We start from the raw sequence: 72,089 nt of genomic DNA, 5'->3' as shown, positions 1-72,089 counted from the left end.
GGAGGCACAGAGAGTCCCATACAGAATAAATCCAAGGAGAAATACGCCAAGACACATATTAATCAAACTGTCAAAAATTAAACACAAAGAAATCATATTAAAAGCAGCAAGGCAAAAACAACAAGTAACACACAAGGGAATCCCCATCAGGATAACAGCTGATCTCTCAGCAGAAACTCTACAAGCCAGAAGGGAGTGGCAGGACATAATTAAAGTGATGAAGGAGAAAAACCTGCAACCAAGACTACTTTACCCAGCAAGGATCTCATTCAGATTTGATGGAGAAATTAAAACGTTTACAGACAAGCAAAAGCTGAGAGAGTTCAGCACCACCAAACCAGCTTTACAACAAATGCTAAAGGAACTTCTCTAGGCAAGAAACACAACAGAAGGAAAAGACCTACAATAACGAACCCAAAACAATTAAGAAAATGGGAATAGGAACATACATATCGATAATTACCTTAAATGTAAATGGACTAAATGCTCCCACCAAAAGACACAGAATGGCTGAATGGATACAAAAACAAGACCCATATATATGCTGTCTACAAGAGACCCACTTCAGACCTAGAGACACATACAGACTGAAAGTAAGGGGATGGAAAAAGATATTCCATGCAAATGGAAACCAAAAGAAAGCTGGAGTAGCAATTCTCATATCAGACAAAATAGACTTTAAAATAAAGACTACTAGAAGAGACAAAGAAGGACACTACAAAATGATCAAGGGGTCGATCCAAGAAGAAGATATAACAATTGAAAATATTTATGCACCCAACATAGGAGCACCTCAATACATAAGGCAAATACTAACAGCCATAAAAGGAGAAATCGACAGTAACACAATCATAGTAGGGGACTTTAACACCCCACTTTCACCAATGGACAGATCATCCAAAATGAAAATAAATAAGGAAACACAAGCTTTAAATGATACATTAAACAAGATGGACTTAATTGATATTTATAGGACATTCCATCCAAAAACAACAGAATACACATTTTTCTCAAGTGCTCATGGAACATTCTCCAGGATAGATCATATCTTGGGTCACAAATCAAGCCTTGGTAAATTTAAGAAAATTGAAATTGTATCAAGTATCTTTTCTGACCACAATGCTATGAGACTAGATACCAATTTCAGGAAAAGAGCTGTAAAAAATACAAGCGCATGGAGGCTAAACAATACATTACTTAATAACGAAGTGATCACTGAAGAAATCAAAGAGGAAATTAAAAAATACCTAGAAACAAATGACAATGTAGACACGATGATCCAAAACCTATGGGATGCAGCAAAAGCAGTTCTAAGAGGGAAGTTTATAGCAATACAATCCCACCTTAAGAAACAGGAAACATCTCGAATAAACAACCTAACCTTGCACCTAAAGCAATTAGAGAAAGAAGAACAAAAACATCCCAAAGTTAGCAGAAGGAAAGAAATCATAAAAATCAGATCAGAAATAAATGAAAAAGAAATGAAGGAAACGATAGCAAAGATCAACCAAACTAAAAGCTGGTTCTTTGAGAAGATAAACAAAATTGATAAACCATTAGCCAGACTCATCAAGAAAAAAAGGGAGAAGACTCAAATCAATAGAATTAGAAATGAAAAAGGAGAAGTAACAACTGACACTGCAGAAATACAAAAGATCATGAGAGATTACTATAAGCATCTCTATGCCAATAAAATGGACAACCTGGAAGAAATGGACAAATTCTTAGAAATGCACAACCTGCCAAGACTGAATCAGGAAGAAATAGAAAATATGAACAGACCAATCACAAGCACTGAAATTGAAACTGTGATAAAAAATCTTCCAACAAACAAAAGCCCAGGACCAGATGGCTTCACAGGCGAATTCTATCAAGCATTTAGAGAACAGCTAACACCTATCCTTCTCAAACTCTTCCAAAATATAGCAGAGGGAGGAACACTCCCAAACTCATTCTACGAGGCCACCATCACCTTGATACCAAAACCAGACAAGGATGTCACAAAGAAAGAAAACTACAGGCCAATATCACTGATGAACATAGATGCAAAAATCCTCAACAAAATACTAGCAAACAGAATCCAACAGCACATTAAAAGGATCATACACCATGATCAAGTGGGGTTTATTCCAGGAATGCAAGGATTCTTCAATATACGCAAATCAATCAACGTGATACACCATATTAACAAATTGAAGGAGAAAAACCATATGATCATCTCAATAGATGCAGAGAAAGCTTTCGACAAAATTCAACACCCATTTATGATAAAAACCCTGCAGAAAGTAGGCATAGAGGGAACTTTCCTCAACATAATAAAGGCCATATATGACAAACCCACAGCCAGCATCGTCCTCAATGGTGAAAAACTGAAACCATTTCCACTAAGATCAGGAACAAGACAAGGTTGCCCACTCTCACCACTCTTATTCAACATAGTTTTGGAAGTTTTAGCCACAGCAATCAGAGAAGAAAAGGAAATAAAAGGAATCCAAATCAGAAAAGAAGAAGTAAAGCTGTCACTCTTTGCAGATGACATGATACTATACATAGAGAATCCTAAAGATGCTACCAGAAAACTACTAGAGCTAATCAATGAATTTGGTAAAGTTGCAGGATACAAAATTAATGCACAGAAATCTCTGGCATTCCTATATACTAATGGTGAAAAATCTGAAAGTGAAATCAAGGAAACACTCCCATTTACCATTGCAACAAAAAGAATAAAATATCTAGGAATAAACCTACCTAAGGAGACAAAAGACCTGTATGCAGAAAATTATAAGACACTGATGAAAGAAATTAAAGATGATACAAATAGATGGAGAGATGTACCATGTTCTTGGATTGGAAGAGTCAACATTGTGAAAATGACTCTACTACCCAAAGCAATCTACAGATTCAATGCAATCCCTATCAAACTACCACTGGCATTTTTCACAGAACTAGAGCAAAAAATTTCACAATTTGTATGGAAACACAAAAGACCCCGAATAGCCAAAGCAATCTTGAGAACGAAAAATGGAGCTGGAGGAATCAGGCTCCCTGACTTCAGACTATACTACAAAGCTACAGTAATCAAGACAGTATGGTACTGGCACAAAAACAGAAAGATAGATCAATGGAACAGGATAGAAAGCCCAGAGATAAACCCACGGACATATGGTCACCTTATCTTTGATAAAGGAGGCAGGAATGTACAGTGGAGAAAGGACAGTCTCTTCAATAAGTGGTGCTGGGAAAACTGGATAGGGACATGTAAAAGTATGAGATTAGATCACTCCCTAACACCATACACAAAAATAAGCTCAAAATGGATTAAAGACCTAAATGTAAGGCCAGACACTATCAAACTCTTAGAGGAAAACATAGGCAGAACACTCTATGACATAAATCACAGCAAGATCCTTTTGGACCCACTTCCTAGAGAAATGGAAATAAAGACAAAAATAAACACATGGGACCTAATGAAACTTGAAAGCTTTTGCACAGCAAAGGAAACCATAAACAAGACCAAAAGACAACCCTCAGAATGGGAGAAAATATTTGCAAATGAAGCAACTGACAAAGGATTAATCTCCAAAATTTATAAGCAGCTCATGCAGCTCAATAACAAAAAAACAAACAGCCCAATCCAAAAATGGGCAGAAGACCTAAATAGACATTTCTCCACAGAAGATATACAGACTGCCAACAAACACATGAAAGGATGCTCAACATCTTTACTCATTAGAGAAATGCAAATCAAAACTACAATGAGATATCATCTCACACCAGTCAGAATGGCCATCATCAAAAAATCTAGAAACAATAAATGCTGGAGAGGGTGTGGAAAAAAGGGAACACTCTTGCACTGCTGGTGGGAATGTGAATTGGTACAGCCACTATGGAGAATGGTATGGAGGTTCCTTATGAAACTACAAATAGAACTACCATATGACCCAGCAATCCCACTACTGGGCATATACCCTGAGAAAACCATAATTCAAAAAGAGACATGTACCAAAATGTTCATAGCAGCCCTATTTACAATAGCCCAGAGATGGAAACAACCTATGTGTCCATCATCGGATGAATGGGTAAAGAAGATGTGGCACATATATACAATGGAATATTACTCAGCCATAAAAAGAAATGAAATTGAGCTATTTGTAATGAGGTGGATGGACCTAGAGTCTGTCATACAGAGTGAAGTAAGTCAGAAAGAGAAAGACAAATACTGTATGCTGACACATATATATGGAATTTAAGAAAAAAAAATGTCATGAAGAACATAGGGGTAAGACAGGAATAAAGACACAGACCTACTAGAGAATGGACTTGAGGATATGGGGAGGGGGAAGGGTAAGCTGTGACAAAGTGAAAGAGCGGCATGGACATATATACACTACCAAACGTAAGGTAGATAGCTAGTGGGAAGCAGCCGCATAGCACAGGGAGATCAGCTCGGTGCTTTGTGACCGCCTGGAGGGGTGGGATAGGGAGGGTGGGAGGGAGACGCAAAAGGGAGGGGATATGGGAACATATGTATATGTATAACTGATTAAAAAAAAAAGAAAAAAAATAATAATTGGAATGGAGGGTACATGTACATGGTACAAAAGTCAAAAAGTGTACAAGATATTCAATAAAAAGTCTCCTCAAAAAAAAAAAAAAATCAACTGACCTTTTATGTTTTGTCTGTCTCTAGACTCTATTCTATTCTGTTGACCTATAGGTCTACCATTTGTAGCACCACACTTCCTTGTTTGCTGTAGCTTTATAATAAGTTTTGAAAGCAATTAGTATATGACCTCCACCTTTGTTTTTCTTTATCAAAGTTGTTTTGACAATTCTAGGCCTTCCTTTTACATTTTCATATGACTTACAGACTCAGCTTGCCAATTTTTACACACACACACACAAAAAAAAAGCCTGCTGAGATTTTGATTAGGACTGCATTGAATCTACAGATGAATTAAGATAGAACTGACATCTTAGAAACATTATATCTTCTAATTCATTAACATAATATATCCCTCTAGTATTTAGGTCATCTTGAATTTCTCTCAGGATTGTTTCATGGTTTTCATTGTGGAGGTCTTAAACATATGTCATTAAATTCACCCCAAAGTATTTCATATTATTTAATGTTGTAATAAATTGTATTTTTATTTGAATTTCCATTTGTTTGCTGTTACTATATAAACATATAATTGGTTTTTGTATATTGATCCTATACCCTGTGAATGTTCTAAATACAGTTAGTTTTGGTAGCATTTTTGTAGATTCCTTCAGTTTTTTGGCAAAGATCATCATATCATCTGCAAATATAGTTTTTCTTCTTTTCTATTCTAGATGCCTTTTATTTTTTGTGTTGCCTTCATGCACTGGCTAATGTCACTGATAAGGTTAAATACAAGTGGTGAAAGGAGATAGCCTTGACTCATAGGAGAAAGACTCCAATCTTTCATGATGATGTTGGCTATAGGTTTTTCCTAGATGCCTGTTTTACAGGTAAAATAACTACCTTTCTATACCTCATCTTCTGAGTTTTTATTTTATTTTGTTTTGTTTTATTAATGGCTTTTGAATCTTGTCAAATGCTTTTCTGGCATCTATTGGGATAATACTATGAATTTTATTTTTCTTTATTTGAGTATACTGACTTGCAGTGACTGATTTTTTTAACACTAAACCAACCACATATTTTTGGGAAAAATCCCACTTGGTCAGAAATATTATCCTTTGTATAGATTGGTGAATTATATTTGCTAAAGTTTTTAAAAGAGTCTTGCATCTATGCTCATTAGGATTATAATTGTTGTTATTGTTGTAACAATCAATATCTTGGTTTTAGTATTAGTATTTTTACTTTTAGTTATAATGTTGGCCTCAAATAATGAGGTGAGATTTATTTCCTCCTTTTCTGTTTTTTCAAAGAGTTTGTGAAGAATTTATATTATTTTTCCTTAAATGTTTGATAGAATTCACCAGCAAAGCAATCTGGGTCTGCAGCTTTCTTTGACAGTGAATTTTTAACTAAAAATTCAACTTTTAAAATAAATATTAGATGATTATTTACTTCTTCTTCAGTGAGTTTTGATAGATTGTACGTTTTAAGAGATTTGTCCATATCATCTAAGTTGGTGAACTTATTGGCATTAAGTTTTTAATAACATTCATTTCCTTATTACCCTTTTAATATCTCTAGACTATGTAGTACTATCAACTCTCTCATTCATGGTGCTGGTGATTTTTGTCTTGGCCCTTCTTTTCCTCACAAATTTGGTTAGGGAGTTATTAATTTTATTAATCTTGAAGAATTAGCTTTCGGGTTCATTGATTTCCTCTATTGACTTCTTTTTTCTATTTCACTGATTTCTGCTCTGATATTTATTAGTTTTTGTCATCTACTTGATTTGGGTTTCCTTTGCTCTTCCATTTTTAGTTTTTTAAAGTAAAAGCTGAGATCATTGATTAGTTGTTTGATTTTTTTCTAATATAGACATTTAGTGCTATAAATTTCTTTAAATTTTGCTTTAGTGGCATCCACAAATTTTGATATATTGTATTTTGTTTCCATTCCATTCAAGATATGTTCAAATTTTCCTTTTGATTACTCATTTAATCCACGGGATATTTAGGAGTTTGTTATTTAATTTCCAAATATTTGGAGAGTTTCAAGATATCTTTACATTATTTATTTCTAGTTTAATTCCACTGTGGTCAGAGAATATACTTTGTATGACTTGATCATTTTTAAATTTATAGAGACTTGCTTTATGCTGAGAATATGGTCTATATTGGTAAATGTTCCATGTGCACTTTGAAAAAAAATATGTATTTTGCTCTGTTGTTAGGTGAAGTGTTCTATAACTGGCAATTAGGTCTAATTGGTTGATAATGTTGCACTGATCTTGTATATCCTCACTGATATTTTTGTACACTTGCTCCATTGATTACTGAGAGAGTGGTATTAAAATATTTAAGTATAACTGTAGATTTGTCTATGTCACTTCATAGTTCTGTCAGTTTTTGCTCCATTATTTGAATGTTTAGGATTGTTGCATAAACCTTTAGAATTGTTAGGTCCTACTGATGAAATGATTCTTATATTATTATGAAATGACATTCTTTGCCCCTGGTAATATTCTTTCTCTAAAATCTATTTTGTCTTAGATTAATATAGCTAAATAAGCATTCTTTTAATTAGTGTTATCATGGTAGATTTTAATCATCATTTTACTTTTAACCAATTTGTGTTTTTCTACTTACAGTGAGTATTTTGTAGGCAACAGAGATGTTTATCCAATCTGACAATCTCTACCTTCAAGATGTGGTTTGAGACCATTTACATTTAATGTTAATATTGATATGGTTAGGTGTAAGTCTACCTTAACCTTTATAATTCCTCACTATATAAACTTCTACTTCACTATCTCTCAGCCAAAGGCCTAGCTTGGTAAAATGAGGAGATATTTAATTAGCAAAAGGTTGTGTTATAGTCAGCTATTCCAAAGAATCTGATATGGTGGACCCAATCTTTAGTGAATTTCAGATACCTGTGAGTCCGACAATCCAAGAAAAAAATCAGAGAATGGGAGTAAAAATAATCAGGAGCCAAATCATACCTCAGTGAATTATCAGACATTAACTACCATCTAGCCACAAAATATCTGTTCTAATAATACAATAAATTTCATCCATTGAATATATTGTGAAACACAGGACTTGTGTTATTTAGAATTTTTCCATAATGTCCTGAGAGCTTTAAATCTAGTTCCCTTGCCTCCAATCAAACTTCCCTATCTGAACACATATATAAAATGTGTGGAGGAAGAGTGAAACTTGGGAGGTTATTACCCTCAAATGAATAAAAATCAGTAAGACAAAAAGAAAAACTGACACAAACTAAAATAGCCCCCAAATGCTATGTCTTCTAAAGGCAGAATGCAAATAATACTTTCACAAAGATTTCTAAATAGATCAGGAGTTCTGCTATGACTAATGAGAGGAAGATCTCCATCGCCAGAAGCTACCAGTGTTGGTAAAAGGTCTTAGGTCACATGTAAGAGGATATCTTGAGGACATTGAGATTTTTATCCTAGGGGACAAGAAATTTTTTTAAAGATAATACCAACACTCTTCTCAGGATATATAGGGAGGTTTACAATGTATCTTATATCTTCTCAGCACTGAATGTTGGGTTAAAAAATTAAAATTTCAGAGAAAACATCAAAGAATTCTTAAACCCTAAGTCACATAACAGGAGATTAATTATTTTTCACCAATGAATTGACTTGGTTCAAGCAAAGCTCTTATGGATCAGACTCATCTTTTTTTTTTCTCTTACCTTACATCCTATGTTTTTTTAAAGTAATAATGGCAATTTAGAGAAGCTGTCAGATATAATAATTCAGAAAATATCCTTGTAGAAAAACTAAGAATTGGTATAAGGGAATGCATGTGACATGGATAGAGGACCCCAAATAGCATACTGTTCCTGACAAAAGGAAAAAGAAAAAAGAAAAAAAGAGAACTGGAGATAATCGACCCTGTCTCTACAGTGGAGCTGTTATCTTTTAGCAGAGTTGCAAAGATGTCTTTTCACTGCAACAAGCAGTGGAAAAGTTCAGAGTTCTCTGTGAATCATCCTGGCCACAGTGATATAATAAAATACAATGAAGCAGCAGCTTGTGGAAGATACATTCAACTAATAAAGAAAGAAGACTATATCTTCCTTTGTTACTAAGTAGATAATATATGCACAAAATGGCACAGACAATAACACCTCTTAATATACAATGACTTTCTTGATGGGGTGTGGTAAAACAGTCTATAATAGGATCAGATAGAACAGCATCAGATAAAAACCACTCCTCCAAAAAAAAAAAAAAAAAAAAAACCTTCCATTATAATGTCATTTCTGCCCAGAACACATTAGACTTCATACAATCCCAGGTTACTTATGACTCTCATTGTTCTATAATATGTAAATCCTCAGTCAATATATCTATAATCCCTATGTTGGTCTGTGATGATTATAAACCACTATTATTGCAGATACATAGAATTTATCAGACATAGAAATACCATCAAAGGTTAGGGGAGGGTGGTCTTCAAAGAAGGAGCCACCATGACTCTGAGGACATATTACTAATCACTGTGGCAATGAGAAGGAACTGCTCAATACAAGGCGCTACTCAACATTCCTGCTTCATTACTCCCAACAACCCTATGTTTCAGATCTGGTGCACTACCAACCAATCCAAAAATACACTGCAGACACACTTTCTTGCTCCTTTGCCTTTAGAAGTATTATTCTCTTAATAAGACCTTTGCCTTTGCCTTTTCCTTCATGATGCATCTCTCAAGTTAGATCCTCTCTGATGTTCCTGTCCTTCACCCATTCCCACAGCTGAATTCTTCTAAGCTGCTTAACACTCTGTATCTAACTCTCACAGGAACTTATATCACAATTGCTTCCTTTGATAGCAAGTGCTTCCCTTTTAAAGTGATTCTTATTTAATGTTTTTATATTTACTATATACCTACATCTTTCCAAAAAGAACTTGAGGTGGCTTATAATAAAAGACAGTTCAATCAAATATTTAAATGGAAATAGAAAACTAGGACCATGGAAAAGAAGAATATAAAATTGTCAAACATAAAACTGCCCGTTTAGGCTTCAAATATATCTTTGTGCTTCTTGGAATTTGCCAAGAAAAGATTCTCATTAGAAAGGAGGAAAATATTGGTTCTTCAAGGGAAACAAATTTATTCCCAGCAGAGAGTTCTAAAGTAAAATTCATCATAGTTGACTGTATATAGAAGACCCTAATCCAAATGAAACATAATATTCTCAACACAGTGTACCACAGTAGCCCAAATGAATTGCAAATGACTATTTCTAATCTCTATCTTCAGCATAAGTAGAGTTCACAATATTAAAATGCAACATGGTGTTGGTGATTCTGAATAGTCTGGATCAAGGTAAGCTAAGCAAGTAGCCTTCTGGTAATTTAATTAGCTACAAGGATAAAATTTCTATACAGTACATATTTAAGACAAAGTTTCCTAAGTACTTTCTTCAGATGGTCTTTTAAAAAAAAGAAGGCAGATCCAATAGACAAGCATTGCCAACACTGTGTGGGTATTGGGTATTCTCCTAAAAAATGGGAAGGGGAAGTGGAAAAATAATTTGAGAAATATTGGTTTAAACAAAATTAAACAGACTCCTTTTCATCAGGAATTCTCAGAGAATTAAATTTTAAAATATGCTTCATAAATTCCCAAGCAAAGGTTACAGTTTATAGCAGTTCCCAAATTAAAGGTTAGGAAACTGAAGGTTAGGAGAAGAAACTAAGGTTATGTATTATACTGCAAGTGGGCTTAAAACAAAGCAGGGCATCCTGGGACAATTTTATAGCCTACACTGATATAGTGCTTACCACATTCCAGACAATATTCTAAGTGCTTTTCATAAAACTACTTACTTAATCTTCCCAACAAACCCTGACATAAGTACTATTGTCTCCATTTACATATAAGAAAACTGAGACATACAGAAGTTAAGTAAGTTGCTCAAGGTCACACAACTGGAAAGCTGGGATTTGAATCTAGGCTACCGAGTTCCAAAGTCTATGTTCTTAATTACCACTTAGAATGTAAGAAAAGCCCGGAAAAGGTAATATCATAACTTGGCTCTAAAGGCTAGAACTGCAAACAGACAATCTGAAGGGCAACATCCAACCAGTGAAGAAAGTTAATGCGTGGTTCAGGTTGTCATGAACTAGAGGGACAGATTACAGGCAAGACTTGAAACCAAGTGCAGCACTAGCAGATTCCAGGAGACAATCCCTTTGTGGGAGCAGATACCTGGGTTAGAATCCTGTCCAGGCACTCAGTAGCTGGAGGAAATTCTATGGGTCCCAGTTTCCTCATACATAAAATGGTGATAAAATAGCCTGCCTTGGAGAGCTGCTTCAAGGCTGGAAAATCTGTGTGAAGCATCTTGCACAGTGTCTGTCAAAAGCAGGCACTCACTGAAGCACAGCATTATCAGTCAATCCTCATGATCGTGAGGTAAGCACACTTAGCTCCGTTTTGTAGATGAGCAAGGTGAAACTCACAGATGTCAAGTCAAATAACTTGCCCAAGGTCCTACAGCTGGTGAGCAGAAGAGAACAGGTCGCACTCATCTCATGTGACCTCAAATCCAGTGTTCTTAGCTCTGAACAACAAAAGTGAATGATGCTAAAGAGTTTCTAATCCACTTGCTACAATAATTTAGACCGATAGCATCAGTAGAGGACAAACTGAGGTTAAAAATATACACTACAGACACATAGCAATCTCATAGAGACCGAGAAACGTGAAGAGAGAGTGTGGTACATGAGCAAGAGAGAAAAATCTAGATCTGACAGAGATTTCATGGCAATGATGAAATACTTAAACAAGCCCATCTAGAAGGCCTTGAGAGAGTTCAGAGTGAAATCTGATGGGATGAAAAGTTTTCCAACTACTGATTTAGCCCTGGGTTTGTTTCTACACATGTGCATACACTGATGTTCAAGTCCAGGAGTCATTCTTTCTATAAAATGACTGTAGTTTACTTCCAGGACTTTGCAAACCCTTTACTACGTAGCAATAGGTTGGAAGTAGCCAAATTACCCTTCTTGCAGGAATTCATCACTCAGTTTATTTATTTATTTTTTTAACATCTTTATTAGAGTATAATTGCTTTACAATGGTGTGTTAGTTTCTGCTTTATAACAAAGTGAATCAGTTATACATATACATATGTCCCCATATCTCCTCTCTTGCATCTCCCTCCTTCCCACCCTCCCTATCCCACCCCTCTAGGTGGTCATAAAGCACCGAGCTGATCTCCCGTTGCTATGTGGCTGCTTTCCACTAGCTATCTATTTTACGTTTGGTAGTGTATATATGTCCTTGCCACTCTCTCACTTTGTCACAGCTTACCCTTCTCCATCCCCACACCCTCAAGTCCATTCTCTAGTAGGTCTGCATCTTTATTCCCGTCTTGCCCCTAGGTTTTTCTGACCATTTCTTTTTTTCTTTCTTTCTTTTCTTTTTTTTTTTTTAGATTCCATATATATGTGTTAGCATACGGTATTTGTTTTTCTCTTTCTGACTTCTTCACTCTGTATGACAGTCTCTAGGTCCATCCACCTCACTACAAATAACTCAGTTTCATTCCTTTTTATGGCTGAATAATATTCCATTGTATATATATGTGCGACATCTTCTTTATCCATCCATCTGTTGATGGACACTTAGGTTGCTTCCATGTCCTGGCTATTGTAAATAGAGCTGTAATGAACATTTTGGTACGTGATTCCTTTTGAATTATGGTTTTCTCAGGGTATATGCCCAGTAGTGGGATTGCTGGTTCATATGGTAGTTTTATTTTTAGTTTTTTAAGGAACCTCCATACTGTTCTCCATAGTGGCTGTATCAATTTAAATTCCCACCAACAGTGCAAGAGGGTTCCCTTTTCTCCACACCCTCTCCAGCATTTATTGTTTGTAGATTTTTTGATGATGGCTATTCTGACTGGCATCACTCAGTTTAGACAACAGCATTGCTATGGTTTGGGAAAGAATCAGGGCCTTTTCTACTTGACCCAGGATTTCAAAATTAGCTGATTTTCCCCTAATATATTTTCATGCAAGTGCCACAAAAGACTTTAATTTAGAAAGAAATACTGGTGTGGTAGCATTCAGTCTGAAAAGCAGCCACTTCCCCCTTAGCCAAATGTCTCTAAACTGTCTTCCTGCTACCCTAGCTTCAGTCAGCTAACCACACATTAGAATGTGGAAATGTTACTGAAGTATTCATTTCCTTGGGCTTGAAGTATTTAGGTGGAGATGGATGATACTTTGAAAACTCTCTAGAGTGCTTGGAATGTTCCTAAAGAGTTCAACTGTGACGCTACTCTGTACATTTTCAGAATCACATTCACAGAAAAAGAGGAAGGGACTGATGGTTGTACAATTAACATGCCTAAACTAGATAACCAGTATTGAAAATAAACCAAACAATTGAAATCAAATACATTAGAAGTTAATAAATATCTATGATTCTCCTTTTCAGAGCTGTAAAGGAAGAGAAATGCCTAGCTTCAAAAATGCATAAATCATTTTTTGTTGACAGAGATTTCATGACAATGATGAAAGGTTTACAGAGTCTGAGCAATTAACCCATATTTACCCTTTCAATAATGTTACTCATAAAACAACCTAGGCTTTGGTTACCTGCCTATAAAATAGGTGATGGAGGATGAGAGCAGTTTGGCTCTCAAATTCTACAAGTAGATCATTTGATACCAGTGACAGACAAAAAAGGAATTCTATCAAATTTAGTGTCTGGAGGAACACACAAAATAAACCCTAGAAAGAAACATTCTATTTTACCTTGTCTTTCGCCAAATCTAATCACTATTATTAAAAAAAAAACAAAACTCAGTTTTCACATGTAAAAGCATTTATAAATATTCAGCTCACCAAAAAATAAACATGTCAATGAAAACTGAATTCATTGAATTTTGCTAAATAAACCCATGTACATCTATCTTCTGTTTTATGTGGTCTTTTTGTCAGAAATAAATGTTAACAGTTGTAATAAATTTTCCTCAACATTTTTATATGATTCTATCTGTGAGTACAAAAAAAAATTAAAGAAAGCCATATATATCAAAGCACATGAAAACAGATTGTTAATATTAGAACAAATCAATCAATGTCTTTGATATAAATACCAATGACATCATCAATGCTATAAAATAGCTCTGTTACAATGACATAGTCTTTATGAGTTTCTCAAGTAGGAGGGTAGAAACAGTCTTCACCTCTCAGGAAACTCCATAATATTAAGTGAGGAAAAGTGGAAATATTCATTCCAAATTTTTAATCTATGGAATGCCTCAAGCAAAATATGCCACATTCCTCCCTTTCCTGCTCGGAGTCCACTGTCTAAAATGGGAAGAGAAGGAGGCACTCAGTTGTGGACAAACCAATGTGAGGATCTTCCTAGGTATGTGTTAATATACCTAAAGTGAAATTCCCAAGGTCAGCTTTCTCTACCCACTCCTTCAGCAAAGATCCTCCCTTCTAACCAGACCCCCAGATGGGCAGTTATCTCAAATCCCCAAAGAAATATTTGCAAAGAATCTAAGAAAGAGTGGATATATGTATAACTGATTCACTTTGCTATACACCTGAAATTAACACAACATTGTAAATCAACTATACTCCAATAACAATTATTTAAAAAATAAGGCAAACCCAAAATAAATAAATACATACATACATACATATTTAAAAAAAGAGAGAGAGAGAGTGAACAGCCCCAAAGTCCTTTTCAATATACATATAGCCCTGCTATGTGTAGTAGAGTTAAGATCAAAGACTTTGGCTCAGGCTTTCAGCCTTTGAATTCCTGCTCAGCCACTCTGTGACACTGGGTGGTAATTTACCTCTTTTAGCTTAATTTTGTCATCTGCAATATGATAATAATAATAATAGTAAGAATTGCATAGAGTTGAAGTGAAAGTTAAATGAGGTAACAACCTATGGACAGTATTTGACATAATATCTGGTGCATAATACAGTAAGAATTCAAAACAATGTTAATTACTGTTACTGATAACACATTTGTATGGGAAAGCACTTCCTACACCCTACTTCACAGGAAGCTATAGTATAAATGATGATTTTGTCATCCTTGTGAGGTACATATTGTAGTCAATCCCATTTTATAGATGAAGATTCAGAGGCCCAGAGAAATGTTTTAAGAATTAACAAATTTAATTTAAAAAAATAAAAAATCTGATAGGTGACAGAGCAAGAAGCCAAACTTAGGTTTTTGACTCTACAGGTCAGGGCCCAGCCAGTACTTCACAATTCTTACTCTCAAAGCAGGTATAAATACCTCTGAAATGGACAAAAAAATATTACTGGGTGTCTTCAATGGAAATCTTTTCTCATTACCTAATTTTACAAGGTCCCTGTGCCTTTCATTGTCTTTGAGCTATTTCATAATTCTGTAAATTGTAGATAACTCATAACACAAATGATAATTGTCCATATATGTGCAAATGGATTTTGACTGGTACAGGTGCAATGATTTTCCCTCCCCTACTTCACAAATCATTTTTGTGTTTATTAAGCAAATTCATTAAGTGCCCTAATTGCCTATAAATATTCCTGCTCTTGGGTTCTCTGTTGAATCAGTTGTAACACCTTACTGGTTTCTTCATTAATTTATGAATTAAATACAATCGTTCACATGCATTCATTTCATATTTGTGGTAGAGTCATGGTTTGACTTTACTTCTTAGAAATTATCCTTTAACACTGGGGAGATCTTGACCAGCTCTCGTACCCTTCTAGGAAAACAAGGGAAATTTCCCTGGGGAGTCTCTAGCCTGTGAATTTTGGTGGCAGAAAGATTATGTGCAATATCAAATATTGAGCCCGATTCTCAAAATGTGTAAACTGCTCTCTGTTAGTCACTTTAGGAAACTGTATTAACTCTTATAGGTCCTAGGATATTATGCCACAAATTTAGGCTTTTGTTCCATGGGTCCAGATTGAAAGTAGCAAGGGGACAGAACAACTTGGTGAGGTCCTATTGGTCTTATTTCTTAATCTCTCTCCTTTTCTCAACTGCAATATTACAGAAAACAGAATGGTCATTGCAACAGCATTTTTCTCTGCCTTGGTTCTTAACTGAGCAATTGCACTCTGCTCCCACAGAGCCTACGCACAGCCAATCCTTTGAAGTAACTATGACTTTTCTGAATTCTAGCAGCCTGGGTGTAAACAAGACACAGCACCCATTATGGACTCCCTGCACCCTTGCTAACCCAGGATAGAAAATGCTGGGCTCTGAGAAGCCAGCACTTCTCTTGCAGTAGGAAGAGAAACCCCTCCTCTCCCTTCCATGACTCTCCATGCTGCATGTTGTCCATGTTCCAGGAGGGCTGTGAAGCCCCTGTACTCATTTATAAGGTAGGGAAACAGATGGAACTGGCTTAATTTGTGAAGACAACTAGTTATCTTATAAGTACAGATGGAGTAAGTAGCACAATTATTACCAGAGAACTGAGGCTGCCAGATGGTTTGGTTAAAAAAAATTTTTTTTTAAAAAGGTTGGCTGCCAGATTCACAGCAGGAAATAGCCTGCTCTCAGGGGTATAGAAAACCATGCAGATTTAAATCACTCTGCTATTAACCTAGTAGTCTGCTCCTTTTCTGGGGCTGCAGAGGGAATAGGAGGAAGACTAGGATCACCAGGTGGTCAGAATGGCATATTAGCAGGCTTTCCAAAGGTGAAAGTGAAGAAAGGGAAAGGGTTGTCCGTGGTACAGGTGGTGTAAGAAATCAGCTTTTTTAAGAATAAGAACTAAATTTTTAAAAGGGCACACTGGTGCAAGATAAAGAAACTGTGTTCTTTATTTTGTTTTTGTTTGTTTGTTAGTCAAGTCCACTGTTTGCATTCAGAACTCTTTCTTTCTTGGCAGTCTCCCTATGAAAATGGAACCTTACTGGCTGACTCTGTTCTTAGGCTCAGCATCAATGGCTGAATCACTGGTATCCCTGGGTTAAGTTCACTCCAAGTACCAAGTTAATTGGTCTAGCAAAGTAAAAAAAATCCTTAAAAAAAAGAAAAGAGAAAGTCAGTCTGTGCAAACTTGAGATGGTTGATTAAGCAATCCGAGTCCTGTGGCTAATTTTATCTTTTCTAGGGAGAGCGGGCTTCTTCATCCTGCAGCAGCTCCTCTGTGGATCACATCCATTAATGGTGAGGGTGGAGGAAGGTGTCTAAACACCAACAGAACCCTGTGAGTTAAAAATCCACAGTACTTTTTCCTCCATACTGTAGGTGCTGTTGCTTTCTTCAGCCTCTTGTCACAAACAGTTAGCTATGCTCATTTTAGAGTATGAAAGAATATTGCTGCCCTGTGGGCAGAAAGCCATGAAAATAAGGATCTACAATTTTGTTCCTGTGAGACTGCAATCTAGGGGGTCTAACAGCATGCCAGGGCTGGGACTTGATAGAGATATTATAGAATGATTGCCAAAGATGTTTTATATGTCTCAAAGCCTTTCATTCTTGTCTTTGTTTTTTAATCTTATACTCATGTAGAGTAAGCATTTTAAAAATTACTGATTGAAAAATGCTGTCCTTCCCACAAACATCTACAAACTGATTTAGCTATTCATTTAACAAGTGTTTAGCAAATCATCTCCCTGTGCCAAGGCCCCCTACGATGATGAAAATACCGGCATACTCAATCCTCTCAAACTCTGCCACTGCTTCATCAATGAAATTTGTGTAATATTCTAAATCCTTTGTGTCATTTCAACAATCTTCATAGCATCTTCACCAAGAGTAGATTCCATCTCAAGAAACCACTTTCTTTGCTCATCCATTAATAGAAGCAACTCCTCATCCATTAAATTTTATCATGAGATTGCAACAATTCAGTCACATCTTTACGCTCCACTTCTAATTCTAATTCTCTTACTATTTCCACCACATCTTCAGTTACTTCCTCCACTTGTCTTGAACCCCTCAAAGTCATCTATGAGGACTGGAATCAACTTCCTTCAAACTCCTGTGAATGTTGATATTTTGACCTCTCCCCATGAATCACGAATGTACTTAATGTCATCTAGAAAGATGAATCCTTTCCAGAGGTTATTCAATTTACTTTGCCCTGATTCATCAGAGAAATCACTATCTATGGCAGTTAAAACCTTACAAACTGTATTTTTTAAATAGTAAGATTTAAAAGTCAAAATTACTCTTTGATTCATGGCTGTAGAATGAGTGTTATGTTAGCAGGCATGAAAACAACATGAATCTTGTTGTACATCCCCATCAGAGCTCTTGGGTGACAAAGTGCATCATCAACAAGCATAGTATTTTGAAAGAAATTTTTTTCTGAGCAGCAGGTCTCAACAGTGGACTTAAAATATCCAGTAAACCATGCTGTAAACAGATGTGCTATCATCCCAGGTTTGTAGAACACAGGCAGAGTAGACTTAGCATAATTCTTAAGAGCCCTTGTATTTTCAGAATGGTAAATGAGCATCAGCTTCAACTTAAAGTTACCAGCTGCATTAGCCCCTAACAAGAGAGTCAGACTGTCCTTTGAAACTTTGAAGACAAGAATTGACTTTTCCTCTCCAGCTATAAAAGTGCAGATGACATCTTCTTCCAATATAAGGTTTTATATACATGGAAAGTATGTTGTTTAGTGTAGTCACGCTCATTAATTATCTTAGCTAGATCTTCTGGATAACTTACTGCAGCTTCTACATCAGCACTTACTGCTTCACCTCGCACTGTTATGTTATGGAGACAGCTCTTTCCTTAAACCTCATGAACAAACCTCTACTAACTTCAAACTTTTCTTCTGCAGCTTCCTCAACTCTCTCAGCCTTCACAGAATTGAAGAGAGTTAAGGTCTTGTTTTGGATGGAGCTTTGGCTTCAGGGAATGTTGTGACTGGTTTGATCTTCTATCTAGACCACTACAACTTTCTCTATATAAGCAATAAGGCTATTTCACTTTCCTATCATTTGTGTGTTCTTTGGAGTAGCAATTTTAAGCTCCTTAAAGAACTTTGCCTTTTCTTTTAAAAGTTGGCTAACTATTTGGTGCAAAAGGCCTAGCTTTTGACCTATCTAGGCTTTCAACCTGCTTTCCTCACTAAGCTTAATCATTTTTAGCTTTTGACTTAAAGTGTGAGACATGTGGAGGTGTGGCTGAGATGGAGATATAGGAAGACCCTGAGCTCACCTTCTCCCATAGCCACCCCAAAATCGTGACTATCTACAGAGCAACGATCTATGAAAATGACTTGAAGACTAGCAGAAAAGATTTCCACAACTAAAGATATAAAGAAGGAACTACAATGCAATGGCTAGGAGGTGCAGAAATGTGGTATGGTTAAGACACATACCACTGGGTAGGCAGCCCACAAATGGGAGAAAAATCACAATTGCAGACGTTCTCCCCATGGAACAAGGAGTCTGAACCCCACATCTGGCTCCCCAGCCTGGCAGTCTTATACCAAAAAGACAAGTTCCCAGAATTACTGACTTTGAAGGCCAGCAGGTCTTGAGTATGGGAAAATCAGAGGGCTGTAGAAAATAGATACTCTGCTCTTAACGGGTTCACACAAAATCTCACAGGCTACGAGACCCAGCAGAGGCAGTAATTTGAAAGGAGCCTAGGTCAGATCCATTTGGCTGATAGTGGCCAACAGAGAGGAGGCAACTGGGACTTCCTCTGGGGACACAGATGCTGGCAGCAGCCATTTTGGGGAGCTTGTTCTACAACGAGGACACGTGCTGGCGAGTGCTATTTTGGAGCCCTCCCTATGGCCTATTACTGTGTGTGTGTGTTTGGGGGGGGATGGGCTGGGGCCAGTCTTGGGAATCCCCTGGTCATGCAGCCAGCTGTGTGGGGACCTGACCATATCCGCCAGCAGATCAGCACTAGCCCCAGGCTGCCCCAGCCCCACAAGCAGCTGCCCAGAGAAAGATACCCTCACCAGTGGGCTGGCATGAGCCCCAGGCACCACAGGACCCTGCATTCAGCTTCTTTGGGACATGGCCCTGCCCACCAGTGGGCTGCCACCTGTCCTGGCAACCCCCAGGCCCCACAGACAGCCACTCTGGGATCTAACCCTGCCCACCAGTGAGCCAGCAGCCATCCCTTGAGTCAGTGCCCGGCAGTCACCGAGACTAGGTCCAGCCCCGTCTACCAGCACACGTGCAGTAGTCAGCCCCATCACAATGGAAGGGTCCATGCAGCCTACATATGGAGCACCCCTTGAGTATATGGCTCTGGTGACCAAAGGAGAATGTGCTGCTGCGTCCCATAGGGCGTCTCCTACATAAGCCCACTTTGCCAAGATCAGGAAATGTAGCCAACCCTCCTAATACACAGAAATAACTGCAGGGAATTAGCCAAAATGAGTAGACAGAGGAATACCTTCCAAATGAAGGACCAAGACGAAACCTCACAAAAAGAACTAAACAAAGTGGCAATAAGCAATCCTACCCGATAAAGAATTCAAGGTAATGAATGAAGCTCAATGAACTCAGGGAAAACATGCAGGAGCATTGTGAGAATTTTAACAGAGTTAAACATCCACGTTGGATGTTGAATTTTGTCAAAAGTTTTTTGGTTTTTTTTTGCATTTCTTGAGACAATCATATGATTTTTATTTTTCAATATGTTAATGTGATGTATCACACTGATTGATTTGTGAATAGTGAACCATCCTTGTATCACTGGGATAAATCCCACTTAATCATGGTGTATGATCCTTTCAACATATTGTTTAATTCAGTTTGCTAGTACTTTGTTGAGAATTTTCACATGTATGTTTATCAGTGATATTGGCCTGTAATTTTCTTTTTTTCTGGTGTCTGTCTAGTTCTAGTATCAGGGTGATGCTGGCCTTGCAGAATGAGTTCAGAAGAATGTCTTCCTCTTCAATTTTTTGGGAATAGTTTGAGAAGGGTAGGTGCTAACTCTTCTTTAAATGTTTTGTAGGGAAATTCCCCGGTGGTCCAGTAGTTAGGACTCCATGCTTTCACTGCTGAGGGCCTGGGTTCAATCCCTGGCCAGAGAACTAGGATCCTACAAGCTGTGCAGCATGGCAAAAAAAAAAAAAAAAAAAGTTTTGTAGAATTCACCTGTGAAGCCATCTGGTTCTTGACTTTTGTTTGTTGGGAGTTTTTGTTACTGATTCAATTTAATTACTGGTAATTGGTCTGTTCATATTTTGTATTTCTTCCTGAGCAGTCTTGGTAAATTGTATAGTTCAAGGAGTTTTATCTGTTTCTTCTTGTTTCTCCATTTTATTGGTGTATAATTGTTTGTGGTAATCTCTTATGGTCCCTTGTTTTTCTGTGGAGTCAGTTGTAAATTCTCCTCTTTCATTTCTTATTTTATTTATTTGGGCCCTCTCTTTTTTTCTTGATGAGAGTGAGTAAAGGTTTATCAATTTTGTTAATAAACACATTTTGTATTTTTGCAGTTTTTTCCCTGTAGTTGATTTCTAGTCTCATACAATTGTGGTAGGAAAAGACGCTTAATATAATTTAAATCTTCCTAAATTTACTGAGATTTATTTTGTGGCCTAGCATGTGATGTATTCTGGAGAATGTTCCATATGTACTTGAAAAGAATGTGTATTCTTGTGTTTTGAGATGGAATGTTCTGTATATATATCCATATATACATATGTATAAATCCATCTGCTCTAATGTGTTGTTTAAGGCCAGGGTTTCCTTACTGATTTTCTGTCTGCATGATCTATCCACTGATGTTAAGTGGGTGTTAAAGTCCCTAATATTATTGTGTTACTATCAATTTCTCCCTTTATGTTTGTTAATATTTGCTTTATATGTTTAGGTTTTCCTGTGTTGGGTGCATATATACTTACCACTGCTATATCTTCTTGTTGGCATTATCTCTTTATCATTATTTAATGTCCTTAATTGTCTTTTATTATGGTCTTTCTTTGAAAGTCTATAAGAATTGCTACCTCAGCTTTTTTGCTTCACTTCCATTTGTGTGGAATACCTTTTTCTATCCCCTCATTTTCAGATTGTGTGTGTCTTCAGATTTAAAGTGTTTCTTGTAGGCAGCATATATATGGGTCTTTGTTTTTTTATCCATTGAGCCAACCTATGTCTTTTGACTGGAGCATTTAGTCCATTTACATTTAAAGTAATTATTGATAGACATATACTTACTGCCATTTTCTTAATTGTTTTCTGGTTGTTTTTGTATTTCATTTTGTTCCTTTCTTCTTCTCTTGCTCTCTTCCCTTGTGATTTGACGACTATCTTTAGTGTTACCTTTGGATTCCTTTCTCTTTTTTGTGCATGTATCTATAATAGGTTTTGGAGCTGTGGTTACCATGAGGTTCATATATAACAACCTATATGAATATATGTGATTATTTTAAGTTGACGATCTCAAGTTTGAATACATTCTAACAATCCTGCATTTTTACTTCCCCACCCCCTCATATTTAATGCTTTGACATTATATTTTACATTTTTGTATTGTGTATCCACTTTTTGTGAATATAAATGATTTTACTACCTTTGTCTTTTAACCTTCCTACCAGCTTTATATGTAGTTTATCTGATACCTTTACTATATGTTTGCTTTTACCTGTAAGATTTTTCCTTTTATAATTTTCATATTTTTAGTTGTGGTCTTTTCCATTTAGAGAAGTCACTTCAACATTTATTGTAAAGCTGGTTTAGTGGTGCTGAAATCTTGCAGCTTTTGCTTGCCTGTAAAATTCTTTATTTGTCCTTCAAATCTGAATAATAGTCTTGCTGGGTAGAGTATTCTTGGTTGTAGCTTTTTTACATTCATCACTTTGAATATATCATGCCACTCCTTTCTGTTCTGCAAAGTTTCTGCTGAAAAATCAGATTATAGTCTTATGGAAGTTCCCTTGTATGTAACAACTTGCTTTTCTCTTGCTGCTTTTAAGATTCTCTATCTTTAATTTTTGTCATTTTAACTATAATGTGTTTTGGTGTGGACCTCTTTGGGTTAATCTTGTTTGGGACTCTCTGTGCTTCCTGGACCTGGATGTTTCCTTTCCCCAGTTAGGAAAGTTTTCAACTATTATGTCTTCAAATATATTCTCTGCCCCTTTCTCTCCCTCCTTCCCTCTGGGACCCCTATAATATGCAACAACATGGGTATACAGGGAACTTACCTCAATATAATAAAGTCCATATACGACAAGCCTACAGCCAACTTTATACTCCACAATGAATAGCTGAAAGCATTTCCTCTAAGTAGAGGAACAATACAAGGATTATCACTCTTGCCAGTTTTAATCAACATAGTATTGGAAGTCAGAGCCACAGCAATCAGACAAGTAAAAGAAATAAAAGGAATCCAAATTGGAAAAGAAGAAATAAAATATTACTATTTGCATAAGACAGAAACTTCTAAAAACACCACCAAAAAAACCATTAGAGTTAATAAATGAATTTAGTAAAGCTGCAGGATAAAAAATTAACATAAAGAAATGTGTTGCATTTCTATACACAAATAAAAAAATATCAAAAAGAGAAATTAAGAAAATAGTCCTTTTTACAATTACACCAAAAAGATTAAAATATTTAGGAATAAAACTAACCAAGAAGGTAAAAGACTTATACTCAGAAAACTATAAGACACTGATGAAAGAAATTGAAGATGACACAAATGAAAAGCTACACTGTGCTCATGGATTAGAAAATTAATGTTAAAATGACAATACTACCCAAGGAAATTTACAGATTCTTTGGAACCCCTATCAAAATACCAATGGCATTTTGTCACACAACTGGAAAAAATAATTCTAAAATTTGTACTGAAGCACTAAAGACCCAAATACCCAAAAGAATCTTGAGAAAAAAGAACAAAGCTGAAGGTATCACACTTCCTAGTTTTAAACTGTACTACAAAGCTACAGTATTCAAAACAGTATGGTGTTGGCACAAAAACAGGTCCTGGCACAAAAACAGACATGTAGATCAAAGGAACAGAATAGCCCAGAAAAAAACCCACACTTTTATGGTCAGTTAATCTACAACAAAGTAAGCAAAAATATACAATGGGGAAAAGACAGTCTTCAATGAATGGTGTTGGGAAAACTGGACAGCTACATGCAAAAGTAGGTAACCAGACCACTTTCTCTCACCATGTACAAAATAAACTCAACATGGACTAAAGACTTAAATGTAAAACCTGAAATCATAAAACTCGTAAAAGAAGACAGAGGCAGTAAACTCTTTGACATTGGACTTAGCAATATTTTTTTTGGATATGTTTCCTCAGGCAAGGGAAACAAAAGCAAAAATAAACAAATGGAACTACATCAAACTAAATAGCTTTTGTACAGCAAAGGAAATTCAGCAAAATGAAGAGGCTGCCTACTGAATGGGAGAAGATATTCATAAACAATTTATTTGATAAGAGATTAATATCTCAAATATACAAAGAATTCATACAACTGAATGTCAAAAAAAAGCAATCTGATTAAAAAATGGACAGAAGACCAGAACAGACATTTCTCCAAAGAAGACATACAGATGGCCAACAGACACGTGAAAAGATGCTTAACATCATTAATCATCAGGGAAATGCAGATCAAAGTCATGAGACATCACTACACACCTGTCAGAATGGCTATCATCAAAAAGACAACAACTAACACATGTTGACAAGGATGTGGAGCAAAGGGAATCTTCGTGCACTGTTGGTGGGATTATAAATTGGTTCAGTCACCTATGGAAAACAGAATGGAGGTTCCTCAAAAATTAAAACTAGAACTGCCATATAACTGCAATAGCTATTTCATTTGTTGGTATTTACCTGAAAAAAATAAAAACACTAATTCAAAAAGATACATGTACTTCAATATTCATTGCAATATTATTCACAATAGCCAAGATATGGAAGCAACTTAAATGTCCATTGATAGATGAATGGATAAACTTGTGTTTTATACATATATATATACACAGAGAGATACACACAATTGACTATCTTGCCATTTGCTACTATGTGGATGCATCTGGATAGTAATATACTAAATGAAATAAGTCAGATAGAGGAAGACATATACTGCACAATCTCGCTTATATGTGGAATCTAAAAAACAAAACAAAACAAACTAATAAATGAAACAAAATGAAAACAGACTCATAGATACAGAAAACTAACTTGTGGTTGCCAGAGGAAGGGACATGGAGGGTGTGAGCAAAAATAGATGTGAACAGGATTAAGATGTAAAAAACCTCCAATTATACAATAAATGTCATGGGGATATAATATATGGCCTAAGAAATATGATCAACAATATTGTAATAAATTTGTATGTGAACAAATAGCTACTAGACTTATTGTGGTGCTTTCACAATGCATTCAAATGTCATATCATTATGTCGTATACTTGAAACTAACATAATATTTTACATCACTATATTTCAAAAACAACAAAAAAGACAATAAATAAAATATATTTTAAAAATTCTCAGAGATACTCCTGAGAGTTGCAGGGGTTTTATGCCTAAGCTAGAACTAAAATATAAAACAACATATCTCATCAACATATCTAATGGGTGGGTAAAATTCAAGAAAATACATCCTTGTATGGCAATCCACAAAAAATACTACTAATAATAATGAAGTGTGAGACATGCAACTCTTCCTTTAAGTTGAACCCTTAGAAACCACTGTAGGGTGATTAATCAGCCTAATTTAAATATGGTTGTGTCTCAGGGAATAAGGAGGCCAGAGGAAAAGGAGAGAGACATGGGAAAGAGTGGTTGGTGGAGCAGTCAGATCACATACAACATTTATCAATTAAATTTGCCATCTTATATGGGCAAGGTTTGTGGCGCCTCAAAGCGATTATAATAGTAACATCAAACATAATTGATCACAGATCACCATAACAAATATAATAACAAGGAAAAAGTTTGAGAGATTGTGAGAATTACCATAATGTGATACAGAGACATGAAGTAAGCAAATGCTATTGGAAAACTGGTGCCAATAGACTTGCTCTACCCAGGGTTGTTACAACCTTCAATTTATTAAAAAACAAAACAAACAAACAAAAAAAACAGTATCTGCAAAGAACAATAAAGTGAAGAACGTTAAAATGAGGTATGCCTGTATACTGGGCAGTCATTGCAATGTTGATTCTAAAGGCAGAGAGACGTGGGTTTGAATCCCATCTCCCCCTTACCTGACAAGTAAGCAAGTTATTTTACATCTCTAGTTTCCCCAGTTATGAAATGAAGATAATATATAGTACCTACTCCCTGATACTGTTATTACAATTTTCAAGGCCATGATACAGTATAAATATGGTTAACCAAGTGCCTAGCACATAGAATTCACTCAGTCAGCAATTAAAGTTTTATTTCTCACACCTGTATAAACATTTCATTCTTATTCTGAACTCCATCCTGCCTTATTCCATCTTTCTCCTTTCAAAGGGTCTATCCAGCTCAGTAATTTTAAAAGTTGCCTCTTAGAGGAAATGACCTGAGATGGGAAAGGTAGCAGGGAGATTTGGAGAAATTATTCTAAGTAAAAAACATTTACAAAGACCCTAAGATATAAGTTAGATGGACACTGAAGAATAATCATTGAGAGGGATGTGTGATTTAAGAGGTGAGTAGGAATTTATTCATTTACACCATTCATAGTTCCATGCACTGAGGATCCAGTACTGAACAAAAGAGATAAAAATTCCTGCTCTCATAGGGCTTATATTTCAGTGGTAAGAAACAGCCAATATACAAAATAAATTAGTAAATTATAAAGGATATAAAGCTAAGGAGAGAAATGAATCAGGGAAGAGAGAAAGGAAATGCAAATTGCAGTTTTAAAGCAGGTGGTTAGGAAATGCAATAATAAAGATCACTTTTAATAAAGACCTAAAGGAGACGAGGGAGATAGTAACAAGGGAAATCAGGGGAAGCCTGTTCCAGGCAAGAGAAACAACAGAAACTGAGTTGGGAGAAGAGCCTAAGTGCGCTGGGAAGCAAAGAGGTCGGTTGATATGGCTAGAAACAATGTATAATAGAAAGGGAGAGAAAAGGAGATGAAGTTAGGGAAGTAATGGGAACTAGATCATGCAAAGCCTGTAGGCCATTTTAAGGACTTTATTTTTCTTTCTTTCTGAGTCAAATGGAAATCCATTGGAGCAGAGCGGAGAAGTGATGTGATCTGATTTATGTTTTAAAAAATCAATTTGGCTCTGTGTTGAGAATGGATTATAGGTAGAACCTGAAAGACCAATTAAAAGGCTATTGTAATAATACATGTAAAAAAATTGATGGTAGCATGTATCTGGTATCAGAAGGGATGATTAAAAAAAAGTAAACAGATTTTGACCCATGATTTCCTTACAGGTTAGATGTGGGTTATGAGGGGAAGGGAGAAGTTAATAATGACTTCAGTTCAGTTTGTTTCTTTTCCCTAAACAACTAGAAGAACAGGGTTGCCATCTGATGAACAGAATTGCAATTTACTGAGTTGGAGAGGACTTAGTTGGAAGAAGTTTAAAGAGGAATATCAGTGTTGGGCATCTCAAGCTTGATATGATGGGTAAATATCCTTTGGAGGTGTTGTGGTGGCTGTTAGACAAAGAGTCTAGAGTTAACGTGAGAGGATCAGGCTGGAGCTTTAAATTTGGGAGTTATTAGCAGATAGGTGATATTCAAATAAGTAATACTCTGTGACATGTCCAAGCTAATGTACAAAGAGAGGAGGGACTGAACCTTGGGACACTCCAAAGAATGACCAGCAGAGGAAACTGAGCAAAAGTAGTTATTGAGATAAAAGAAATGCAAAGTGTGTTGCACTAGAAACAAAGTGGAAAAAATGTTTCAAGAGAGAAAGAATGAACAACTGTTCAACTGCTTCAAACTGGTCAAGTAAGGAGAAGACTGAGAGTCAATAATTGTATTCAACAACGTGGAGATGATGTTTGACCTTAAGAGAGTAATTTTGTTAACAATGGGTGCAAAAACCTGAATGAATTTTGGACAGAGTAAGATAAGACTTGTAAACAGAGTTTAGAGCACTCTTTAAGAAATATTCCTGTGAATGGAGACCTGAAAAGTGAGATTATAACTAAAGAGAAAAACACAGATAAAAACAACAACTTTAATATCACCACATAAAATGAACAAGGTAAAGGAGAGAAATTGATAGTGCAGGAGAGACAAGAGAGTTAAAAGGACAATGTCCTTAAACAGAAGGTTTGGTTAGGCAATAGGTGGAGGTGTTAAACCATAGGAAAATAAGAAAGTCAAGCATATGCATGAGGATACTGCAGGTGTGAAGGCAGGAGTTTGGGGAAGAGCACATGTCCTGTGTTCCCTAGAAAATGTGTCAGTTTCCCAAGAGCAGGCCCATTAGGGGTTCACCCTTTATACTGCCAAACCCTCCATATAATAGAACCTCAACAAATTATTCTTCAAGAAGAATAAAGTTGTACACTCTTTATATATACTACACAAGCACACACACTATATCTGTGTGTACACAGTTATTCATATCATCCTTCCCACAGCTTCAGCAAAGAATAATGTCCAAAACTGTTCTATAAATGTTAAATATCAAGCTCAAGTGTGACAAAAACTCCAAAGAAAGAAGTGACATAGCTTTCTCTGTATATACTCATATTTAATGACCTACTTAACACATAAGCTTTCCCCTCACACCAAATCATTTTTACTTTGTGAAATAAACTTTGCTAAGCAGACTCATTACCTTGTCATACATAATGACATTTCTACATTCTCTTAAGATGATCAAAACTGAACCCAAAGGTTTATTTATTTGTTTGTTTATTTAGCATTTGCATGGTCTCTTGTCATTTGAAAACTGATTGGATAGCTTTTTAAATTGCTTGACCAACCAAGCAAGTAAATTAAATTAAAAATACTGACTCACTCTATTTGGGGTAAAAATCTAATTTTCCAAATGAATAGGTTGACTTCTGTTTCTGGCACTTTGGCAACCATATACCCTGACTGACCCTACCACTGTACATGACCGAAAATGAAGCATAAATGATATTTTGAAACTCTTGATGTATCAGTGGACTAGCAAGTAAGAAATACTCAGAAATAACCAAAAAAAGAAGTGAAAATAGCTAAGCTGAACTAGTGAACTTGAGTTTTGTTTTTTATGAACACAGAGAATGGAAGACAAAAGTTGGGGCCAATCAATAACATAGAGTCTAACAGAAGACCACCCCGTGTAATCCAAGGACCCCATGTAAACTAGGGATTCCAGGGAAAGGAAAACTAGAAAATACCCTTCTCCTTCCTCCCAGGGTCTTGCAAAGAACATTGCTTTGCTTAAATTTGGCACTGAATGGATGGGGATAAAAATCTCCTTGGATAATTTGGAAGCTCAAACTAATCTTCACTTGGCTTTACAGGCTGAGATCACACTATGATGGTCTGAAAAACCTCAACCTGAGAATTTGATTATAAATGTTTTCACATTTGTAGTATTTCCAGGTACCTGAAATAAGCAAACACAAATCTTCTGTAGAGGAATGCATTTCCATCACAGATCTCAAAGAGTTACCAGGAAGAAAGTTCTAAGGACTATGATTATAGTCTAAAATGATCTAAGTGACAAGAAATAAAACAACATGAGGAAGAGCCAGTAGAAACAAAAAAACAATAAAGTTAGATCTGAAAAAATTCTAAATTTAAACTATCAGATATAGACTATAAAGTATGTATATATTACATGTCTTAAAACTAACATAAGGAAGTCCAAATACAAAAGAAGAGTAAGAGACTAGGTCAGTATGGTGGACTAAATACTCTGAATGGCTCTCCCAGTTCAAAACAATAAGATCATGCATAAAATGTAACTTCCATGCATTCCAGGTTTAGGAGAAGAAATATTCCCAAGCAAAAACACTTCAAGAAATATGAGGTAAAACAATAGCAATGAGTACTAACTACATACATAATGCAGAGTGGTCATGAGAACAACTGCCATGTATTGAAAGACTGAGCTTTGAGACAGTAGCAAGTTGATGGAGCTTAACTTAAGTCATGGGGACTATGGACAATGGAAAGAAGCTAAGAAGTTCAAGGACAGAAGGTCCCTGTTGTTGAATAAAGCAAATATTAAATGAAGTAATTATCAATTTCAGTTTACATATTCATCACAGTTTAAGGTCAGCTAAGAATGGGCTCAAAATCAAAAAGCACAAAATACATATGAAAACAACATTAAGAGACTGCTCATCAAATAATAACCATCAAATTTAGATCTTAAACATACAATATTTAATAACTATGTATGAGATATTTAGAAATAAAGAATGGAATAAAAACAATGAGTAAGTAATAAGAGATTATCCCAAATAATTAGGTATATTTACAAAATAATAACTAGAACTTTCAGAAAAGAAAAATATATAGTAGTTAAAATTTTTTAAATGTAATGGGTGGGGTTGAAGAGCATACTATCTATAGATGAGAAAATAAGAAAGCAACAGAACTGAAGGAATTACCCAGGATGCAATATAGAGAGACAGGAGACAGAAAATATAAAAGAAAGATTAAGAGATATAGAAGATAGAATGAAAAATCTAACATGAAGCTAACTGAAGTCCCAGAAAGAAAGAACAGAGAAAAAAGAGAAGAGATCATATATGGATAAATAGTGGCTTAGAATTTTCTAAAATTGAAAGAAGGCATGAATTCATGGTATAGGAAGCACAGTTTATACCATGTAGAACAAGCAAAGAGAAGACAACACCTAGAAACACTATTGAAACTGCAGAAACCAAAACAAAGAGAAAATATAAAAAGAACTGAAATACAAAAGACAGTGCAGCTAGAAAGAAAAGACAATTAGGGCAACACCATGCTTCTTAACAGCAACAATGGAAAACTAAAGAAAGCAAAATTATATATTCAAATTGCTGAGAGAAAATAACTATCTAGTGTCACTTTTGTACCTAGAAAACCATCATTATTTTTCAAAGAAGAGGGAAAATAAATCCAGCATTTAATTAAGAAAACAAAGTGTTTTCAACCAACACTCATGTGCTAAAATAATTCTAAAGGATGCATTTCATTATTAAATAAAATTATCCCACAAAGAATGTATGACAAGAAATGGTAAGCAAAGAAGTTTATAAACTTGAAGGAATGGTTAGCAAAAATGTATATAAGCATGTATGTAAATCTCAAACACAAAATAATATATAGTAATTAGGATAGGGTCATTAAAGTGTTTTAGGCCCTTGGATTATTTGGAGAAGGAGCTAAAATACTAATCACTGAATTTGTTAGTTAAGTGTGCACCAAAAAGTTTTGATGTTAACTACTAAAAAACAGTAATAGGGTATATAATTCCCATACCTTTAAAGTGGGGAGAAATGGAATAGGAAAACAAACAAACAAGAATAACCACAAAACTTAATCAATGACAAAAATGAAAAAAACAGAAAGAAAAGAGAAACAAGCATAAGAAAAGCTGGACATATGAAAACAAAAAGAAAGATGCTACAAACACGTTCAAATAAATGAATACTCACAGCAAGTAGAAATGAGCTAAAGTTGCCATTTAAAAGAAACAGACAACAAAATTTAATTTTTAAAAACCGTTATGCTGTTTAAGAAAACTACCAAGAATATTAGGACAAAAATAGAAGTTCAAAGGTGGGAAAATATAGTAGAAACACTAAACAAAGGACACACTAATGTAATATTGCCAAGCAAAATAGATTTTAAGAAAAGTGCTGCTATGGGTTGAACAAATTATTACATAAAAGTAAATTATTCAATTCACAAGATATAATATTAAATATAATAAAAAAGCCTCAAACTTTGTAAATACATTTTAGTGAATTATAGGAAAATATGAATAAATCTATCATCAAAGTGAGATATCAACACAACTATCTCAATTGAAAAGACTACCAAAAAGGTAAGTGAAAATATAGAATATTTGAACAACACAGTTAGCAACTTTGATTTATTGGCCACAATTCTTGTTTCTATGCCCATCAGCTAGAAAGTGCAAATATTTCTAAGTGCACCTGAATATCTACAAAAAGTGACCTCTTACCAAAGGGCTTAAAGCAAGTATCAATGAATAAGTATCATACAAATTGTCTACTGATACAGCAAAGATATATTAGAAGTTAATTTAAACAATTAAAAATCTGTCTATATTGGAATTCAAGGCACAGTTTTACTATGAATCAAAGGAAAAATCATAAAGAAAATTTAAATGTATAAGAATTGAATAAGAATGAAGATACGACATATTGAAACCTATGAAATGCAAATAACACATAACTGAGAAATTTGTAGCCTTAAATGCTTACATTTAAAAAGTGAAATGTATGTTAGAACAGGAAGATGAAGTAAGTTTAGGTGCTTGAGCTATTGGTAAAGGATAATTTAGGCCAAAATTTAATGGAGAAATAATGAAGGATGTTACAGAGTCTATTAATTTTATCTGATGTGCATTACAGAAGAATTGAGCAAATGACATTTAGGACATATGACTCATTTTAAAAAGAATAAGTCAAGAATCAAGCAAATCTCAATGGAAACTAACAAACAATGCATGCACAATGGTAAAGGCATGTGGCCATTAAAAAAAAAAAGATTGATTTTACAAAGTATCAGAACTTACTTACTTGAGTAAATATTTTTTGCTACAAAGGAGTTACTATTGGTCATATCTAATAGTATAAAGAATAATAGAGTGATTGCTTTAAAAATAATCCTATAGGTTTCAGCTTCTGGAAATAGCCGAGTATATCCTTAAAACCAAACTCCCTGCCAATAACAATCATAAATTCTGCACAAAATATATTTAACAACTACCTGGAGGTACTGGAGAGTGAGGAGAAGCAGGCCGATCGGGGGAAGGGGCGGTGGCCAATATTTGAGAAAAAAAATTAGCATAGGAAAGTTTTCCATTTGCCTTAGGGCAGGCCCTAGTCAGTTCTATCAGTTTAGATGGAAAGATAACAAACAAACAAAAAAACACTGTTTTACTGACATTATGATCCAAGAATGTGAGGCCTACAGCATAGTATACAGAGAGTGCTCAAAGACTGAAAAATTCACTAGCTATTTATAAAGAGAATATGTAGCAAAAATAGCGATTATTCAAGAATTAATATTGAGGACCTACTATATATTAAGCATTGCAAAAAGATATGAAGTTAAATGTGGCACTGTTTCTGCCCTCAGCAGCTTATCACTAGATAATTAACAGATTCATCAGTCCTATCAATTAATCAGTCCTATCAAGATACAAATAAAATTCTGTGAACTTTCAGAGGAAGGGGTCAAGCAAAACTCTGAAGAGAAGGGTCTTAAAGAATGAGAAGCTTTGGATTTTGCAGAGAAGATAGGAAGGGCACTGCAAAAGGAAGAACTAGCACAGACAAAAGTGAAGAGATGAAAAGAAATTAAGAGATGGAAATAGTGAATTATGGAAGAGAATAGCTAGAGTTGAGGGTAAGTGGATGATACTAGCAGGAAAGTGTTTTGACAAGGTGGTCAGAGGCCACTACTCTAAGAGCTCTTAATGCCAACAACAACAAAATGGCCAAGATGCCTCCATCTCTTGAAAACCTAGAGTGCTAAAAAATTAACAGCTAGAAGAGAATCTTTAATTAATACTCTTTTTAAGGAACTCTAAATCTCTAAGTGGAGAAAAAGCAACAAAACAGCTGTGATTTAGGTAAAGATGTAAAAGAAAAAAAAAACTTAATGCTGTAAGACTAAGACTATATGAAATATATAATCTAGTGATGAGTGAGGTTAGGAAGAAAGAGCTATATAAATAAAGAGTAAAATGAAAGAAAGATAATAAATAGGAGGTATGAACCAGAGTACACACACCTCTTCCAGAATATTTACCAGAAATATCAGGTAAGAGAGAAATATTGTCCACTCAAGTCTGAGTACATAAGAGCTGGGGAACATATGATAGGGTTGTTTAACATATGCCTCATATATATCTATTAGAAATGAGTATGGGAGAGAGAAAAAGAAAGCAAGAGAATATTTCTTTCCAGTTTATATTCCAGTGTACCAGGAAATAAATTTTTCCTCAGAAGATAATCAAATAATTATGGGAAAAAATTCTCTCTCAGGAGGCTCACAAGAGCGTGTGCTACTTAAGTCAACTAAACGGTCTAAATAATTGACACTGGTCTTTCTGGGTTTGGCACAGATCTGGTTTGTGAACTGAAAACACTATTGTAGTGTGTGTGTGTGCACATGTGTGTGTATTTTAGGGGCTGAATGCTCAGTATCTTTCTTTTCTTTTCACTACATTGGGAGGATATCTCTTCTAAAAGACAATTCAGGCAGTTTTGTTTTTACACATACACACTACTCACACACACACCATATTTTTCTAGGGGTGCTGCTGCTAAAGAACAGGATAGTAATGACAAGAAGAGCAAGAAATGACTGATAAACACTGCTTAATAGGGTTACCTCTCGAGAAATTGAGGACAGTCTAATGAAGCTTCCTGTTATAAACAGTCCAGGCAGCGCCATGGTGGCAGGATGCCCAGTTTTTCCATAACCAGAAAACACCAATTCTGAAGGCTCAGGGGAAGAGGAGGATCTGGTTAGCAAGCTCAGCTGCTTTCCTCCCCTCATGTCAAATGCCTTCTCTTTAACATGGGCACTTTTGAAACTCCAGGGAAGCCATTAGAAGATAACAAATATAAATCAGCCAAAGAAACTGATATTACCTTTTTTGGAAGTCTAAACCAGACAGGAATAAACAAATACACACAATCCCACAAACAAAGACATGTAGTCGGTGCGTCTATAAATTACCCAAAGATCTCCATCTAGAGAGAACCATATTATGGGTCTTCATTTTACTCTATCAACTAGTTCTAACATAAAAGATTGTCTTTTTTGCTCTTAATTTTGGAAATATCATCTTAGTTTGCAAAACTTAAGTGCCACCATTTCTATTAAGCCATCTAAACCTCTGCGCTAAGGCAGAATGGATCATGCTTCTCATTTTGTGTCCTCTATAGATTGTACTCCTACTGGCAAACTTTCTTAATGTCAATTTCTTATCTACCTCCTTGGATATCTGAATGTCATCCATACTTTGACAACATGAAACAAATAAATACTATAGAAAGCCATAGATATTGTGGTACAAAACAGAACACTACATGAATCTTTTTTACTTGCTTTGTCCATCTATCAGGACGTATCATTAGCCAATGCTGGCAAATTCAAAATTCATTCAACAAACACTTATTGAGTGCACATAGGCCAAACAGATTCCCAGGCACAGTGCTAGTGATAGGGACTTGCCAATGAATAAAATACAATTTCTACCCCAAATGAGCTTAACAGCTGATGGAGGGTAATAAGACAAAGAGTGAGGCATACCATAAAATCAGAAATTTTTCACTCTTTAGTTTATTGATATATTCCCAGAACCTAGGATAATATCTGGCATATACTAGGTCTATGAATAAATGATTGAATGAATGAATGAATGAATGAATAAATGAAAAAAAGTACAAGAGACTATGGCAGTGCCTTGGAGAGGCAGTACTGAACTGTTCACTACTTCAGTACCTTTAGAATGACATTCTGCCTCCTGGACTGCTCTTCCTATGTCTATCTAAAACCATGGTCTCCTCACCTTGACCTATATCCTAGCAGCCAAGATTTCCAGACACCTACCCTGCCTGCCTTGCTACTCAGTGCTATACTTGATTGTGCCTACAATGTTCCTGAAGTTAATCACCATGATAACAATGATAATCAGGAAAATCTGATAAGAAAATGTCAGCTTGAAACTAGAGAGTACATGTCACAATGGTTTCAACCACCTTTCTTATACACCAGGCCTGAGTCATAGTCTAAAGCTTTAGTGGCAAAGAATTAGGATATTTTATCACCTCTGCCCAGATGCCTGTGAATTCCATTATTGGATTTACTACAGATGTATCTGCTATTCTCTGCACCCAACTCACTTACTTTTTCCGTAAGAAGAAACCCTGACTTCTCTAACTAGAGACTGAGAAAAGAAGTCAGAATGTGCATCGTTCAGCCCCTTTGCTGGCTCTCTTTGGATTCAGCCTGACCTCAGGATGTACATATTCTTAACTCCTCCAGGCGGAAAGATTACAATTTCCAAATAACTTCCTCAGACCTTGAGTTCTGCAATCCTGCAGTGGAAAATACCTTCCACATAGTCATGCCAACCTGCTAGAGAAGTAAAGAAGCGTAATTCTGCAAAACAACAAACTTGTAGTGGCTCCAACCAAACTAGTAGAGTGACCAACATGTGCAGCACCTAGGAAGTTCTCAAGTGTGTACGCTTCTGGAATTGTTTTTATTTCAAACTACATGGATCTTGTGATCTTATTCTCTCTTAAAACTCCTTTCAAACCTTTCTTAACTAAAGTAGAGTTAGCTAAAACAGAGTTAGCTGGTGGGTTGCTCCTCATCTAGTTATTTATTTATTATGTGTGATTTTATAATGATAATGCTTGTGGAGACTTCTTCCAGCTGCATTCAAGACTTACTGCATTTTTGTAGATGCATATGTGCAAAGTACTTGAACTTTTCCATATTCGCTTACTTTTATCATCTTACCAAGCAAGTCTCCTGATTTAACTTAGTGGCTGGGGATCCAAAACAGAATAAAAGCACATCCCCAAAGACATGGGGTCTCTTCCTAAGCCTTTTAAAATAAACATAATTGTTACTTTTAAATCTGTATATGCATTTCATTCCATATTACTATTATTCTACTATAATTAAGTACACTTTTAATTTTATCAAATTCAATCAATGACCTTATGATCAGTTATTTTTGAGGAAATCGCCATTTGACATAGAACCTCGTGCCCACAAGTTCAAATTCAATACAGTTCTTAATATAGAGATCTCATCCTTTTCTTCCTGCTCCTTGCCTTTAAGCTAAGTGATGTGCCAAGTGATGTTTTTAAAGCACCTTGTATAAATGAGAGACATGACAGTATGGTGTAATGAGCATAGGTTTTGCATTCATATGGACCAATTCTTAGCTCGACAGCTTAATAACTGTATGATATTGGTCAAGTTATTATCCACTCCAGGACTGAGCTTCTGTAAACAAATAATAAAAGTATGATCATCTCATTTGCCACCTTGCGATTAAGTGGTCACAATCACATTATCTGGAATGTGAGGTATAGTGGTGAAGTAATTTACCATGCCTGGGGGCTTTGGAGTTTTGGAGTTATCTTGCTTCTGCAACCAACTCAGTGGGTAATATGGAGAAGTCAATCCTTCTGTGTTGCAGTTTACCACTCTGTAAATTGGGACTAAGAATGTACCCAGAGTGAAACATAGGCACTAAACACGGATAACAGAACTTAGTTACACAGAATCCCAGTAACCCAGTATTATTACTAGCACTTTTATAGTTGTCATGGTTGAATTTCGGTTATCTAGTGAGTGACAATAAAGCTGAGTATTTCCTGTCATGTGCAAGTATGTTGGCAAGTTGGAACAAAAACGTGATGAACTTGTCTTAATGGCTCAGTTTAATAACTAGCTTAATTATTTCTGTTAGCCAAGCAAACAGAACAAACTTTAATAAAGATGAAAGCATTTCCACAGGATGGTAACCAAAGATCACCCATGTAGTTTTAAATTAGTAGTTAGGACAAAGTGGTTCAGTGGTTCTGGATCCAATTCTCAGCTCTACCACTTACCAGCTGCATGACCTTGGATAGGTTTTTACCTACTCTAGGGCTCAGTTTCTCTAAGGAGAAATAATAAGAGCAACATAAGGTTACTGTAAGGATTAAATATAGATAAAATATGCAATGTTTAGCACATAGTTGTTCAACAAACATTATTCGTGTTTATTTACTATCTTGCCTAAGTCTTGGGAAAGAACTGGCAAAAGTTCAGTTAGGGAACAATAATAATTGCTAACATCAACTGAAACCTTTTATATGCCAGATGCTATACTCAGCACTTCATAGGGATTATCTCAGTAAATCTTCAAAACAACCTCGTGGGAACACTATGGACTGAATTTTACAGATGTGTCTTAGAGAGCTTTACTAACTTGCCCACAGGCTTTCAGCTGTAAGTAGCAGAGCCAGGCATCAAATCCACATCTCCTTCCCTTCTGAGTCGTTGTTCCTAGCCACTGTGACACACTGCCCCTTTTCCCCTCCAAAAATGGAGTGATATGGGTCAATAAAAGTGATTGGGCTTCCCTGGTGGTGCAGTGGTTGGGAGTCCGCCTGCCGGTGTGGGGGACACGGGTTTGTGCCCCGGTCCGGGAGGATCCCGCGTGCAGCGGAGCGGCTGGGCCCGTGGGCCGTGGCCGCTGAGCCTGCGCGTCCGGAGCCTGTGCTCCGCGACGGGAGAGGCCGCGGCGGTGGGAGGCCCGCGTACCTCAAAAAAAAAAAAAAAGTGAGTGATTAAGATAATAAGTAACTATTTTCATATAGGGCATTTAGTTATTTATTTATTCACTCAAAAAGCTGTGTTTTATTTTTAACATCAAGTATTGTTAGACGTCAAAATACAAAGATGATTAGGACTCAGTTTCTGCCCTTTAGATGCTCACATTTCAGGGAATTTCAACAATGATTACAGGTCAGTTGGCATAAAATTTAAGACGGATCTTCATAGGCAAAATGATACTTGGCACATAAATAAAAACTTGTCTACCTAGAGACAAGTCAGTTCTTTTGACAAAATCACATCTGAAATGATCATCCCCAAGGTTAAGAGAAGACACTGTAGCAAGTTGGTTATCTAATCTGGCCAACTGCAGAGCTATAAGCAGAAAACTCACCCCAGTTGTTGGTCATGGATTAATATATGAGGTAAATACTATTAATGTTCAATATCCAGTTCTCCTACCCCTCTGGGCATAGAGATTGCACTTCTGAGCCTCAAAGGGAGTAGAACCATGTGACTTATTACAGCCAATGAAAAGGAGCAGAAGAGACACACATCTCTCTGTTTCAGGCTGAGCAGTGAAAAGCCCATGAGAATTCTCCAGGCTTTCTCTTCCTATATTATGATGGCCAGGGACGCCACTTACTCCTGGTATGGCAGTCACAAGTTTGTGGAGCTTCTGTCAGTTCGGGTCACTGAAGGAACAAGGAATAAAACCTTGCTATGGTAAGCCTCTACAACTGGGAGATTATTTGTTCCTTCAGCATAACCTGACCAATTCTGATTAACACAAAGTAAATCCCTCAATACATACATTATTGACAATAATAGATACTCGGGACAGAAATTGGTGTGGAAAAGTATACTTTCTGTGGGAGAACAGAAGGGAAAGAAGCCATATTGAGGAATTTCCAGGTTTCACTGAAGCCTTGAGAAATCAAATCCTTTCAGACAAGCTTTCCTTCTGGTAGGTTTTTCAATAACTTTTTCAATAGAATACAATTTACCTAGTTAATAATTTTGTTCATATTTATCATTTATTAATATAATATATAATTATTAAATATTTACTATTTATAATAATAACTCATTTATTGAGTTCTTACTATGTGCCAGTCAGAGACTTAGCACTGGGGATACAACAGTTAACCAGACACAGTCTCCATTCTCAAGTCGCTTAAAGTCTAAATTGGAATGCAGCCAAAATAGGAAATTGCAATTCTCTGTGCTAAATGCAGTATTAGAGAAAGCAAAAGGATTACATAAGAAAAGCACCACACTAGACTAAGGGGCTGAGGGAAGCTAGGACCTAAAGGATGAGCAGGGGTTAGGCAAGCAGCCATAATAATGAGGATTACATGATTCATATTTGTATTTCAGTAATATTAAGAATTGATGTGTCTATTACACATACTATGGGTCAACCACTCTATTATGTGCTTTAAACATGTGAAATAGCCTTCACAACCACCTTTGACGTAGGTACAATTGTTTTCATCCTTATTTTACAAATGCATAGGTATTTTCCAGAAAAAAATAAAGGAAGGTGGAGATTACAAACTGAAGGAGCACAGTAAGCAAGAATACAGAGGTGTGAAACATTAAAGTATAATTCAATGGTGGCGGGGGACAGTGTGAGAACAGGAAGGGAAGCAGTGGATCAATCTGGAACCCTGGAAGCTCTTCTTCCAGGTATTCATATGGCCAATACCCTAACCTGCTTCAGGCCTTTGCTCATAGTCTCCTTTATAGAGATGCCTCCTCTGACCACCCTGATTTAAACTGAACACCACACCTTTACTCTCCATCCCCCTTCCTGTTTAATTTTTCTTCACAGCCTTGCTACTGGTTGACAGACTGTATGGTTTGCTTATTTAACTCGCTTATTGTCTGTCTCTCCTCATTGGAATATAAGCTCCCTAGAGATTTTTGCCTGCAGGTTTCTGTCTGGTGCTACACCCCCGATGCCTAGAACAGAGCTTGGGATATAGGAAGCATTCATTAAATGATGTTGAATGATGTTCTTAATTTTATCCTCGTTTTTTAAACGTGGAAATTGAGGCACGGAGTTTAGTAACTTGTCAGATTCATAGTAAGTGGCAAAGTTGGAATTCAAACTGAGGCAATCTGCTCTGGAATCTATGTTTTTAATCACTGTATTGGACCCCTCCTTCTGAGGCATTCATTTAGTAGGGGAAAAAAAAACAAAGAAATAAATGAATACAGAATATAAAAGCAGGTGGTGATACATTTTTTTTAAATGAAGAAGGAAATTGCAGGGTTAGGCAGTGGGCAGGGGTGTCATTTTAGATTGCATAATTAGAACAGTTCTCTCTGAGGCTCTGATATTTGAAAATTAAAAAAAAAATGCTGAATGGAGGTAGCAAGGCATGCTCTGCACACTAGTCTGGACCACATACATAGATCCTGGAGCCATAAGCAACATGGTGATGTGAGAGTAAATGAGATCTCCCAGGCTGAGGCTGTAGAAAGAGAGTATATTCTAAGGACTGAATCCTGGGAAACACTAACATTTAAGCCTGATGAACAAAGAGGACCGAGAAGAAACAGAAAAGGAGGACTATCAGAAGAGAATGCTGTCATGTGAGTAAATCAAGAGAAAAATTGTCCCCTAAAAGAGCTCAAATTGTCCCCTAACATTAAAATGAGATCACTAAATATAGCAACTGAACAGAATGCATTGATTTTGGCAACTAAGGGAGCTGACTAGGAGACAAAGGACTGCGATACAATTTAAAATGAAATTAGAGCATGTATATCTAAGGAAGGAGGGAGACAATTGACAGTAAACTTGAAAATGCAAGGAAGAAAGAAATAGTGCAAGTTTTATAAGATGCTAAAATCCAGACTGCAGAGGCAAGAGCCCCAGTAGAGATTTCAGCCTTGATCAGAAAAGGGGCAGCTTTTTATGCAGCCATGCAGCAGAGCGGTTAAGGGCAGACCCAGGTTTGAGTTCTGGCTTCTCCACATCATAGCTGTTTAACTTCAGACAAATTACCTCTATATTAGTCAGTTCAAGCTGCCAGAATAAATCATCATAGACTGGCAAGCTTAAATAACAGGAAGTTAGTCCTCACGGTTCTGGAATCTGGGAAATCCAAGTGCAAGGTGCTAGCCAATTCAGCTCTTTCTTGGGTTGCAGATGGCCACCTTCTCGCTGTGTCCTCATTTGGCGGAAGAGAAAAAGGTGTAGAAACTGGGCCAACAGACCAATACCACTGCATATAGCAGCAAGATGGAGTCATGACTGTTGATGAATATGATGATAAGAGGGAACATTTAAGCAAGACGTACTCTGTGCCAGACACTGATCTAAGTCTTTTACATGTATTAGTCCTTGTTTCCCACAATAACCCTAAGGAAAATACTATTTTTATCTTTATTTTTCAGTTGAGGACATTGAGGCAATCAACAAAAGAAACCTGGCAGCTAAGCCTCACTTCTAATCACCAGGAAGAGTCTGGAGATCAAAATAGTTAAGTTCTGATGGATCCAGCAATTTCCATCCTGATAACGTATGTTTGATGGATTTAAAGCTGGGGTTTGAAGTATGTAGACTATAAGATAGAATAAATATATAATTATCAAGGTTGCTCTGTGAGCTCCAACTCATCCTCTATCACCATAATCCCTAGTCAGGATGCAATTGCCAATACACAAATGTAGGGACAGCAGCAAGGGCCAGAAATGTTCCTCAAAGCCCCATCCCACCTTCCCTTTTTCAACACATAATCTATTAATGTGTGACCTGCTCACAGACCCACTTGAAAGTACAAAAACACATGAACTTATTTGCTGGTAAAGCATGTGGATGTTAAAGCTTTCTGACATTCAGGCAGTTAACCCTCCTGTTAAAAGCCTTCGTCACTACAACAGCCTGAGGCACAGTCGAAGAAAAAGTCAACAATATCCAGAATGCTCAAGTGAATAAATGGGCTTCTCTCCATGGCTCCAGGAAAGAGAAAGCTGAGCTTAGTAAAAACACAGTGGGAATCTTGCAGTATTAGCCATAGCTATTGCAGGGACATTCATATCACCATTTTTAAGGGAGGGAGCTCTTCAGGTGGTCATCCCTCTGCTGTCCTAAGTATTAACAAAGAGAACTGCAAAATGAGGCAGGAGTGAGAAAATAAAGAGATGGACTTTTGCTCTCAGCTTCAACACTTTATTGTTAAGACTTCTGGTTCTCTCTCTCTCTCTCTCTCTCTCTCTCTCTCTCACACACACACACACACACACACACACACACACACACACACAAAGATGAACAATGAAATCTTCTTTAAATAAGCATCCAATGATGCCGATAAAACTGACTGCTGGGTAGAAACCCCTAACCAAAAAGCCAAACCAAAGATCAAACCTAATTTTAATAGAATCTATATTTGAAGATGCTTTAAAATTCATGACTTCACTGGAGAGTCAGCTGGCTGGAGTTGCCTTGGTGCAGGGTTCTAAAATCTCCTAATGAGGTGCAAAGCTGGTGATCATGCTGGTCTGTTTTACCAGGCACATCCTCAGAAATCAGATTCTGTGAATCTTATTTTAAAATGCCCATCGTCTTTTGGAATTTGGAGGTTTTTTTCCCCTTAAAGCAGTTATTGAGAAGCAGAGATACCTACCTGAAGCTGCAATTCAGCAAAACCGTTTCTTTAAAAATTTGATAAGCAGATTTACTATAAAAAATACGTATTTTTCAACTATACATACAAGAAAGGGTTCAATTCAGTGTATTTATTGCTTTACTGGGAACAGGAAACACCTAATACGTTATCAAAAAGTATATCAAAATATAACATGAAAATACAGATAAAATAAAAGCACATGTCAGTTGTGACTTACATATGATAATGGGTGCTCTTAAGCAGTTCCATGATCTGGTCTAGTGGGAGGCAATCCCCTTAGCCTGCATTAGTGCCAACTCATTCAAAATAGAATACAGTACTATTTTGAAAAAAATATTTTTTAAATATTGAATGAATTAAGCTACTTTCTTTTTAAGAAAATCAGATAAGCTAAAAGTGTAATTGGACCTTTAAGATGGTTTTACAGTTTCTGGAAAGTCTCAGCTATTTTGGACTCTGACAGACAGCTGGCATAGCAATGCAAAGCATATTTCAGTTCATCTTTCTGATGCTCCTTCCTTTTGGAGGATAAGCTGCCAAGAATAATTCAAGGTGCTTTAGAAGAAACTCTTTTGCTATCGTGCTATCTATGGGCCATTTCAGTACCTGGAACAGTTTAGGCAAAGCCATTGCCAGTCTATAGACTTGCACATTAGAATAAATGTACAATATTCTTAGGACAAGGTATCAAACGCTAAAATTTACCTTGATATTTCATAGAAAATGACTTTTTTCATCAACACTTACTAAAATAAAATGGGAAGAAATAGGATAAACCACCTCCTCCCTCTTCTTACTTCAGGCGTCTTGGCTCATGAACCAGCCAGGCTAGGTCTAAAGCTTGTCTCAGCCACTTAAAAGCTGTGTGAACTTGGACAAGTTCCTTAACCTCATTTTTGGCTCAGTTTCTTCATGTGTTAAAAGGAATTCTTACAGTAACTGCAAGTTTTTGTAAGAATTAAGGAGGTGGATATTTTTTAAGCACTTAAAACAGTGCATAGCATATGGTAAGTGTTTAGTTAATATTATAATTGTTATGTACATAGGTTAAATATGTTCTTCCTGCATACTTTCATATTTTCCCAAAGCTTTAAAGATCAGCAATATTCCATGACAAGAAACCTATGTATCTCTAATGCCAGTGTATTTCTTAGGCTCTAGATCTGCACTGTGATTTGACTGCCTCCAGGCTTTCCCTTCCCTTGTCAGATGTGCACTTCTTTATTCCTGGTTCTAGTTAATGGCGTCACAATCCCCTAATTGTCTAAGCAAAAGTCTTCAAAATCAGTATTTATTGAGTACTCTATTAAGAGCTGGTTAATATGTGGTAAACAAGATAGATTTGATCTCTGACTTTATGGAATTTACAGCTATGTCAGGAAAACAGATATTGAACCAATATCGAGTAACGAGTATGACTTGGTAACTATTCTCTGAGATCCAGTTACCACAACAGTTCTAAAAAGAGAGTCCAGGAAAGAGCAAGGATTCCTACTGTGCTTTGAGGACACCAGCCATCTTCAGTGCCTCTTGTGGAGAGACATTGCCTCAATATTTGGGAGGAAACCTTGTCAGGAACTGACACTTGGGATAAAAGTTAAAAGCAGTTCACAGACTCAAGGATAATTTGGAGAAGAACCTTCCAGGCTTATTAAGCAGCTGTTTTTGCATATGAAATGTGAAAGTTGAGGCAATGAAACCCAGAGGGGGGGAAAATGTTATAATACTTCCAGGTTTCTTCTAAGGAATGCAATTTGCTTCATTAACTGAGGCTTCATACCTCCTGGAAATCAAGAGTATCACCCCAACACTAGGCAATTTTGGACACAATTGTAAGTAGGTACAATTTGCCTGTCACCTGGATCCCCTTGCCTTGCTCTTTTAATCTTCACCTACCCCCTCCTATCTCCTGTTCTCTTCCAATGTCCACCTCTCCACAACCAGTTCTCCCTCCACACAGCCAAAGGCTGCTGTTCGACACATAACGTCAAGCAGATTGACCCCTGACAAGAGAGGGGGCAGGATCCAGTGTGGAAAGCCTGTTCTTGCCATCAGGAGACCAGGTTTCCATTCCCTGTAGGTGTATCCTCTAGGTCTTTGAACTCCTCAGGTAAGTATTATCTCCCTGGTCCTCAACTTCCTCTCATCATGTGTGAAACCATGTTAAAATGATTAAAGAAGGGGCCTCCCTGGTGGCGCAGTGGTTGAGAGTCCGCCTGCCGATGCAGGGGATACGGGTTCGTGCCCCGGTCTGGGAGGATCCCATATGCCGCGGAGCGGCTGGGCCCGTGAGCCATGGACGCTGAGCCTGCGCATCCGGAGCCTGTGCTCCGCAACGGGAGAGGCCACAACAGTGAGAGGCCCGCGTACCGCAAAAAAAAAAAAAAAAAAAAAAAAAAAAAAAAAAAAAATGATTAAAGAAGACAATTTAGGTGATACAAACAAACTTTAATACTTCACAAAGGAAGCAGTCTCTAATCTCAACAGTTCGGAGAACTACAAAGTACAGTAGTCCCTCCTTATCTGCGGTTTCACTTACTGTGGTTTCAGTTACCCATGGTCCAAAAATAATAAATGGAATATTCCAGAAGTAAACAATTCATAAGTTTTAAATTGTGTGCCATCCTGAGCAGTATGATGAAATTTCATCTTGCCTGGCTCTGTCCCACCTGGGAAGTGAATCATCCCCTTGGATTCTACCCTTAGTCACTTAGTAACCCTCTTGATTATCAGATCAACTGTCACAGTATCACAGCGCTTGTCTTCAAGAAACATTTATTTTACACAATAATAGCCCCAAAGCACAAGAGTAGTGATGTTGGCCATTTGGATATGCCAAAGAGAAGCCATAAAGTGCCTTCTTTAAAAGAAAAGGTGAAAGTTCTCAAGTTAATAAGGAAAGAAAAGGAGTGTATGTTGAGACTATGAAGATCTACAGTAAGAAAGAATCTTCTATGCATGATATTTGAAGAAGGAAAAAGAACCTGTTATAGTTTTGCTGTCACACCTCAAACTGTAAAAGGTAACGCCACAGCACATGTTCAGTGCTTAGTTAAGATGGAAAAGGCATTACATTTGTACAATAAGACATTTTAAGAGAGACCACATTCACATAACTTATATCACAGAATATTGTTATAATTTTTCTATTTTATAATTAGTTATTGTTGTTAACTTCTTACTGTGCCTAATTTATAAATTAAACTTTATCATAGGCATGTATAGGAAAAAACAGTATATACAGGGTTCAATACTATCACAGTTTTGGGCATCCATTGGGGGTTTTGAAACATATTCCTTGAGGAAAAGGGGGAACTACTATAAGGGAAAGGGGCTGCAAGATTTTATAGAAAGAGGCAAGCAGGAAACAAGGAAAAAGTACTTGGAGGTTGATTGGCTAGGGTTTCACATATTTAGAAAGATCAAGGAACAAGGAAATAAGTACAGAGTCCAGAGTTAGCTTGGCATTTGGGAATTGACTAACTGGATATACTGCATTTCCAGTCAAGTGAAGCATGTATAGGGACACAAAAGTTATCTAAGTTTCAGTTTGCTGGTGTGGCAACCTGGGCAAGAGCGGCTCCATCTTGGACCTAGAATTTTTTTTCAGCAGTCAATAAAATATTTTTATTTTATAAATGAATATAAAGAAGTCATTGATCTATTGCTGCATTAATGTTTCACTAGTTTCCTTTGTAAACCTGAAAAGTTCAACTCAATATTTGTGATTGAGAGAATAGGATAATCCCAGACTTCCCCATATTTTCCCTACCAAATTCTGACCACTGCCTGCTTCCAAGGTCAACATTTGCCCAACAGATGGGCCCAATTTCACTTGCTCCCTATACAATTCACCTTGTAAGGGTGGGAGAATAGGGAACCACAAACCCACTTCCCTTTCAGTATCACAGAACCTCATAAATTCAAACGAAGGAGGGCAGAGTTATGGTCACCTAATGAGGTACAAATTCCTGGCTCCAGCTCTGGGATGAGACAGTGGGTTTTGCTGAATACAGTTTGCTCAAAATTTCTCCTCAACTGGGACAGCAGTTACTATATCCCTGGTTCTTGAAGAATAATAAGTAGCAATCAAAGGTTCTATACCACTGAGCCTACACTGTGCATTCTAATTTAGAGATGAAGTCTAGGATTTAGAGTTAGAATCTGGTTCAAATCCAGGGTCTTTTACCTACTTGGGTAGTTTACCCAACTACTCTGAATCTGTTTCCTCCTTTGTAACATGGAGTAATCCTCCCTTAGAATCATTAGGAGAATTACATGAAATTATATACATAAACCATTAGGAGTATAAGGCGAAAATATTAAGTGTTAAATAAGTGGTAAATAAATCATTATTTCACTCATCCTATACAAAAAGAAGACCAAGCGAGTTTCATTATGCCAAAACATCAGATCCCTGGGACAGAGTGGACCTACCTAAGCATGATAACTATTTCCAGCAAGGAGGCATCTTAACACTTCAAAGGACAACCCCCATCTGCAAGTGCAAGCTCTGACAAACGAAAGGTACACCTAACACCGTGATGTGGACATTCTACAGTTGGCTCATGTGTCTTTAGCAGGGAGAGTAGTACTTTTCCTTTAATGAGCTCTTCCACAGTCTGGGGACACTGGGGGACCACTAGAATTTTCCTCTGCAAAGTGAACAAGGCTCGCGGTCCCATAGTAACCACAGCTGAATAATTCAAACTGAGAAGTTTACAAAATGGCAATTTACCTAAGAATGTTTTTATAGTCCCTAATGCTATAATCCTAATGAAAGGGCTTCTCATCAAGGCTGTTATTATTCTAGGAAAAAATACACACTCATATATGCACATAAATACACACATATCTGCACCTTATTTTCAGTATTTTCTTAGTAGAATACTTCCAAAACAAGAAAGAGAGAGAATATTTATAAGTGAGCAAGGATTCCATTCTTGTGAGCAATGTTACCTTCCCTCCCAATACTTGAAATGGAGCTTCATTTCGAATTACAACACATCTGGGGCATAACTAGAGAGAAAGGAACAACTGCAATCAGCAGAATCACTGATTACACCTATAATGACTGTCAGAAATGTGCCTGTGGGCAAAAAAGGGATTCACATTAGCCCAAAATACACACACCACTCTCCACTTGCTCTCAGCTAGTACTCAAAGGCATATCCACAGACCTCATTCACCAGAATCACCTGGAGAGATTTTGTTAAATTATGGATTTGGGGGCTCCACCCCTAGAGTTTCTCATTCTGTATATCTGAGATAGAGCCCAGGAAGCAGTATTTTTAAAAGCTTCTCTTAGATGATGTATTATAAGATTTGTCACTCATTGCCTCCCTAATTGGGATATGTATTATACCACCTGAACTAAGGATGTCTTCCAGGTTGGGAAAAATTCACTCTGAGTCTACAGTATATGCCATTAAAATATGTGGCACTGAAGCAGGGATAGAGGAAATGTATCCACACATCAACAACTTGTTCTTTAAATGCTAAGATCCTCCTGAATTCAATTCTTAAAATTTGAAATAACCAGAAATACATTTTCCAGGTTACTTGATGAAACAAAACTCATTCCTGTAAGAGAAAAAGGCAAAATATTTAAAATAAGGACATACAAGAATTCCATTTTAAAGAAATCAACTTCTGAGGTGTGATCCTGGGCTTGGGTCCCATTCACTTTCAGCTCCTAACATGCTGAGTTATGAGTCATTAGCATGTTGACCCAAGGGCATTGCAGGACTCTGAATCTTCAAAGCAGTGTTCAATTATGTTCATGCCACTGTGCTGTTAGCCTGAAATGTTAACACTTCCCTTTATGCCAGACCACCCTGGATTTCAGGGCTTCCCGAATGCCCAATACCCAATTCCCTGAAGGGTGTTTAAAAGATGAGATGTATAGGTTAACAACAGATTAATCAGAACACTAGTCCAAAAATAAAGAGCTCAGGTCCTTTCTACAACTTCAAAAAAATAAGGGATGGACTGTTTGCTGATAATAGAGTAATTAGGAGAGAGATTTTGGATACATTTTTATATAGAAGTCGTATCTGTACCTAATTGGCCATGACAGAACAGGATCCTTGCCTGAAATGACAGGATTTGACCTTGATGGTCAATGTTCAGTAATCTATACTGCCCCAAGTCTGGGGTCAGGTTCTTTGACACTTAGGGGGGAGAAGAAAATGTAGATTAGGTTGTTGGTGATATAACTAGAATAAAAGGGTTTTCTAGTTAATTCTTATTTATGTGAAAGATCCAAAGTGGGTCTGTGTTAGACACTTTACCCATCTCGTTCCACTTTATTCACACCACATTATTTAGTAGCTCTTTTTAAATCTATTTTACAACTGAGAAAACTGAGGCTCAGAGAGATTAAGTAACTTTTCCATGGTAAAAACCCAAGTAATTTTCAAAAATAGGACTAGTACACTTCTTTAGTTCCTCAAACACCGTAACCTCTTTCTCTCTCAATATTTTTTCTTTAGTATCTGATGGCAAAATGAAATCATAGATTCATTGTGCCACTGTTAATGATTTTCTCCCTTACAAATCTATGGGTGCCATGGGGACAGGGACCTCCTCTCTTTTATTCTCTATTTACCTAGAAGCCACAACAATGCCTGACTTACAGTAGACCCTCAATAAATATTTAATGAATGCAAAAATGCCTAACTCCATTACCCATGCTTTCCCCACCAACTTCATTCTCTTCCCTAACCTATTCCTGCCATCATGAATTCCAAATAACCCATCCAGTTACCTTTCTTAGCACATATTTATTATCAGCACAGTGTAGAAAATTATCCGGGTTTACTTTTAAATTTGGATGTGATTTTTTTCTATGTCATGTAGACAAAACTCTAAGGAAATATGAAGAGGCTAGATAGCATCTAACTTTTCCTATCGGATGTAAAACTATGGAAGACACCTAGAGAGAACCACTTCAAGCAATATGTATTAATAAGCTGACAATATAACCTTAGTCTAGACAAAAGAATACCCTAACATCTAGATCTTTTAGTCATCCCCCAAAAGCACTTCAACCAGAATTCATTTTTTTCAATCTCTTTCCTTTCCCTGGTTGGAGTAAGCTTGGAAACATGCATGCCTACCAACAAACCAACTTCTAAATTTTTCTCCCCCTTTTTTTCATCATATTCATACAGAATATGCTTTTTCTTCCTTTTTAGGGCTTTTGAAGATCTCTTCCAGTCAGCAGCTGAGGAGTTTCCATGGCACAGCTCCTCTGCTAGCTCATTTCAATTTGAATTCCTCCCCCTCAGACTGCAGCATTTCTGTTGTCTTCATGAAAATGGTATTTGGGGGTTCTTATTCAGGTTTCTTACTTCTGTTTCAGGGATAGTATCTTTGTATTTGTGCTTGATAGCAGTTCACACATTTTTCATCTTCTACTCTGCCCCAGATGAATCAATGGACAGAAATACATTTGGGCATTTTGTTTCCTTTTATGGCTGATTACAATCAGAATAGCTAGTCAATCCATCTGTACCGGCTTAGAAGGCTTTAGCTTTTGTTAAATAATAGAAATCTGGGTGAGGACAGTATAGCATCTAAACATTTGACTTAATAATTCAACACCTGGGTGAAAGATTGACTTTCTTCTTAACATTTTATATGATACCATACTGCACAGCCCATCCTCTTAAATCCGTTAAGTTCCCTTGGAACTTTTATTTTGAGATGTTAATTTTTACCTTTCTGTTTTTAAATCACATATGTTCATATTTTCAGAAGCATTCTCTCAAGTTGGCTGCATAATTTTAATGTTCTAATATGTGTGCAAAACATATTCACAATTTAAAAGGGCATTTGGATGTGTAGAACAGTTGCTTAAATTGTGACACAACAGTGCAAATCAACAAAGTATGACTTGAATCTGAATGGTATGAATTTTATATAATATTCACTGGGAAAATTAAAACTCTGCTACTCCTAGGAGATAACAGTGATAAAAGATACATGCAAGAATCTTTATGCAGGGCCTGCTACATGCCAGACATTATGCTAGATGTCAGGGACATAAAGAGGAATAAACAGAAGAAACTTCTGTCCCTGAAGTACACACTATTTAATAAGATTAAAATTTACACTAATAATTGACATATAACCTGATATAGGCTGTGACTGAGGTATGAAAAATATAGAAATTTTCATTTGCCTGAAATTAGATGTCTTCAAAATTAACAGCATCCCCGATCTAAGATATTTCTCCACTGGTGTTTTTTTCTCCTTTTTTAAACAAATATTTTTCTAGCAAGAAAGTATTTGGTAATGCCTAACAGGAAGAATGATTTAACCAACTTTCTCCTTCTATTTTACAGTTACACCAAACCATCAGCAAACACCCATTAGGATCGATTCAAGGAAGGGGAGCGAGAAAAAATAAAACCGTAGTGAAGAAGATAAATGTTTTCAATTCTTAAATCTTAAACAGGGAAATCATTGTTTTGGAGAGAGAATTCCATGCAATTCAAAGCCTCACAATAGCGAAAAGCATCCACACAGATGCTGCAGTTAATGTGTCTCTACATGGGACTATGACAAGGTAGGAAAACTGCTTAAAATTGAAGAGGTATATATAGAAAAGGAAGACGGCTGAGGGGGCGGGAAAGAAGAGGGACTGCAGTGTCCTAAAAGGATAAGGTTTGCATTAGACAATATGCAAGTCAACAAGAATAGAACTATAAGAAAACAATACTTAGTCTGTCATGAGAGTACTAAAAAAAGCCCGGGCATGGAAAAAGTAAAAACAAGAAAATCTGTGGCAGTGCTGGACTAAGAGGGGAATGAACCAGAGGAAGGAGGTGGAAAATAATGCTCCCATTTTCCCACAAGCATTATCATTCTTCCCTTAGGTGTAACATTTATAGAGCATACATTTCTTGAGCTCGCATTGTATGTTAAACTCTATACTAGTGAGTGTGTGTGGAGGTGGGGGGAAGAGTACATACAACATTCCAAAGGAAAGGGTCCCCTTGCTAACTGCACTATGATTGAAATGATTGACAATCGCCAGCTTTGAAGTCTGCATAAAGTTTAGAGCCCTCCACCTGTAATTTCGGTATTTCTCCCCAGCTACTCTGGTTTTACCAAGAGTCTGGGAATTAATGCAATTATGGTTGCTGTTTAACTAGCTGCTCATTTCTTCCCACCCTCTCTGATTCAGTACAGCCTTTGTGTTCACATCCCAATCTGGCTATTAAGGAAATCAGCATCACCCTTTGCAGTAACTGATGGTGTCAGTCTAGGAAAGGAAAGGAATGCAGGAGAAAGGAAGCAAGTGACAGTGCAGAATCTCAGAAAAGTTCAGCAGTCTTTCAACTGTCAACCTCCTTTACAGAAAATCAAAAATGACAATCAATTCCTGAGAAAGGGTATAATTTCCCAAATCAGATATAAAACAGTGCCAAACTGCAAACTGTACTGAAATTTCAGGAGGCTCTCACTTGTTCTCTCTCTCTCTCACTGTCGCTCTGTCTCTCTTCCTCTCTTCCCCTCTCCTCTCTTCTCACGTTACCCCCCTCCTCTCTCTCGCTTTCTCTCGCTCCATACACACATACACACACACACACACACACACACACATATATCTCCACTGCCAAGAGTTTTCTCACATTAAGCTACTGCCATAGGTTGCAGGTGAATGAGTTGAAAACAGCTTTTGACTGAATTGAGAGGTTTAAAACAAAGGTTTTTATTCGTTTTTCTTTTCTCCTACCTTTTCTCTTCTCTTGGTTCAGTGCTCCTGTTCTCTAAGACTCAGCTGCGCTATCAGCCACCCTGGAAAGTCTTTAGTAACCTCCCTGCACCCCTATGCTGTGAAAGTTTCTATAGTAGCTGCATATTAGACTTTTTTTTTTTAATTGTCTGAATCCCTAAAGACCCTAAGGCAATGGGGATCAGGGACAATCTTTTATCTCTATGTCTTCATTTCCTACCGAAATGCTTGGCATGAAGTAAATTGCAATTAGTAATTTACTGAATGAATGAATGAGCATTATATTCTTGGTTTGGTCCCTCTCTGAGGTAAGTGAGAATTTTTATGTTTTAGCAATGGTCTTAGATTCAGAAAAATGATATATTCCCCAAATTCTCATTTATGCATTCAGCCCTAGATCAAAATGTGTTAAAAACTATTAATGGAAAGAAGATGGACTTTTCAATCAATCAAACTTGGGTTCTTAGCCTGAATTCACCAATTATGAACTGGCTAACTCTTGGCAAGTTACTTAATCTCTCAGAGTCTGAGTTTCCTCAACTGGAAAATGGAGATGATATCTAGTCATATGGCTATTTGAAGACTTAAATGCATAATGTATATAAAGCATTTGGGACACAATACCTATCCCACACGAAGTACTACATAAATGTTAACTATTATTGAACTGACCAGGACAGTGCCAGGCACACAGGAGGAGCTGGATAAATGGAGGGTAGTTCCTTACCCCATAGCTTCACTTATATGCAAGGCATTAAAGGCCAAAGATATTGTCTTTAAAGAATCTACATGATAGTGGCAGAAATAAGATATTTCTTCCATAAATCAAATATAACTTGGTGATGGATGCTGTGATAAATACAAAGTGGTCCAGGGGTCCTGTTTCATCACTGGCTTCCCAGTAAGGTTATATTTAATTTGATACATGGAAACGAATATATCATAACTTACTTTGGGGTATTTTACCAAAGATTTAGTGCAAACCTTAATTCTACTTGTGCCTATAGAGATTTACATTCTGTTCCTAGGTCAAATCATTTGGAATCAACTCCATTGCATATATTAGGAAATAAATACCCCATAAATATACTCTCGCATCTATCCTGCCCCGTGGAACCTGGAGATAACCATGAATTTTTGTTGCACTTTTCATTTTTTCAGAAGTGGCACATATAATAAATAAATAAATACTTGAAAGGCAAATCAATACAACATAACCTTGTTATAAGAGACTCTTTCACGCCCATTTTAAATAGGCTGTCATGAATACAGAATTGCCATTTCCTTCTGCATATCAATATAAACTGCAATGTGATCTATCCCATGGATTTAAATTCTGAACACAAAGATCAACAAGAAGCCTGATGATACATCATATTCACTTTTAAAATAATCTCCATTTTAAATGAAAAATATTACAGTTCCAATTAAGTGGTTCCATAAAATGTGTAAAGAATTTATATGCACATGTTCTCCATACTGATAACTTAGAAAAGAATTAAATTTTACCCAACGCACACACAAAACAATAGATTGTATTACAATTATTGGTGACACCATTTGATAATAATGATAATAACCATGATAGGTACTCTTTAATGAGTGCCTCTAAGATGTCAGTCTCTGGCTATAGGCCCATTTAATCCTTACTACAACCTGAAGAGGTAATGTCACCCCCATTTCACTAATAAGATAACTGAGACACATATGAACTTTCTGTTTACTCTCTGTGTCCGCTTGGTCAGCCGGCAAGTTTTATATCAAATAACACAAATTTAGATTCTAGTCCTTCTCCCCTTCACATTGATCAAATACGACCTGTGCACTACCTTTATCCTTTCCTTCCTAGGGACAATCTTTCCGGAACACTGAAAAACTGAGGCTCGAAGTAGCCAAAGCAGCACAGGAACTCAAAAACATTTCAGGGAAGGAGTGATGGAGTGAGCTGACCCTGTTTCAACACACCACCTCCCTCCCACTGTAAAGATTCAGAAAGAACAAAATAGCTGTGTTCAAATATCTAACAAATTGGCAATGGAAATGACATTACACATATTCTATTGAGTGCCAAATGGTAGAGCTATGACCTAGTTTGACCACAAAAAGGAAAGTTTTAAGCATTTCCTTGTAATGATCAGTTAGTTCTCTATTGTTGGTGCATAGCTTAAAACAGAGACTAAAAAACAAACAACAAACAACCAAACAGTCACCTGCTCCAGTGGTACAGGATATGAGTACCTGCTTGTTGGTTCTATTGAACCACTTTTCAAGCACCCTCCAACACTGAGGCTCTATAATCCCTTCTTCTGTACTTTAGGGGAAGGAGGAGTCTAATGTTATACTACAATGATAAGCCAGCAGTTACCTGGTTTTCTCTGTTAATTTATTCAGATCTCTTCAGAAGAATATCCAGTATGTAAGAAATCTGAGAAGCTTCCCATGAACAAGCCCTGTACCACCTGTAATTTACAGGATGGCAGTACTGTGCCTACCTGACTTATGAAAATTCAAGATTTACTCTTGTAGATGATTTGTTCCCCATTTTTTACATTTCTTTTTATATATGTACTTGTATAAGGTTTAAGACTCTTTTTTCTCACTTAGGCTCCAGTCCCTTCCCTCCTCTTCCCATATTCTCAAAGTCTATCTCAGTGATGCTCAGTGATTCCATCTGGCCCCTTACTCACTTAGAGCACATGATCAATCATGTCAAAGGTCCTCATTCCCTAGCTCTACCTTTAAGCCTTCACTTGCCATGATGTTTTCACCAGAAACTCCACAGAAAATACCACTCATACTGTCCCCCCAATAATAAGTAATGATCATGGGCAACTACTGCTCTAAGTTTTAACTCATTTAGTCTTCATTCCAACTCTGTAAGTACTGTCATTATTCCTACTTGAGAGAAGAGTTAGAAGGGAGATGAGGTTAGCTCAAGTGACATATATAAGGTCTCGAAGTTAGAGGTAGAGCTAGGGTCTGCTCCCAGGGACAGCACTCTTAACGACTATGCTACATGTGTCACACTGAACACCTTCAACCTCCCCTTCTCCACCTAAAATCTCTGTCTTGGTTGTCCCCCTAATTTCTTTCCGGTCTCTGTCCTCTCTTCCAAGGCTGTCTCCCATTGTGTTCTTAATAACACTCTCATTTCTGTGTTTTCTCTATCAATCCATCTTTGATTCTTTCCATCTTCAGTCTCAATCCTCTCCCTGCCTTAACTTGTTGCAATCTAGAATCTGTTTACCACCCTCACTTTAGTAGCAGTGCTAAATCTACTCTTAATTCACCTGCTTTACCTAAGTGTTCTTCTTTATTACTGTCTCTATGTTGTCGATCCTGTTCACACCACTCGACTGGCAACTCTCTTCTCTCTTCTATTCAATTACTTTCTTTGTCTCTGGTTCTGCTCCTATTTTTCTGATCTGTCCTTTCTCCTTCTCTGGCTCTTTGTCCTCCTCTCATCATCTAAAACTAAGCATTCCCCAAGGCTCTGTCCTTGACTTTCTTTTCTCCTCTGTTTGCATTCTCTCCCTTGGCAGTCTCACCCACTGAAATAGTTTCAACTCTCTCCTCTATGTCATGAAATCTCTCTTGTGAAAGTTAGAATCATCTGGGGCTATTTCCTTATTGTGTCTTCGTGTCCTCAAATATGAGGTCTTTGAATGTGTTGGGCACAGAGAAATGAGAAAGGACAGATTCTCTGACAGTAGATCTTCCTGGAATTAAAAAAGAAGAAAAATGATATTGAGAAGAGGAATCAAAAGAAAAGGAAGAATAGTCCCTTCAGGAAGAAGCACAAGATGAGGGAGAAATGGTTCCACTCCCAAACTTCTAGAATGTTCTTAATGTTATACCTCTAGTTAAGGATAGTTCTTGATTCATTCTCACCATTAAGATCAATTTAATACTTCCTAGAACCTAAGGTTCTTGCCTCCTCTCTAGCCTCATCTTCTACATTCCCCCGAATGCCTGCTTCACTCCAATTGTGTCAAAGTCTTTGTGATTCTCAGTGTACATTATGCTATTGCATCCTCTAGGTCTTTGAACATGATGCTAAAGAATTATTCCTAAAGAATAGTGTGGATAATGACATTATCCTGGTAAAAATCTCTGCAGATTTTCCTACTGACAGCTAATATAGCCTAAATTTCTCGATCTACAAGATGAAGCCCACATTTTCAGCTTCTCAATATTCTCCACGACTGACTCACTTTGCTGTACAGCAGAAACTAACACAACATTGTAAAGGAACTATACTCCAATAAAAATTTTTAAAAATATATTCTCTATGTATTAAGCCTATGATGCTCACTGTTCTCTAAATATGCCCAGAATTCCTTGCCTCTTGTCATCTTATGCTGTTAGCCTAGACTGTAATTCCTGTAACATTTCATATCCTCAGCTGCCAAAATTTTATATGCCCTTAAAGCTTACCTCTAAAGCCCACAGGTTTGTGATCTCTTTCTTTATTCTTCTACCTCTAAGAAGATACAATCTTTCCATCATCCAAAAGCCCTTAGAGCTAATTCTGTACCTTATTTGATAGACCATTACATTTGTCCAATTACTCAATAAATTGAAAGCTATTTGAAGTCAAGAAAAATGTCTTTCTTAATTTTGTATCTCCTGCAGATGTAATAGAATGTTTAACCTAAAATACACAATAAATATCTGTTATCTTAAATATGGTAACTTTCTTCCTCGATTTCTAGAGAGTAGGTGCTTTATTTAAAAAAAAAAAAAAAACTTCTCCGCAGAATGCCTAAAGTTCTCAAGAACACAAACTATATTTTAATTGAAATTATAGTTGTACTGATTCAGTTTTTATCAGAAAGAACCTATCTCTGGAGAGATTAAAGTTCTACCTCCAATAAGAAAAGCTTCTATTGCATTTTAACTATTTTGATTTTCAAATTCTTTCCAACCATTGATAACAGAGGGAGCATTTGATAGTGTTACACCCACAATAAGGAAGGGATAAACTGAGATACCTATTCTAAAATTCAGAACAGCTTAAGTTGAATTATAACACGTGGAAATCAGCATTCTCTTAAGATAATATTGGCAAAAATTTCCCTTAATTTTTTTTCCCCTTCTGAGTACCTGAATTTTGACCTTGACAATCTCAAGAGAAAAATACCGACAGTACCAGACAATACAAGAAAGATTATTAAACTTTATATAAATGCAGTCAAACATTATTGACTAATTTCACTCACATGAAATGAGAACATAAACCCCACTACTGCCTTGCTAACTTGCTAACCTTTCAATATGCCTCTGCTAATTTCAAAATTTGAGAGTATGTTCCAAACTGAAGAAGGCACTTAAAAGAAAGAAGAAAATTAATTGTTAGAACAGCCAACCAAAAAAGTACCTGTACAAAGTCAGAGTTTATATTTCCACAGTTCTCTAGTCTTCTGATACTCATAATTTTGGTACTCCAGAAAAAAAACAGTCTAGGCATACATTTTAAAAGAAAATTGATATCATTAATATGCATCAACTCTAGTACATATTTCCTGACCCTTTGAGTTTCTTGTATTAACAAACATACATCCATAAGGTTCTGAATCAAAATTTTGTGTTTCTTTTTTTAATATACCAAAAAGAAAGGAAATGTTATTCTACTCTTTGCATGCTATTTATTTTTATTATTCTACTTTACCTTTGGAAATAAATGCCCATGAACTAGGATGGGGCAGAGAATATAACCCATTGTATGTTATATTCTGTGTTTATATAAAAAATAAAATGGGAATATAAAATAATATGTTTTACAAAAAAACATTTATTGGGGGATTTATAATGTAGATTTAAATATAATCAAACTTCATGTGCCAAAATTCTTCCTACCATTTACAACTTTCACCACTCCGTGCAACTAGTGAAGTGAACTTGTTGCTATTTGTCCAGATTAGGACTGAAGAGATAAGAGTACCAAGATTTGAGTCAACATTATAACCCAAAATTACATGATCTACTCACCAAAACTCCCAACAGACAACTTCCAAAAGCATACTGTCCTATAAAATTTTTAAATTTATTATTTAATATTTAATTTAACAATCTCCAATTATTTAATTGGAGGTAAGTAGAGGAAAGGTAGGGAAAAGTTCAGCTATGAAAATCATCAGATATATTACAAGAATAACAATAATGCTAATAAAAATAACAATGTTCCATATATTAATAAGCTTATGTATATATATTACATATAATTTATTGTATATATTATTTATATTTATTTACATATTTTATATATCATACAATTATTTCTAAGAGTTGCAATACTGCAAACATGAACTGTACTTTAAAGTTTTGTTGTTTTTTTGTGTTTCTTTTTTATTTGTTTTTTTGGCCACGCTACGCAGTTTGCAGGATCTTAGTTCCCTGACCAGCGATTGAACCTGGGCCCTCAGCAGTGAAAGCGTGGAGTCCTAACAACTGGACCACCAGGGAATTCCCCATAACTCTATTTTATAAATAAGGGAAACAAGCCTTAGAGTTTATATAGCTAACAAGATGTAGAGCTAAGATTCAAATCAAGATCTGTGTCCAAAGCTCTTTGCATTATAACATAACTATTTAAACGTAAATTCAGAGCCAGAGTGAACTCTTCCCTTGTATTTTATTTTATTTATTTATTTTTCCCTTGTATTTTAAAAAGAGGCTGAGGATAAATGAAAATATTAAATAAAGAAAAATATGGACTAATAACTTGTTCTGTCACAGGCCTTATACCCTCTGAATTCTAGAACCACTTCCCCTCTTCTTCTATTCTTGTATACTTAAGAAAGACATGATGAAGGTACACATGATTTTTAACTTGGGGAAGGATAAGTTAGAGAAAATTAGGAAAAATGAAGACATGGTGTGATTCATCAACAGTCATGATTCCTTCAGGCAAGTGCAAGAAAAGTTAGCCAGATTTTAATTACATCTTATTCAAACATTTGTTAATTCAACAAATATTTAGTAAGTATCAGTTCTTAACATAAAGAATACAATATTGACCACGTCAGATTAGGGACCTGCCCTCATGAAGCTCACATTCTGCTTATATTCTTCAGACATTACTCCTTCAAAGCTCATTTTCTCACATCACCTGTTTTAGGCTGAAACAGGACTGGTCTCTGCATGTTCTCTGACATCATAATGTTCTGATCTTTCATCATTTTTCATGTTATAATATTTTGTTTATGTGAGTTCTTCCCCTCTCTAGACTGTGATTAACTTGAAGTTAGGGCCTACAACTTACTGAACTCTGTATCTCAAGCTCTTTCTATAATGACCGGCACATAAGAAGTAGCCAGTAACTGTTTACAAAATGATTGAAAAGAAAAGGCATTGGATTTCCATTTTAGGAATATGGTGTACTAGTGACCTGGACAGACTATCTTGTTTAAATCAACTTATAGTGATAGGTGGGAAGTCTTGTTAACTCGTCTTAAATTTATCCATAAACTAACAAAACATACGGGCTATTTGGGTGAAAAACAAGGTGAAGGCAGGAATCTAGAAAGGTAAGATATTCAAATTATTTAAAATAATAATAATTTTAGTATTTAAAATAGTTATTTATTATATTTATTAAGTAGTAATTATTTAAAATAATTTTTGCTTGAGAGTATTTATAAAACCAGGGAGATCAAGACTTTGTTGTTCAGCCTTATGAAGTTTGAAGAATAGGAATAAAAATTCTAGGGCCACTCAAGGTGGAGATTCCAATAGATCACCCCACTATAAAAAGCAAGCACCAAAGGGCAATACTCTACCATCCCTGTTCTGATGGACCACACACACAAAAAAACTGATGATCTCAAAACTTTGTGTCAGTGAATAAAAAACTATCTTCCCTGAGAAATTATAACCAAAAACTGGACCTCATATTGTTTGTGAAGTGAGTTCATACTACACTGGTGGTCAGAAAAGCCTCAAGCTGAGAATTTGCTGAGAGTAGTCCTAATCAGGTAAGGCCTCTAGATACCTGCCAGAAGCAAACAACAATTCTACCTAGACCAACTCTCTTTTATCCAAGACCTTAGAGAGTGTCCACAGAAAAAGTATACCTAATTATCAAGAGTTAATAAACAGCCAAGGACAAAAATCACATCATGAGGTAAAACCAAGCAGAAAAAACATAACAGAATCAGATCCACACAGAATTTAAATACTAAATTTAGCAGAAACAATATATTGACCACCCAGGTTTAATACATTCAAAGAACTAAAATAGAGGTTTGATATTATGAATGAGTTAAGAACCAAATTATTTGAAAAGGGACTAAAAAGAACTTCCAGAAACTAAAATGTAATAAAAAATAAATGGAAATACCTAACAGCAGATTAGACACAGCAAAAGAGATAATCAGTAAACTGAATGATAGCATTGAAGAAATTATTCAGAATATAGCACAGAAAGACAAATAAGTATCAAGAGATGTGAATGACAAAGTAGGAAAAGCTAACCTACTGGGGTTCCATAGGAAAAATTAGTGAGACTAGGGCAAAGACAATATTTGAATAGATAATGGCTTGGAACTAAGGAAACATAATATCACAAACTCAAGAACCCCAAAAATCCAAGTAAGAAGAATGTTGAAACTGTAGAATGTTAGAGGATCTTAAAGTCAGACAGAAAGAAAAGGTAGATTGTATTCAGAGGAGAATCAATTAGACAGATGGCTGATTTAGCTTCAGCAACAGTGTTCATAAATGGAGAGAATGTAATGATATCAGGAAAATAAAGTTTTAAGTTTTCCACCAACGAACTTTCACTAAAATAAATTATAAACAACATATTTTAGACAGAAGAAATGTGATTTCAAAGCAGGTATGAATTTCAAGAAGTAATGAACAGCAGAAAGAATTGTAAATATTCTAATAATTCTAAACATATTTTGACATACAAAAAGAATAAAACATAATATTTTAAAATAATACACTAAAATATATGACAACATTGGCATATAAGTTGGGAAAGGATGAATGGAGATACAGTATTCTAAGGTGTGTGTATATTATATCAACAGTAGGCAGATAGGTAGAGCTGATAATCAGATGTTTTGGCTGCTATCATTTCTGACTATTCAATATCCAGTTAAAATTATCGGAGCTCATAGTGTGCTGGTATCAAATATTTTGAATACGAACTGTGGGTAAATGTTTTTAACTTTGATAAGATATGGGTGCATGTTATAATTTCTCAGATAAACATGAAGAGCATTAACAGAATATATAAATTCAAACAAGTGAAGAGGAAAATGAAATGATAGACCAAAAAGAGCAGTGAATCAAAGAAGGCAAAAAAAGCGAGAAGAAAAAATAGAACAAGGAGTAACAATAGAAATCACAAAGATGGTGATTTTAAATCCATGTAAATCTGTAATTATGTTAAATGTAGCATACTAGAGATCTGTATCATTTATTCTATAGAAAGTATACCTCAATAAAAAAAATCAATAGACTAAATTGTTAACTTGAAAAAGAAACTTTGTCATGTTGAATTTTAAAAGTACAACTAAATACTGCATAAATCTGAAACATTAGAATATTAAAATGTAAAAGAAACGAAATGGAAAAATTCTATCATGCAAATGGTAAACCAGATAAAACTGGTATATATAACTACAGCTGAAATAAACACATTTAAGGGAAAAAACACTGCAAGAGACAGCATGTGCTGTATAATAATAAAGGGTTTAATTCATCATGAAGACATAAAAATCATATATATATACAAAACCCTAAATATATAAGGTATAAATTTGAGAAATCTACCATTATAGTAGATTAGCATAGATTAGTATAGCATTCTCAGTAATTGATAGATTAAGCAGAAAAAAATAAGAGAGTTCATTTAAATGAAATAATTAATAAATTGATCTAATGGCAATACATAGAACACTGCAAATTAACACCAAAGAAATATACATTATTTTCAACCACAAAGGAACATTGATGAAAATTGATCCTATGCTATGCGAAAAATCAAGCCTAAATGTATTTAAAAGATTTAGGATTATATGTGACACAATACAATTAACTTAAAATCAATAACAAAACATCAAATAGTAAAACATCATGAGTTTGGAAATTAATAAACACTTTTAAATCCATGAGTTAAAGGGTCATAATGATAATTAGAAAATATTTAGGACTTCAAACTAGTGAGAAATACTACAATTCAAAACCTGTAATGATACAGCCAAAACTGTTCTTAGAATGAAATATATAAAAGCTTAAAACTTAGAAAAGACTAACTAAAAATTAAATAGTAAAACATCCATCTTGAGAAGTTAAAAAAAAAATCTAAGGTAAAAGAAAAAAAATACATTTAAAGAGAGCAAAATAGTGATCCTTAAAAAATATATACGTTGGATCTTTAAAAACTGTCAAAATTGACAGGTCTCTGTGACAATTCATTAATCAAAAGTGAGAGAGAAAGCAAAATAAGCAATATTGTAAATGAAAAAGAGACATTACACATTCAGCAGATATTTAAAAGATGAGCAAATACTCTGATCAACTTTATGAAAACAGTTTGAAAACTTAGATGAAATAGATACATTCCTTTAAAAATGCAACAAAAACTCATATGAAAAGAAATAGAAAGCCCAACTAGGATTAATGACAACCATTAAGTAGTTGAGTCAGTATGTCAAAATCTTTTCACAAAATTACAGGCCCAAATGACCTTGTTTGCAGGTTTGAATATATTTTATAAAACAGTCAACAAATCTATTATCACACAAAATATTCCAGATTATAGGGTAAAAGAGGAAACAGTTGCATTTCATGTTATGAGCCTAGGTTAATTTGATTCCAAAACCTTAAAAGGACAGAACAAGAGAGGAAAATAAAGATCAGTCTTGCTCATGAACACAGACACAAATAACTCATACTAAATTTAATACCAAAACTTAAAAGGATAGTACAAGGAAGGAAAAGTAAAGAACTCACACATACACAAAAAAGACACATAAGGTATACACACACACACACACGTGTGTGTGTGTTAGAAATACAGAACGTATGTGTGTGTGTATATATATACACACACATATGTGTATATGTACATAAAATACATAGAAAATATATATGGGTCAATCACATGCGGAAGAAATGACATTGGATCCTACCTCAGACCATACATTAAAATCAATTCCAGATATATTAAACTTCTAGAAAAGATATTGTGATTTTCTCTTATTCATAAATATTCTTTCTGTTTCTCCCAAATATTTAAAAAAAACCACAAAATAAAAATACCTGATGGGACTACAACCAATTTAGTCTTCTTGCTCTCTTTGTCTATCAATTATCCCTAGCCATTCTGAGTCCTCACCTGAGCCCTATTTAATTCTAGCAACTCAAATGCCATTTCTGATAACTGCCCTAAATCATCTCATCAGAAAGAAACATTAAGCTATGCTATCACCCTGCCTTCCTTGTTTTCTTTCATTTCTTGAGAAGAAACTGAGGAAAGGATCAAGCCTGCACATAAAAGTACTGCCAATCTCACAATCCACCACTGCTTATTTTCAATTGGGAGTTTTGTTTTGGCTTTTTCTTTCCTCAATTGGTAGTCATGGGTAGGAAAGAGGTAAATGTTTTGTTTATATTTTGTTTGTTCACAAAGATTCTAAATTTGTAAGAACCTATTTATATTTGGCAAGCATTATTGTCAAACTGCTCTGAACACCCAAGCTTCTCAAATGCTCCATTAACTAAGTTTTTCTGTGAAAAGTGGCAGATACATCCTGTCAACTTTGACTCTTGGCATTGCATGTCTTTTTATTCATTCATTTACTTATTCATTCTCAATTCACGTTATATATGTCTAGTCTATTTCTCTCACTTATATCTAAACCATCACCTAATACATCCAAAACCCTCTTACTGATTCTGTTTTCATTAGTAAACAAAATAGACATTTTTTTTCTCTTGTGGAATTTAAATTCAAGTGGATCCAAAACAGAAAATAATAATATAAATAATAAATTGATTTGTTATTAAGTTAGAAGATAATAAGCACTTTGGAAAAAAAGACAGCATCGTGAAAGGGTTGGGGAGCTGGGTAGAAGTTAAGTTTATAAAAGGGATCAAACAAGGTTGCCTGAATAAGAAGACACCTGAGGAAAGATTTGAAGCAGGCGAGGAAATGCATAAGGATTTTTCCTGGCATTTAGCAATGGTGCTGAAAATCGGCCCTATGATAAAATTTTGGGCTTATTATACTATCCTTCAAAAATGCTTAACATTTTAGAAGGATAAGCATGATGATGTATACTTGTCCCCTTGGTCCTGAAAAACAAATTGCGTTGTAGTGAAAAAGTAAATATTTCAGAGTTAGAAAAACTTAATTTCTTATCTCATTTCCAAAATTTACTAGTCTTATATCCCTAGGCAAATTTTTTTTGGAAAATGTTGAAAATAAATTTATTTGGGAAAGTTCAAGATATCTTACATTACCAAATATAAGGTGGTCATGAAATAAGGCAATTCCCCACTTTTCCAGAAGAAGATCCAATTAAAGATTTTTTTTTTTATTTTTTTTGCAGTACGTGGCCTCTCACTGTTGTGGCCTCTCCCATTGTGGAGCACAGGCTCTGGACGCGCAGGCTCAGCGGCCATGGCTCACGGGCCTAGCCACTCCGCGGCATGTGGGATCTTCCCGGACCGGGGCATGAACCTGTGTCCCCTGCATCAGCAGGAGGACTCTCAACCACTGCGCCACCAGGGAAGCCCCAATTAAAGATTTTTTTCAGTCAACATACAAATACTTAGGGATGCAAGGAAGGTAGTCAAATGTCTACTTATAATATTAAACTAATTATTTATGTATATTAAAACTTATGTAAAATAATAAAGTAATTATTAATATTGCTTTATTCCACTCTAATGTCATGATTGTTTTTAAAAATTCTTCACTGTATCTTTTACCTCAGTCTCTTAGTCATCACTAGGAATGTTTTAAAGTTTTTAAACAAATTTTTTCCAGAGAATATTTTCTTTTAATTTTTATTGGAGTTTGGTTGTTTTACAATGTTGTGTTAGCCTCCACTGCACAAAAAAATGAATCAGGTATACACATATAGATATGCCCTCCCTTTTGGACTTCCCTCCCATTTAGGTTACCACAGTGCATTAGGTAGGGTTCCCTGTGCTATACAGTATGTTCCTATCAGTTGTCTATTTTAACATAGTATCAATAATGTATGTGTGTCAATCTCAGTCTCCCAATTCCTCTCACCCCACCCCTCTCGCCCTTGGTATCCATGTATTTGTTCTCTATGTCTCTTGTCTCTATTTCTGTTTTGCAAATAAGATCATCTATACCATTTTTCTAGATTCCACATATATACATTATTATACATTATTTGCGTTTCTCTCTGACTTACTTCACTCTGTATGCTACTCTCTAGGTCCATCCACATTTCTACAAATGACCCAATTTCATTCCATTTTATATGGCTGAGTAATATTCCATTGTATATATGTAGTACATCTTCTTTATCCATTCCTCTGTTGATGAACATTTAGGTTGCTTCCATATCCAGACTACTGTAAATAGTGGTGCTGTGAACATTGGGGTGCATGTGTTTTTTTTTGAATGATGGTCTTCTCTGGGTATATGCCCAGTAGTGGGATTGCTGGGCCATGTGGTAGTTCTATTTTTGTTTTTTTAAGGAACCTCCATACTGTTCTCCACAGTGGCTGTATCAATTTACATTCCCACCAACAGTGCAAGAGGGTCCCCTTTTCTCCACACCCTCTCCAGCATTTATTGTTTGTAAATTTTTTGATGATGGCCATTTTGACCAATGTGAGGTGATACCTCATTGTAGTTTTGATTTGCATTTCTCTAATAATTAGTGATTCTGAGCACCTTTTCATGTGTTTCTTGACCATCTATATGTTTGCTTTGGAGAAATGTCAACTTAGGTCTTCTGCCTATTTTTTCATTGGGTTGTTTGTTTTTTTGATATTGAGCTGTATGAGCGGCTTGTATATTTTGAAGATTAATCCTTTGTCAGTTGCTTCATTTGCAAATATTTTCCCCCATTCTGAGGGTTGTCTTTTCATCTTGTTTATGGTTTCCTTTGCTATGCAAAAGCATTTAAGTTTAATTAGATCCCATTTGTTTACTTTTGTTTTAATTTTCATTGCTCTAGGAGGTGGGTCAAAAAAGATGTTGCTGTGATTTATGTCAGAGAGTGTTCTGCCTATGTTTTCCTCTATGAGTTTTATAGTGTCTGGTCTTACATTTAGGTCTTTAATCCACTTTCAGTTTATTGTTGTGTATAGAGTTAGGGAGTATTCTAATTTGATTCTTTTACATGTAGCTGTCCAGTTTTCCCAGCACCACTTATTGAAGAGGCAGTCTTTTCTCCATTGTAAATCCATTGACTTTTCTCCATTGATTATTCTCCATTTTGCCTCCTTTCTCATAGATTAGGTGACCATAGGTGCATGGGTATATCTCTGGGTTTTCTATCCTGTTCCATTAGTCTATATTTCTGTTTTTGTGCCAGTGCTATACTGTCTTGATTACTGTAGCTTTGTAGTATAGTCTGAAGTTAGGGAATCTGATTCCTCCAGCTCCATTTTTCTTTCTCAAGATTGCTTTGGCTATTCAGGATCTTTTGTGTTTCTACACAAATTTAAAAAATTTTTGTTCTAGTTCTGTGAAAAATGCCATTGGTAAATTGATAGGGATGGCATTTAATCTGTAGATTGCTTTCTGTAGTACAGTCATTTTCACAATACTGATTCTTCCAATCCAAGAACATGGTATATCTCTCCATCTGTTTACATCATCTTTAATTTCTTTCATCAGTGTTTTATAGTTTTCTAAGCGCAGGTCTTTTGCCTCCTTAGGTAGGTTTATTCCTAGGAATTTTGTTCTTTTTGTTGCAATGGTAAATGAGGTTGTTTCCTTAATTTCTCTTTCTGCCCTTTCGTTGTTAGTGTATAGGAATACAAGAGACTTCTGTGTATTAATTTTGTATCCTGCAACCTTACCAAATTCATTGATTAGCTCTAGTAGTTTTCTGGTGGCATCTTTAGGATTTTCTATGTATAGTATCATGTCACCTGTAAACAGTGACAGTTTTACTTCTTCTTTTCCAATTTGGATTCCTTTTATTTCTTTTTCTTCTCTGATTGCCATGGCTAGGACTTTCGAAACTATGTTGAATAATAATGGCGAGAGTGGACACCCTTGTCTTGTTCCTGATCTTAGAGGAAATGCTTTCAGTTTTTCACCATTGAGAATAATGTTGGCTGTGGGTTTGTCATATATGGCCTTTATTATGTTGAGGTATGTTCCCTCTATGCCCACTTTCTGGAGAGTTTTTATCATAAATGGGTGTTGAATTTTGTCAAAAGCTTTTTTTGCATCTAATGAGATGATCATATGGTTTTTATTCTTTAATTTATTAATACAGTGTATCACATTGATTGTTTTGTGTGTACTGAAGAATGCTTGCATCCCTGGAATAAACCTAACTTGATCATGTTGTATGATGTTTTTAATGTGTTGTTGGATTCTGTTTGCTAGTATTTTGTTGAGGAATTTTGCATCTGTGTTCATCAGTGATATTGGTCTGTAATTTTCTTTTTTTGTGATATCTTTGTCGTGTTTTGGTATCAGGATGATGGTAGCCTGGTAGAATGAGTTTGGGAGTGTTCCACTCTCTGCAATTTTTTGGAAGAGTTTGAAAGGATAGGTGTTAGTTCTTCTCTAAATATTTGAGAGAATTCACCTGTGAAGCCATCTGGTCCCTGGAGTTCTTCTCTAAATGTTTGATAGAATTCACTTGTGAAGCCATCTGTTCCCTGGACTTTTGTTTGCTGGAAGATTTTTAATTACGGTTTCAATTTCATAACTTGTGATTGGTCTGTTCATATTTTCTATTTATTCTTGGTTCAGTCTTGGAAGGTTGTACTTTTCTAAGAATTTGTTCATTTCATCCAGATTGTCCATTTTATTGGCATATAGTTGCTTGTAGTACTCTTTTATGATCCTTTGTATTTCTGTGCTGTCAGTTGTAACTTCTCCTTTTTCATTTCTAATTTTACTGATTTGAGTACTCTCTCTTTTTTCTTGATGAGTCTGGCTAAAGGTTTATCAATTTTGTTTATCTTCTCAAAGAGCCAGCTTTTAGTTTTATTGATCTTTGCTATTGTTTTCTTCATTTCTATTTTATTTACTTCTGTTCTGATCTTTACGACCTCTTTCCTTCTACTAATTTTGGGTTTTGTTCATTCTTCTTTCTCTAGTTGCTTTACATGTAAGGTTAGGTTGTTTATATGAGGTTTTTCTTGTTTCTTGAGGTAGGATTGTACGGCTATAAACCTCCCTCTTAGAACTTCTTTTGCTGCGTCCCATAGGTTTTGGGTCATCGTGTTTTCATTGTCATTTGTTTCTAGGTATTTTTTTATTTCCTCTTTAATTTCTTCAGTGATCTCTTGGTTAGTTAGAAGTGCATTGTTTAACCTCCATATGTTTGTATTTTTTACAGTTTTTTCTTTCCTGTAATTGATTTCTAATCTCATAGCATTGTGGTCGGAAAAGATGCTTGATACGATTTCAATTTTCTCAAATTTACTGAGGCTTGATTTGTGATCCACGATGTGATCTATCCTAGAGAATGTTCCATGAGCACTAGAGAAGAAAGCGTATTCTGCCACTTTCGGGTGGAATGTCCTATAAATATCAATTAAGTCTTTTTGGTGTATTGTGTCAGTTAAAGTTTGTGTTTCCTTATTTATTTTCTGTTTGGATGATCTGTCCATTGGTGTAAGTGGGGTGTTAAAGTCCCCCTCTATTATTGTTACTGTCGATTTCTCCTTTTATGGCTGTTATGGTTGTTAGAATTTGCCTTATGTATTGAGGTGCTCCTATGTTGGGTGCATAGATATTTACAATTGTTATATCTTCTTCTTGGATTGATTCCTTGATCATTATGTAGTGTCCTTCCTTGTCGCTTGTAATAGTCTTTATTTTAAAGTCTATCTTGTCTGATATGAGTATTGCTACTCCAGCTTTCTTTTGATTCCCATTTGCATGGAATACCATTTTCTGTCACCTCACTTTCTGTCTGTATGTGTCCCTAGGTCTGAAGTGGGTCTATTGTAGACAGCATATATACAGGTCTTGTTTTTGTATCCATTTAGCTAGCCTGTGTCTTTTGGTTGAAGCATTTAATCCATTTACATTTAAGGTAATTTTATGTTCTTATTACCATTTTCTTAATTGTTTTGGGTTTGTTCTTTAGGTCTTTTTCTTTTCTTTTGTTTCCCGCCTAGAAAAGTTCCTTTAGCATTTGTTGTACTGCTGGTTTGGTGGTGCTGAATTCTCTTAGCTTTTGCTTGTCTGTAAATCTTTTGATTTCTCCATCTATTCTGAATGAGATCCTCACTGAAGTGTAATTTTGGTTGTAGGTTTTTCCCTTTCATCACTTTAAACATGTCCTGCCATTCCCTTCTGGCCTGCAAAGTTTCTGCTGAAAAATCAGCTTATAACCTTATGGGGATTCCCTTGTAGGTTATTTGTTGCTTTTCCCTGCTGCTTTTAATATTTTTTCTTTGTATTTAATTTTTGTTAGTTTGATTAATATGTGTCTTGGCGTGTTTCTCCTTGTGTTTATCCTGTATGGAACTCTCTGTGCTTCCTGGACTTGACTGACTATTTCTTTTCCCATGTCAGGGATGTTTTCAACTATAATCCTTCAAATATTTTCTCAGTCCCTTTCCCTTTCTCTTCTTCTTCTTGGACCCCTATAATTCGAATGTTGGTGCGTTTGATGTTGTCCCAGAGGTCTCTGAGACTGTCCTCAACTCTTTTCATTCTTTTTTTTTTTTTTTCTGTTAGGCAATTTTCTTAACTCTCTTCACTTTAATTTACCCATCTGTAAAAAATGAGTATAACAAATCCATTTCATATGATTGGGATTGTGATTAGCTTTATATCAATATTATATTAAGTATTCAATGGATGGTATAAGCATATAGTTTTATATTTCCTTAATGTTTCTGAAGATATTATCAGGATTAAAAAAATGAGAAACATAGTATTGGTCCATAAGTAAAGTTGTAAGTGAAAAAAGTAAGTTAAACTATATCACAACCTACTTAACTAGAATATAAAAATAATAAGATTTGCCCAATTATCTAATGCATCAACTTAGATTATTGAGTGTCTACTGTCTGTCAGATACTGTTCAAGATTCTGGAAATCCAAAGATGAATTAAAATTTCTTCTTAGATGAATTAAAATTTTTCTTTAGGAAAGAGGTAGAACTACTGTCAATTATAATGTAATGTGATAAATGTTGTAATGCAATAATACTAGGTCTATAATGTAAGTGGAGTGAAGTACCTGATTTTGCCTGAGATAGTTTGGAAAAAGTTTCAAAGAGGAGTTTATAATTTGAGCTGTGATTTGAAGTACAACCATGAGTTCAGCAGACTGGCACACAGAAAAATACATTTTATAGGGAATAGCAGGTGCAATGAAACCAAAGCATAACTATTTTAATGGGACTCCAAGCAATTTTCTCTGACAAGAGCAAGGGGTGGAAAGGAAGATCAACAAATGTTGAAAGGACAAAGAAATCAGCTAGGACCAAATCCTGGGCACTACTGACTTTACCTTATGTGTAATGTAAGGAAATGACATGGTCCACTTTGCAATGAAGCTGTACCATGCTGGTGGCTACTTAGAAAATGATGAGACTGGAAGGCTATTGTTAATTAACACAAGTGAAAATTTATGAAAGCCTAAATTAATATAGAGAAGCAGAGTTAACTCAAATCAAGGGATGGAAATAAAAGATACTTAAGAGGTAGAATCAATGAATCAAAACGAACATTCTAGTTGATGTTAATTTTAACGTATACAAAGATATTCATTTACATAAAATGGAAACTAGGAGCAAGGATATAAACATGAGGGATGCAAGTGCTAAACAGGAGATAAAAAACCTGGGAAGGAGTCTGAGGAAAACTAGCATGAACCTTAGAATAACAATAGACAGTTATACCATAAAAGCCAAAGGAAAAGGAATATTCAAGAAAAAAGAAAGTCAAACAAAGCCAAAGACAAAAAGAAGTCAAATAAAATAAGTACCAAAAAGTATCCATTTAATTTGCTAGCTAAAAAGTGTGTTTATGAAGTTTTAAGAGACAAAAACCCAAATTAGATGGGCTTAAGCAAAACCAGTATACCTCACATGGCTGATATACCCTGAAGTAGTGCTAGAAATTTGAAAAATTTTATCAGTATGGTCATTCTCTCCATCTCTTGGCCCTGCTTTTCCCTATGTTGACTTCATGCCTTTGCTATTAAAAAAATTGTCTCTCTCCTCTCTTGCAACACAGCATCTTCAGGCTTACATTCTTTTAACTCCATGCCCTGAAGAAATAATATTTCTTTTAAACAGTCCCTTCAAAACCCTCTAATTGGGTTGGTTTTTTTCATAAAGCATATCACTAAAGAAACCACTTACCAATGAGACACTATTCTGATTGACTGAGCTTTAGTGATATGGCCTACTTGCACTGACTGGTCCACTTGAATGTAAGTTCCATTAAGGGAGAGAATCTAGAATAGAGATTCTATAAGAG

The sequence above is a fragment of the Hyperoodon ampullatus genome (assembly GCF_949752795.1).
Source record: "Hyperoodon ampullatus genome assembly, chromosome: 2".
Taxonomy (NCBI): Eukaryota; Metazoa; Chordata; class Mammalia; order Artiodactyla; family Ziphiidae; genus Hyperoodon; species Hyperoodon ampullatus.
The sequence above is the reverse complement of the archived record's forward strand: the minus strand, read 5'-3'. Positions refer to the sequence as shown.